General features: G+C 38.7%; 2 protein-coding genes across 2 annotated transcripts; one reads left to right on the top strand and one right to left on the bottom strand.

The window, feature by feature from the left end:
• Nucleotides 1–40,192: 40,192 nt before the first annotated feature.
• On the top strand, nucleotides 40,193–42,024 carry LOC114420615. The gene is made up of 3 exons (XM_028386465.1): nucleotides 40,193–41,042; nucleotides 41,282–41,596; nucleotides 41,843–42,024. The coding sequence occupies exons 1-3, from the start codon at nucleotides 40,193–40,195 to the stop codon at nucleotides 42,022–42,024; spliced, it is 1,347 nt and encodes a 448-aa protein (XP_028242266.1).
• An 11,680-nt stretch (nucleotides 42,025–53,704) lies between these two features.
• On the bottom strand, nucleotides 53,705–66,564 carry LOC114419348 (transcription factor SRM1-like). Its single transcript, XM_028385004.1, has 3 exons — nucleotides 66,457–66,564; nucleotides 64,094–64,809; nucleotides 53,705–54,582 (listed from the first exon to the last, which is right to left on the bottom strand). Exons 2-3 carry the CDS (start codon nucleotides 64,477–64,479, stop codon nucleotides 54,078–54,080), a joined length of 891 nt encoding a protein of 296 aa, XP_028240805.1. The 5' UTR covers nucleotides 64,480–64,809; nucleotides 66,457–66,564; the 3' UTR covers nucleotides 53,705–54,077.
• Between the last annotated feature and the right edge of the window lie 5,525 nt (nucleotides 66,565–72,089).

Genomic DNA, 72,089 nt, shown 5'->3' with positions numbered 1-72,089 from the left:
ACACTCCCACAATTTAGAGCACAAAAAGGAGATCAAAATACACCAATGAAAAGCTAGAAAGCTTAGGGATGGAATACTTACTTGTTGGTGATGAACAAAAGCGCAAAACGGAATCAAAAAATGCGAAAAAGGATGACCCTAGGGCTGCAAATTCGTCAATCCCGTGGGTATGGCTTTTGAAAGGGGGGAAAAGAAGTTTTTGAATGTAAAAGTGCCCCCCCTTTCGTCATTTTTATAATTTGGTGCAGGGGTGGCTCGCCCAGGCGAGCCTAGCTCGCCCAGGCGAGCTAACCTGCACTTTTTTTTTTTTTTTTTTTTTTTTTTGAGGGGAACATTAACCATGTCCCCTCCCTTCCCATGGATTAGCATTTTGCCTAACTTGAACTTACTTAGGTTAGAATTAGGCGTTGATTACTTATCTTATTATTACTCTTTTCCTTTTTAAAACAAACAAATAGCAACAGAAAGCTGCAAAATACAAAGGATACGGGGCTGCCTTGCAGCGACATTCCCTGCTTGTTTCGCACAGAGAAGGGCAACGATCGGTCGGTCGTGACCCCATCCCCGCTTGCGTTCATCCTTAAGTACCTGCAAGTAATAAACAACCAGGTATGGCCACTCTTGACCGCATCATTACCCTACCTTGATTGATTTCTGCCGTTCATGTTTTGTCTCCACTCCGGAAGGTAGCCCAAGGTGATCCTGCCCCTGTTTTACATGCGTATGCGTATGCGTATGCATGAATGTTTTCAAACGCAGAAAATTTAGGGAAAGTTGGTTCAAGTTCAATTCTAATTAAGCGCTTGGGGGATCCCATGAACTGAGCGGAAGGGCTCAGGCGATCACAAATTAACGCAAGGTGTGAAACTAACGTGAGGACTAAAAGCCTCGAATCCACATTCATTTCTTTGAAAGATTGTAACGAGAGATACAACAGACAGGAAATCCCTGGGGGAAATCCAGAAAACGCATAAAGATAAAGAACATGCAGCGACATCCTTAATTGCCCCAGCTTCTAAGCATAATATTGTTTGACGACATCAGAGTTCACGGGTGAAGGTAGCTCTTCGCCATCCATGTTTGTAAGCACCAGGGCTCCTCCGGAAAAAGCCCTCTTCACAACAAAAGGCCCTTCGTAGTTTGGGGCCCATTTCCCTCGATGGTCCTTGACAGCATGGGACATTTTCTTTAGCACAAGGTCACCCTCATGGAACTTGCGTAAGCGTACTTTCTTGTCGAATGCACTCTTCATTCTTTGCTGGTATAAGCGCCCATGACTCATTGCCGTTAAGCGCTTACCCTCAATGAGGTTGAGCTGATCGTAGCGTGTTTGAGCCCACTCTGATTCCTTTAATCCGGATTCTGCCAAGATCCTTAATGACGGGACTTCTACCTCGAACGGTAACACCGCCTCCATCCCATATACCAATGAGAACGGCGTTGCCCCAGTTGACGTTCGCACTGAAGTCCGGTAACCGTGTAACGCGAATGGGAGCATCTCGTGCCAATCCTTGTATGACACGGTCATCTTTTGGATAATCTTTTTTATATTCTTATTGGCTGCTTCCACGGCTCCATTCATCTTTGGCCGGTAGGGTGTGGAATTGTGATGCTGGATTTTAAACTCCTCGCACATTTCCCCCATCATCTTGTTATTCAGGTTGGTGCCGTTGTCCGTGATAATCTTCCTTGGCAAACCATATCGGCAGATGATCTCCTTCTTAATGAACCTGACCACCACATTCCTCGTGACATTGGTATATGAAGCCGCCTCGACCCACTTGGTGAAATAATCTATTGCTACGAGGATGAAGCGATGACCATTCGAGGCCTTGGGCTCAATGGCCCCGATGACATCTATTCCCCACATGGAGAAAGGCCAAGGGGCGGACATGACATTCAGAGGATGCGGTGGGGCATTGACATTATCCGCGAATGCTTGACATTTGTGGCACTTCCTCACATGGACACAACAATCACTTTCCATGGTAAGCCAGTAATAACCTGCTCTTAAGATCTTCCTGGCCATAGCATGCCCGTTGGCGTGTGTTCCAAACGAGCCCTCATGGACTTCCTCGATCATGTGATTTGCCTCCTTGGCATCCACACATCGCAGGAGTGTCACGTCGTGATTCCTCTTATACAGTGTGCCTCCGCTCATGAAGAAACTGGCTGCCAACCTCCTCAATGTCCTTTTATCGTTGTCGACAATCTCTGGCGGGTATTCTTTGCTTACGACATATTGCTTGATGTCGTAATACCAAGGCTTTCCGTCCCGTTCCTCTTCCACTTGGCAACAATGTGCGGGTTTGCCACGACACTGAAATTCAATGTAGGGTAGGTCCCCGTGTGGTGTTAGCTGGAACATAGATGCCAACGTAGCAAGTGCATCCGCCATTTGATTTTCCTCACGGGGAACATGATGGAAGGAGATCTCGTCGAAAGTCTTAGCCAATTCCTTGATGTAGGCTTTGTAGGGTATCAGCTTGGGATCTCTAGTTTCCCATTCCCCTCTCAGCTGATGGATTACCAACGCTGAGTCGCCGTACACCTTGAGTAGTTTGACATCGGAGTCAATTGCTGCCTGGACGGCTAGGGCACATGCTTCATATTCGGCCATGTTGTTGGTGCAGTCGAATCCTAGCCTGGCTGTGAAAGGTACACATTGATTGTCCGGAGAGATCAACACTGCCCCAACGCCATGACCTAGAATGTTTGACGCTCCGTCAAACCATACAGTCCATTTGTCCTGATCTTCGTCCAACTTTTCCTCGAACAAGGCCATGATGTCCTCATCCGGGAATTCCGGATGCATGGGCTGGTAGTCGTTAAGAGGCTGTTGGGCCAAATAATCTGCCAAAGCGCTTCCTTTTATCGCCTTTTGGGTGACGTAGACTATATCAAACTCAGATAGCAAGACTTGCCACCGGGCGATTCGTCCTGTGAGAGCTGGCTTTTCAAAGATGTACTTGACCGGGTCCATTTTGGATATCAACCAGGTAGTATGGCTCAGCATGTACTGCCTTAAGTGATGGGACGCCCATACTAAAGCACAACACGTTCTTTCGAGCAAGGAGTAATTCATCTCACAGGTCGTGAACTTCTTACTTAGGTAGTAAACAGCGCGCTCTTTCTTCCCGGATTCGTCATGTTGCCCCAGCATACACCCCATTGATTCGTCCAAGATTGTCATGTACAAAATGAGAGGCCTTCCCGGTACTGGTGGCATAAGCACGGGAGGACTCATTAAGCACTTTTTGATCCTTCCAAAAGCCTCTTGGCAATCCTCATTCCACCGATCAGTTTGGTTTTTGCGCAAGAGTTTAAACAACGGCTCACAAATGGCGGTGAGCTGCGATATGAATCTGGCAATATAATTTAGGCGCCCCAGGAACCCTCGGACTTGCCTCTCTGTACGGGGTTCCGGCATCTCAAGGATAGCCTTCACTTTTTCGGGGTCTACCTCTATCCCTTTCTGGCTTACAACGAAACCAAGCAATTTCCCTGATTTGACCCCAAAGGTACACTTAGCGGGGTTCAACCTTAATTGATATTTCTTAAGCCTTTCGAACAATTTCCGCAGGTTGACAAGGTGTTCTTCCTCGGATTTAGATTTAGCAATTATGTCGTCCACGTAGACCTCGATTTCTTGATGCATCATATCATGGAACAAAGCTACCATGGCCCGTTGATAAGTTGCCCCGGCATTCTTGAGTCCAAAGGACATCACCTTGTAACAGAACGTTCCCCACAGGGTGACGAAAGTAGTCTTTTCCATATCCTCGGGCGCCATCTTTATCTGATTGTAACCAGAGAAACCGTCCATGAAGGAAAATAAAGCGAAATTGGCCGTGTTATCTACGAGGATATCGATGTGTGTTAAAGGAAAATTGTCCTTGGGACTGGCCCGATTCAGGTCCCGATAATCTACACACATTCGTACTTTCCCATCTTTTTTAGGAACTGGTACGATGTTGGCCACCCATTCTGGATACCGAGCGACGGCCAGAAATCCAGCGTCAAATTGCTTCTTCACTTCTTCTTTTATCTTCAAGGATGTTTCGGGCTTCATCCTCCTCAGTTTCTGTTTTACCGGGGAACACTCGGGATTTAGAGGTAATCGGTGCTGTACAATGTCAGAACTCAAACCGGGCATATCTTGGTATGACCAAGCAAAGATGTCTTGGTAGTCTTTTAGCAGGATTATTAATTCTTCACGGATAGGTGCGGTAATACCTGTACCTATCTTTACTTCCCTCTTTCCACTGCCAATTCCTAAGTCTACTAGCTCTGTTTCTTCTTCACTTGTTTTCTTTCCGTAATGTTACGGAACCTTGCGGATTACATAATCATCCCCTTTTTGACTTACGGAATGTTACGGAACCTCACTTAATTATGCAACGATGCTTCCATTTGATTTCCGGTGTGTCACGGAAACTTACGGATTGTGCATCAATATTTTTTTTTGGTTTTTCGGCATGTCCTGGAATTTCTCAAATTGCCTAATGATGGGTGCCAAGCACCTCACGAGGACCAAAGAATGGTCGCATGTCATCAAGCAAAGGTCCCCGGACGAAATTAGGGTATGACAACGATTCTTCCATTTGAAGGAGTTTTTGCAGATTTCAATCAGTGAAATCAAAAGAAAAATGAAAAAGAAGAAGATTGCAATTTACGGGAGTTGATTTGATGAAGAAATGAGTGAGATAGGAAGATTTGGAGGTTTGGGAATGGAGGAACGTCGCAAGGAGGAAGGGACTGCGCAGGGATTTCTGGAAAATGTGATATTTATAGAGCAGGACGCATGGTAATCGATTACAAGTAATGGTAATCGATTGCAAGAGGAGGCAGCCTACTGGTAATCGATTACATGAATACTGTAATCGATTACGGGCCATCTATTCTATTGTAATCGATTACAGTATTCATGTAATCGATTACCAGAACAAAAAATAGCCTTTTCCTAAAAGAAAAACTTATTTCTAAGTCTAAAAACTTATACTATCTTAAGAGTTAATTATACTAACAAGAAAAGTAAACTAAATTAAACAAAACAAGCGTCATACTTAATCAAAACACAATCAATCATATAAAAAAAATTACCTATCCAAATCACTAAGGTCTAAAAGGCCTAATTCTCTTCTTATTGAAAAGAATATTTCTTTTGGGAGAGGTTTTGTAAAGATATCAGCAAGCTGATTCTTTGTATCAACAAACTCTAATATACAATCTCCCTTTAGGACATGATCTCTAAGAAAATGGTGCCTAATTTCTATATGTTTGGTTCTAGAGTGTTGAACAGGGTTTTTGGATAGATTTATGGCACTAGTATTATCACACCTAATAGGTATACGATCAAGAAGGATACCATAGTCAGATAATTGTTGCTTCATCCATAAAATTTGTGCACAACAACTGCCGACAGAAATATATTTCGCTTCAGCAGTGGATAAAGCAACACTGTTTTGTTTCTTACTATGCCATGAGACAAGAGCGGATCCAATGAATTGACAAGTTCCACTTGTGCTTTTTCTATCAGTTTTAGATCCGGCAAAGTCAGAATCAGAATATCCTATTAAGTTACATGTTGAGTTCTTAGGATACCATAATCCTAAATTTATTGTACCTAATAGATATCTCATGATTCTCTTAACTGCACTCAAATGTGATTGTTTGGGGTTGGATTGAAACCTAGCACACATGCATACACTAAACATAATATCAGGTCTACTAGCAGATAAATAGAGAAGAGATCTGATCATACCTCGATACTGTTTCATGTCTATATATTGACTAGATTCATCTTTATCTAAGTAACAGCTAGTGCTCATCGGTGTAGCCATGTGTTTTGCACTTTCCATCCCAAATCTTTTGATCAATTCCTTGCAGTACTTGGATTGATTGATGAATATACCTTCTTGAGTTTGCTTGATTTGTAATCCCAAGAAGTACTTTAATTCTCCCATCATTGACATTTCAAATTCACTTTGCATATCAAGGGAAAACTCCTTGCACAATGAATCATTAGTGGATCCAAAAATTATATCATCAACATATATTTGAACCAACAAAATATCATTATGCTTTCTCTTTATGAATAATTTGGTATCCACTTTTCCTCTAGAAAATTCTTTTTCTAGGAGAAAATTACTTAAACGTTCATACCACGCCCTAGGGGCTTGTTTCAAACCATAAAGAGCCTTTTGTAATTTATAAACATGATTTGGTTTATCAGGGATTTCAAAACCTGGAGGTTGTTCAACATATACTTCTTCTTGAATTAAACCATTTAGAAAAGCACTTTTAACATCCATTTGATAGAGCTTAAAATTCATTATGGATGCATATGCTAAGAGCATTCTAATGGCTTCTAATCTTGCAACTGGAGCATATGTTTCTTCATAGTCTATTCCCTCTTCTTGATTATACCCTTTTGCTACTAACCTAGCCTTATTTCTAATAATTATGCCATGTTCATCTAATTTATTTCTAAAGACCCATTTTGTTCCTATGACAGGATAATTTTCAGGTTTTTCTACTAGTTTCCACACATTGTTTCTTTCAAATTGATTCAGTTCTTCTTGCATGGCAATGATCCAGTTATCATCTACTATGGCTTCTTTTATATTTTTAGGTTCAATCATAGATACAAAAGCTAAATTATTGCATAAATCTTTAAGAGAATGTCTAGTTGTTACCCCTTTTGATATATCACCAATAATGTTGTCGAGGGGATGATCTCTTGAGGCTTTCCATTCTCTTAGAAGTTCATTATTTGCTCTAACTCCATTATCTTAAGAATCTTCATTGCTTCCTTCATCTTTTTCTTTAGAGTCATTTCCATGTATATGTGTATCTTCTAAGGAATCTGAAATATCATCTAAAAAATCCTTCCTTGGAAGAATGGCATTAGACTCATCAAAGGAAACATGTATAGACTCTTCAATTGTCATTGTTCTTTTATTATATATTCTATAAGCTTTACTATGCAGAGAATATCCAAGGAAAATACCTTCATCTGACTTAGCATCAAATTTTCCTAAGTTATCTTTTCCATTATTCAATACAAAACATTTACAACCAAAGATATGAAGATGTGAGATGTTTGGTTTTCTGCCATTGAACAATTCATATGGAGTTTTCTTTAAGATGGGTCTTATTAAAGCCCTATTTAAAATGTAGCATGCAGTGTTAACGACTTCAGCCCAAAAATATTTTGGAAGAGGTGTATCATTTAATAAAGTTCTAGCAATCTCTTCCAAAGATCTATTTTTCCTTTCAACAACACCATTTTGTTGAGGGGTTCTTGGTGCAGAAAAGTTATGCTCAATCCCATGCTTATCACAAAATAATTCAAATTCTTTATTTTCAAACTCACCCCCATGATCACTCCTAATAGATATAATCTTGAGATTTTTCTTATTTTGAATGATTTTTGCAAGTTTTCTAAATGCTTGGAATGCATCATTCTTATGAGTGATAAAAAGAGTCCATGTGTATCTAGAATAATCATCAACTATAACAAGAGCATAGTAACTTCCTCCAAAACTCATGATTCTGGAAGGACCAAACAAATCCATATGTAGTAATTGTAAGGGTTGAGTAGTTGAAACAATGTTTTTAGATTTGAAAGAAACTCTAGTTTGTTTTCCCTTTTGACAAGCATCACATAGCCTATCTTTTTCAAATCTTAGTTTTGGCAAACCAACAACTAAATCTTTTGATATTAATCTATTTAAATGTTCCATGTTTATATGTGCAATCCGTTTATGCCATAACCATGGATCATCATCTTTACTAAGAAAACATTGATTATTATCTAGTTTTTGACTTAAATCTATCATGTAAACATTGTTGACTCTAAACCCTATATGCTTTATATTCGTATCATGTTTATGTTCAATGACACACTTTTGAGAATCAAATGATACCAGATAGCCTTTGTCACATAATTGACTCACACTAAGCAAACTATGTTTAAGACCTTCAACAAGTAGAACATTTTCAATGGAGGTTGAAGCATTTGTACCTATTTTTCCAACTCCAAGAATTCTACCTTTGTTGTTGTCACCATAAGTTACATGTCCGCTTTTCTTGGGAGAGATATGTGTGAATTTTGATTCGTCTCTCGTCATATGTTTTGAGCATCCGCTATCTATGTACCACTTTTTCCACAAGGGTTCCTACAAAATCAAGGTTGTAACTTAGGTACCCAAAATTTATTGGGTCCTTGTGTGTTAGTATGAATAACAGATCCTTTTGGGACCCAAATCATTTTAATATTGTTACAATTTCTTCTAAAATAGCATGTAGATGTGTCATGCCCTTTTCTTCCACAGTAAAAACACGTGATAAAACTAGAATTATATTTTTGTGTGGAAGTATAGAAGTTTTTATGAAATTTTTGTTGTTTTTCATATTTATATCCTAGTCCAGCCTTATTGGAGGCATGTCTTTGTTTTCCTAATATGACATCTAAATTATTTTTACTATAAGAGAATTTTGCAAGTGAGTTTTTCAACTCTTTTGATTTCTTTTTCATACTTTTCACAACAACTACAAGAATCTGACATTTTCTTGTCAGAAATAGTAGAGATATGAACTTTTTCATTTGGTTTAGAAATTGAGACTTCATTTCTAAGATGATCTAATTCTTTGTTTAATTTTAAAATTTCATTTTCTAAATTTGAAATTGATTTCTTTGAAGATGAAACTAGCTTTGCAAGTTTAATTGACTCTTTGTGCAGATCAGCAAATGCATCTTGCAATTCATCAAAAGAAATAGATAAATTGTTTGAAGATGTTACCTCTTCATCACTTTCATAACTTTTTGCCATAAGGAAGAGGTTTATTTCTTCATTTTCTGAATCTTCAGAAGATTCCATATCGTTTTCATCCCATGTAATGTATGCTTTTTTCAATTTCTTTTCATTAATATTTTTCTTTTCATACTTCTCCATCTTTTTCTTGAAGATGGGACAATCAACCCTCAGATGCCCAGGTTGATTGCACTCAAAGCATTTTAGAGTAGAGGATGAAGTTTCTTTCCTTCTTTTAGGTTTAAAATTGGGTTGCTTTTGATTTCCTCTGACTCTCAGGAACTTGTTGAATCTTTTTACAAACAGACTAATATCTTCATCATTATCCAAGTCAATTGAATCTTCTTTATCACTTTCTTCTTGGATTGCAGATGAGGCTTTAAGAGCGATTCCCTCCTTCTTCTTATCAGTTTCTTCATGCTGATTTAATCTTAGTAATTCCATTTCATGTTCCTGCAATTTTCCAAATAATGTAGCAAGAGACATACTAGATAAATCTTGAGATTCTGTGATGGCTGTTACCTTTGGTTGCCATTCTCTATTAAGACATCTTAAGACTTTATTTACTAGGTCTTCATTTTTAAAAGTTTTTCCTAGAGATGCAAGATGATTAACTATGTGTGTGAACCTCTTTTGCATGTCTTGTATACTTTCATTTACATTCATCCTAAAAAGTTCATATTCACGAGTTAAAGTGTTTATCCTAGATCTTTTAACATTTTTTGTGCCTTCATGTGTTACTTGTAGTGTATCCCACATATCCTTAACACTTTTACAATTTGAAACCCTAAAGTATTCATCTATTCCTAAGGCAGATGTAATAATATTTTTGGCCTTTAAATTATATTGTACTAATCTTCTTTCTTCCTCAGTCCAATCTGCTCTAGGTTTTTCTATTGTTGCACTTCCGACTATTATAGAGGGAACATAAGGTCCTTGTTCTATGGCTTCCCAAATATTTAAATCTATTGCCTCTATAAAGATTTGCATGTGGGTTTTCCAGTAGTGGTAACCCACTCCATTAAAGATGGGAGGTCTATTTATAGAATTTCCCTCGGGAAACAAGTAGTTTGATGAGGCCATAATTCTTGAAGCTTCTAAACTTTATACAAGAATGAAGCTCTGATACCACTTGTTGGACAAGTGGCCTCAGATATCTTAAGAAGGGGGGGGGGGTTGAATTAAGATATTACTACTTATTTCCCCAATTAAAAATTCTATTTAACTTTCTATTCAAGTTATAAATTCCCTTAATAATGAATTTCTTAAATATTGATTCAAATAGAACAATTTGAATATGAATATAAAACAATAATAAATAAAGGAGTTTAAGGGAAGAGAAAATGCAAACTCAGATTTATACTGGTTCGGCCACACCCTTGTGCCTAAGTCCAGTCCCCAAGCAACCTGCTTGAGAGTTCCACTATCTTATAAATTCCTTTTACAAGTTCTAAACACACAAGGACAACCCTTCCTTTGTGTTTAGAATTATTTCACAACAAGAGACCCTCGGTCTCTTAATCCCTTTTCAAAATGAAGAAGAAGAAAAGAAGAAATCTCTCTTGAAAGAGATAGATTGAACAATTTGAGCACTCAAATAATTCCTTATTGAATCACAAGTAATTTGGCCAAGGAATTTGTAAGAGGATAAAACGATTTCTCTTTATAAGAGGATAAGACCTTTTTGCTCTGAAAAACTCTTGTCAAATTCGTGTCTCAAGTCACATATATATAGGCCTATGATAGCCATTCAAGAACCACACAAAAAGATGTGACTGTTGAGAATGTTTTCTGAAAAACTCTTCTGGTAATCGATTACAGTATGTGTGTAATCGATTACAAGCTTTAAAATTTGAATTAAAACGTTCAGAAACTGCTGGTAATCGATTACTATATATGTGTAATCGATTACACAGTGCAAACTTTGAATTCAAATTTTAATAGCTGTTGTAAATCAGTTTTGGCCACTAGTAATCGATTACATCCTCTGGTAATCGATTACCAGAGAGTAAATTTGTTGAAAAAGACTTTTTAACTTAAAATTCTTGGCCAAACCTTTTGCTACTTCAATTGGAATTCCCTTCCTATTTAATATACCCTTTCTAAGACTCTAGAGACTGTTTTGATCATCCATCTTCAATATCTTGAATTTCTTTGTCTTGAATAAAGCTTTAATACTTTGAGACGCATGTGAAACTTTGGCATCATCAAAACATTCAGCTTGATCCTTTGTCTACATCTCCAACATAACCACGAGTCTGAATCGAGGGAGAATTTAATAAGTGGTATAGGTAAACCTTCTTATTCTAACTCCAATGATCAAGATAACCTTTCTGAAATGAATATACCCATATCTCTTCGAAAAGGAGTTAGATTTATCCAAATTTTTGTCATATTCAAATTTATCTTTATTTTTTGTTGTGTTTACCTCTTGGTTGTCTTGTTTAGAAGTTCAAAAAATATACAAGAAGCTATGAAGGTTCCGAAGTGGAAAAAAGTTGTCCTTGAGGAGATGAAAGCTCTTAAGAAGAACCGTACTTGGAGTGTTATGCCTTTGCCAACTGGAAAGAATATCGTGGGTTGCAAGTGGGTGTTCACCGTCAAGTATAACTCTGATGGTTCAGTGGAAAGATACAAGGCATGATTGGTGGCTAAAGGACACACTCAGACCTATGGTATAGACTACTCAGAGACCTTTGCCCCAATCGCAAAGTTAAACACGGTTAGAATTCTCCTATCACTTGCTGCAAACTTAGATTGGCCTTTGCACCAATTAGATGTTAAAAATGCATTGTCAATGGCGACTTGGAGGAAGAGGTATACAAGGATAGTCCTCATGGCTTCAAACACAGATTTGGGACAAAGGTTTGTAAACTAGGAAAATCTCTTTATGGACTCAAGCAGTCTCCAAGGGCATGGTTCGAAAAATTTACCCAATCAGTTAAAAACAAGGATATTCTCAAGGCCAAGCAGATCATACCTTATTTACAAAATTTTCTTCTAAAAGGAAAACTACTACACTAATAGTCTATGTTTATGACATCATCCTCACTGGAGATGATGCAGTGGAATTGGCTAGGCTAAAAAAGAACTTGGCAGCAGAATTTGAGATCAAGGACTTGGGATCCTTGAGGTACTTTCTTGGCATGGAGGTTGCTCGCTCAAAAAGGGGAATTGTTGTTTCCCAAGAGACGTATATTCTAGACCTCTTGGAAGAAATGGGAATGAGTGATTACTTATGTGCTTACTTACATGCAATGTCACTCATCAATCCATGTATGTTATGATCATTCAAACCAATATCATGTATCATCACAAGTTCATTCACCAATCTCAATAACATAAGAGGTTATAATATCATAGATTCACCATTCATATGTTCACCATGCTCATGAACTCACCTATAGTTCAATAAGCATAGCCAGACATTCCAACATCTTGAAATTTTGCTAACAACTCACCAAAAACTTGTGAATGTGAATCGCATGATCTCATATAAAGTAAAATCTAATCATAAAATATGATCTCAACCACATCTCATATCATCATCAAGAAATCAACCAACACAATTCAAGACATTCATCAATTAACATAATTATCTCATCATCAATATAATATTCTAGATAATAAGATTATAGACCAACCACATTATTATAAATATGCATCACTATACCATTATAAAAACTTTAAAGTTCATGTTTAAGGTTATCAGAATATCTCATAAGCTTAGGGTTAACTATCTCTTTCATTTTCTATTATGTGCCTATGAACTTCACAGTTTATAAACATGATAAATAAAGATAAACTAACTTAGTTAAGTTGGTTCTTGTCTCATTTGGAAGCTAAGAAGAATGTTTCCAACTTTTATGTTTACCTAAAGACCAAGATTGGGAGCATACTATGCCTAAAATTACAATCTAAATAAAACTTTTACTTATTACCGACAACTTGACCTTTGTTTACTAATATAAGCATATCTAGAGTTTCCAACATTATTTTTTAGTGAAAGAAAAATCATTCATTGGTTAGCTAACATCCAGGGCTGCAACTTTCATGAAGGATATTTTTCCAAATTTTGTCTCTATAGCTGAGTTTTTGACTCAGCAAGGTTGCGCTTAAGCACAGGGTAATATGTGCTTAAGTGCCAATCCCTTGACAACAATGACCCCTATTGTGCTTAAGCACAACCTAGTGCACACTTAACCGCTACAAGTTTGCATAATCATGATTTTTCTACCATAATGACTGATGCAATCCTACCCACCAATGGCATTGGATAGAAGACTCTAAGAAGATTGGGCCAGAGATGCAAGAGAAGGCCCTAAGGTTCTCATGAGCCTTAGGGTAGATTTTGGGCCCATAGGCTAAGTATGAGCCCACTTATCTTTGTACATATTAGATTAAGGTTTCATTATTTTTGGGCCTTGCATTTAGGGTTCCATAATGTAGGTAAGATACCCAATAAATATAGGATTTTTCAACCCTTGTATTTTAGGGCACCTAGACTAGTTTTTGTAATAGGGGTAATTTCGTATTTTCACATGCACTAAGTGAATATTTGATGTTTGTGGTTGGAAATAAATTTAATTGAATTGGTAGAAGCCCAATCCAATTAAATTTTAGAGGGGGAGGTGAGCATTTGCTTACTACACCCCTGTCGCAACCTACCCTTCGGCGGGAGGGCGACGCGTGACTCGCGGGATGCGTGTTCCACGAAAGGAATACGCGCGGAGTCGCCAACAACGTTTATTTGAGGAAGACGTCGGAAAAACCGGAAAAGACGCGATCTACGAACTTTTAAGTGAAAGGTTCGGGAGTTGTATTTACGCGCGGGGAAGGTATTAGCACCCCACACGTCCGTCCCAAGGGACGACAGCCTTTAATCGAATGTGCAAACATGACTTTGATTTTTATGTTCCCTTTTATGTTCTTATATCCTTTATACCCTTTTTATATTTTTCTTTTTTGTGGTCGACAAGGGTGTTTCCCTTTGCTCCTACGTATTCCTCAATTTGTGATGAGGAAATCAGACCTACGTAGTTCTTTCGGAACAAAGTGTTTGGTTTAAGTTTGTTTTTTGTCTTTTTTGCAAAATATGTTTTTTATTTGAACAAAAGGTCATTTAAGGTGTTGGACCATTAAACGGTCTTTTGATTTTGAAAGGAGAGAAACGTTAAGGTGTTGGACCATTAACGATCTCTTGTTTTTGAAAGGAGAGAAACGTTAAGGCATTGGACCATTAACGACCTCTTGTTTTTGAAAGGAGAGAAACGTTAAGGCATTGGACCATTAACGACCTCTTGTTTTTGAAAGGAGAGAAACGTTAAGGCATTGGACCATTAACGATCTTTTGGGGTGGTCGACAAAAGCGGGGCTTTTGCTCCTACGTATCCTCAATTGCGATGAGGAAATCAGACCTACGTAGTTCTTGCCTTTTGTCAAGTGATTCTTTTTTACTTAAGTGGTGATCATTTTAAGGCGCTGGACCTTAAAAATGATCCATTTTACTTAGTGAGGAAATGAAATGACAAACTTCAAAAGCCTATTTTTGTGGACGAGCTTGACTAGGCGAGTTGATTTTAGCCTTAGTTTCACTTTAGTTATTAATCAATTCGATTAAGAATGAGGAATCCCAAAGAGAAAACGTCCGATTGATTTTCCGCTTTATTTTACTAAAAAGATATTTTTTGATTATTTATATTATTTTTTACCTCTTTTTGATTTCCAACGTGGTTACGGCACAACCGAACGGTCGGAATTTATTTTGACCGAAGTTAATGGATAATACAATTCAAACGTTCGGTGGAAATTTATTCTATTTTTAAGTTAAGCGAGAAATGACTTAAGTAAAATGGCTTAAGCATGTCAACAGGGGGTATAAAAAGTAAACAAAATGAGAATAAAAATGCACGAAACACAATGTGGACCACTACGGGCACATAGAATGAATCGAAAAGCTTGGTTCGAGGTACTTACCCGTTGAAGATCGAAGAACGATGAAGAACGAATGAAGAACGTCGAAGAACGGTTGAAATCTTTGCGAAATTCCTCACGGAAATCGTTACGGAAACGTTTCGGAAGCGCCTCGGCTTAGATTTTCTTCACGGAAACAATTTTTCCAAGCAAATTCGAAAGAGAGAGAAGTGCCTAAGGGGCTGAACCCCTTCCTTCTTCACTTCCTCCCCTATTTATAGCAAAATAGGGGAGGTGGTTGCCGCCCAGCTCGCCCAGGCGAGCAGGGTTGCTTCCTCCAGAAGCAACCGCCTTCTGGAGGAATATTCCGGAGGGCCCAAGTGGGCCTGGGTGCTATTTGCACCCCCATTTTTACTAAGTACACCCCCCTCTGCTGTTTTTTGGTGATTCTTTTTTCGTAAAGTTACGGAAACTTACGAATTTCGTAACGATACTTGTTTTCTTTCCGTAATGTTACGGAACCTTGCGGATTACATAATCATCCCCTTTTTGACTTACGGAATGTTACGGAACCTCACTTAATTATGCAACGATGCTTCCATTTGATTTCCGGTGTGTCACGGAAACTTACGGATTGTGCATCAATATTTTTTTGGTTTTTCGGCATGTCCTGGAATTTCACAAATTGCCTAATGATGGGTGCCAAGCACCTCACGAGGACCAAAGAATGGTCGCACGTCATCGAGCAAAGGTCCCCGGACGAAATTAGGGTATGACAGTTGCCCCTCTTTACTTGTCTTTTATTGGAGATAAAAGGAAAGTAAAGATAAGACACTAATTTCGTTCCTCTCGATTTGACGAGAGTCGCAGGTGACCATAAAATCTCCACATGCAAATGACTTGTTGTTCCCAAAATTTCACAAATTGCCTAATGATGGGTGCCAAGCACCTCACAAGGACCAAAGAATGGTCGCATGTCATCAAGCAAAGGTCCCCGAAAATCAGTGTATGACACTAATTTCGCTCCTCTCGGTTGACGAGAGTCGCGGGAGACCATGACTTGTCGCTCCTAGAATTTCACAAATTGCCTAATGATGGGTGCCCAGCACCTCACAAGGACCAAAGAATGGTCGCATGTCATCAAGCAAAGGTCCCCGAAAATCAGTGTATGACACTAATTTCGCTCCTCTCGATTGACGAGAGTCGCGGGTGACCATGAAATTTCCGCATGTAAATGATTTGTTGTTCCCGGAGGAACAAAAGGTGCAGAAGACTATGTCAGTCTCTGCATGCTATCAAGCGTTCTGTCTTACAGATAGCAAAAGAATGTTTATACGGATAACCACTCGGGTATTTCCGCGTATCATCGGGCCCGCCGCCTCTGGATGATACAAGGGTGCAGAATGACCAAACTTGGTCTCTGCTTGTCATCGGGCCCGCCGCCTCTGGATGACAAAAGGGTGCGGATAACCGTAAGGTATCTCCGCGTATCATCGGGCCCGCCGCCTCTGGATGATACAAGGGTGCAGAATGACCAAACTTGGTCTCTGCTTGTCATCGGGCCCGCCGCCTCTGGATGACAAAAGGGTGCGAATAACCATAAGGTATCTCCGCGTATCATCGGGCCCGCCGCCTCTGGATGATACAAGGGTGCAGAATGACCAAACTTGGTCTCTGCTTGTCATCGGGCCCGCCGCCTCTGGATGACAAAAGGGTGCGGATAACCGTAAGGTATCTCCGCGTATCATCGGGCCCGCCGCCTCTGGATGATACAAGGGTGCAGAATGACCAAACTTGGTCTCTGCTTGTCATCGGGCCCGCCGCCTCTGGATGACAAAAGGCTGCGGATAACCGTAAGGTATCTCCGCGTATCATCGGGCCCGCCGCCTCTGGATGATACAAGGGTGCAGAATGACCAAACTTGGTCTCTGCTTGTCATCGGGCCCGCCGCCTCTGGATGACAAAAGGGTGTGAATAACCATAAGGTATCTCCGCGTATCATCGGGCCCGCCGCCTCTGGATGATACAAGGGTGCAGAATGACCAAACTTGGTCTCTGCTTGTCATCGGGCCCGCCGCCTCTGGATGACAAAAGGGTGCGAATAACCATAAGGTATCTCTGCGTATCATCGGGCCCGCCGCCTCTGGATGATACAAGGGTGCAGAATGACCAAACTTGGTCTCTGCTTGTCATCGGGCCCGCCGCCTCTGGATGACAAAAGGGTGCGAATAACCATAAGGTATCTCCGCGTATCATCGGGCCCGCCGCCTCTGGATGATACAAGGGTGCAGAATGACCAAACTTGGTCTCTGCTTGTCATCGGGCCCGCCGCCTCTGGATGACAAAAGGGTGCGAATAACCATAAGGTATCTCCGCGTATCATCGGGCCCGCCGCCTCTGGATGATACAAGGGTGCACGTCACATGACCTCAGGGTCAGTATGACAAAGATTATGGGGCGGCCGACAAAAGCAAAGCTCTTGCTCCTACATATCCTCCAATGAGGAACTCAGACCTACGTAGTTCTGGATAACTTGTGAGACTTGAAAAGTCTTCATCGGAAAATGCTGACATCTCCGGAAAGGGCGCAGATGACCATATTGGTCTCTGCTCGTGAATCACACTTGGGGTCACTGAATGACGAGGTGCGGATAACCGTAAGGTGTCTCCGCGGGCTACTAGCTCTTGAGTCATGGCAACAAAAGGCGGCGTGGTCGACAAAAGCGAGGCTCTTGCTCCTACGTATCCTCCAATGAGGAACTCAGACCTACGTAGTTCTGGATAACTTGTGAGACTTGAAAAAGTCTCGGTGTTTTCTCCGCTAAAATGCAAACATGCTTTAGCAAAGAGACAAATATTCCAACTGATTTAGAGCAGCATATGCTTTTTTGAGTGAAAAACAATGCGTCTACCGGGGAAGGAGAGTCTGCTGATGAAATCTCCCATAACCATAAATGAGATTTTGGATGTTTGCATTTCGTTTCTAAATGACCATTTAGAGGAAACACCGGGTTTGACAAAAATAGAAGAAATCCACTCAAAGTGTATCAATCTCGCACAGGTAAGTGTTTCATCCTAATTCCGAACCATAGATATGTCATGACTTGACTTTGCAAATTATTTCCTATCAAATCAAAAATTACACGCGTGATCATGGATCAATAGGGCTTCCCTTGGGAATGGGTTCTTTTGGTGGTTTTTTTTTTCGGCTTTTGTGTGTTTTTGGCTTTTGATTTTTCTGGCTTTTTCTTTTTCTGTTTTTTTTTGTTTAGTGCGGGGCGAGAGAAAAAAAAAGTCGCTAGCGCACGGGATTTTGGTTGGTAATCAAAGGGAGAAGACCATTTTAGGTCGTGGTTTCCTTTCCTTCTTCTTGTTCATTTGGTGACAATTCTGTACTGTTCAGATATTGTCTGGTCCAAAGACCTCTCTGCACATCTCTTCTAGTTTCTTTGATCAAGAACTTTCTTTTCTTCTTTTCTTTCTCCCATTCTTTGATTGGGAATTTTCTTTCTTTTCTTTTTTCTTTCTCCCACTCTTTGATTGGGAATTTCCTTTCTTTTCTTTTTTCTCTTTCTCCCACTCTTTGATTGGGAATTTCCTTTCCTTCCTTTTTTGCTTTCTCTTTGATTTCCTTTCCTTCCTTTTTTGCTTTCTCTTTTTCTTTGATTGGAAATTTTCCTCTCTTTTGCTTCCGAGGGTAAGGATTGACATCCTCACCCCGGGTCAAGGTTTATGGTGAGTTAGGATTTTGGCTCAAGGCTTGTAGAATGGCTAGACATGATACATGTCAGGGTTTGGTTTGGCTCAAGGATAAAAGGGATGCCCCACATTATTTCCATGACACAAATGCAAAAATGATGATTTGGAAATTTTATGCAAAACTGGTCATGCATGCACCTATGTGGACACTCAAGTGTCAAATTTTTATGGTCATGTGATGCTAGGGCTCAGGATTCATTTCCTCTATTTTAAATCAACCCAATGTTTCCAAAATATGTTCTTTTATCAATTTGTGCATTCATCCGGGTCCATTTCGGGCGTCCGGGGAAATTTCACAGCATTCACCCTTCAGGTGTACACACACATTTTTTTTCCAAAAACTAGCTATGATCAGCGAATTTTTCTTCAAAGAAAAGTTGGAAGTCATCTCTTTTCAAAAGCATGTTGGTTTTTCAGCTAGACAACTTATTTTTCTTTTTTCTCTCTTTTTTTTTCTTCTTTTTTTTTTTTATTTGTTTATTTCTTTTTCTTGTTTGTTTTTTTTTTTTTTCTTCTCTCTTTTTTTTTTCATGAGGTATTTTGCTATCTAAACATGTGCATATTTTTGTGAGGTATTTGTGCTATATACACGCACATCTTAGGTATCTCTCTACCTAAACATACAAATATATATTTTGTGAAGTATTTTTGTTTACATACACGCACATCTAAGGTATCTCTCTACCTAAACATACATATATATATTTTGTGAAGTATTTTTTTGTTTACATACATGCATATCTAAGGTATCTTTCTACCTAAACATACATATATATTTTGTGAAGTGTTTTTTTTTGTTTACATACATGCATATCTAAGGTATTTTCACTACCTAAACATACATATATATATTTTGTGAGGTATGACTACCTTCCGAGCTTGTGCTTGTTTTATTTAAATCCCCAGGATCATGAGCAACTAGGTGCATCCTACTATAAAAAGTGATCAAATAACAAGCATAGATTCAAAAGGTACTAGGTTGCCTCCTAGTAGCGCTTCTTTAACGTCTTGAGCTGGACGCCTTATGACTTGTCGGTCACTGACCTAGTACTTTGCTTACCTTTGGCTTTGGACTTGGTTGCCTATTGGTCGGCCATGTGTCGTAGGCAACGCTCTAACCTTTTTATGGATGAGCTGAGGTGAACTTTAGAGATGATGGCGGTGCATCTATTGCCCGCTACCGGCCATCCCAATGCTGCTGTGGTGTCTCGCCCTGCGCCTGCCTGGGGGCGCAACACTTCTAGATGAAAACTCGATTGGTAGGGGGCCTGATAACCCTGCTGGGGGCAACAGACACTCCCTAGAATTGACAGAGACCCATATTTAGAGCTGGCAACTCCAAGACCCTGTTGGACTTCTTCGGGTCCACTGGGTGTCTTGCAAGCGCGATCCCTGCAAACAATAGATGAAATCAGAAATCAATTGAGCGATGTGCATACTTACCTATGATGACGTGACCTTGCCGGGGGGGGTACGGGCACCCTGTAGGACTGATAGAGGCCCGTAACCAGAGCTGGAAACCCCAGGGCCCTGTTGGACTTTTCCGGGTCCACTGGGTGTCTTGTGGGTGTGATCCCTGCAAACAATAGATGGTATCAGAAATCAGTTGAACTATATGCATACTTACCCATGTCGGGACGACACAGACCAACTGATACTTTTGCAGGGGGAGATTGGCATTGCGGTCGCTGGGCAGAATGTTGCTAAGTAGCAACGTCATCTATATCTATGTAAGAGTGGTCATGTTGGTGCGCATGATCCGCACTCGTCTCTTTGCAGCAGCACAGGTGAAATCTTGCCCCAGTATGCATAGTAGCTGTGTGATAGCCTCCCTCTCTGGTTGTGCTCGCACAGTTGGCCCTCCTCCAATATCAGGGGGTGGCCCAGGAACCGTTTAAAAGGAAACTACTGGTCCCTTAACCGGGAGTGCAAGTCTCGGTTAAGCATTTAAGGATAGAGGACCTTAAATTATCTTAAGGTGTGGATATGGAGCCCACTGAAAGTGAGGACGCGTAGTCCTCTAAAGGCGAGGGCGTGTAGCCCTCTGAAGTTCAGGACGTGTCGCCTTTCGAAGGCGAGGGAGTGTAGTCCTATGATGGCAAGGACGTGCAATCCTCTGAAGGTGAGGGCATGCCCCCCTTTGAAAATGGGGAACATGTAGTCCTCTGATGGCGAGGACGTGTAGTCCTCTAAAGGTGAGGACGTGTAGTCCTCTGAAGGTGAGGGCATGTAGCCCTACAAAGGTGAAGGCACATGACCCTTTGACGGCGAGGACGTGTAGTCCTCTGAAGTTGAAGGTACATGACCCTTTGAAGGCGAGGACGTGTAGTCCTCTGAAGGTGAAGGTAACTAGTACCCAAGGTGAGGGCGTGTAGCCCTCTCAAGGCGAGGACTTATAGTCCTCTGGAGGTGAGGGCGTGCAGCCCTCTGGTGGTGAGGACGTGTAGTCCTCTCAAGGCGAGGACGTGTAGTCCTCTGACGGTGAGGGTAACTAGTACCCAAGGTGAGGGCGTGTAGCCCTCTCAAGGCGAGGACATGTAGTCCTCTGGAGGTAAGGGCGTGCAGCCCTCTGATGGTGAGGACGTGTAGTCCTCTCAAGGCGAGGACGTGTAGTCCTCTCAACGGTGAGGGTAACTAGTACCCAAGGTGAGGGCGTGTAGCCCTCTCAAGGCGAGGACATGTAGTCCTCTGAAGGTAAGGGCGTGCAGCCCTCTGATGGTGAGGACGTGTAGTCCTCTCAAGGCGAGGACGTGTAGTCCTCTCAACGGTGAGGGTAACTAGTACCCAAGGTGAGGGCGTGTAGCCCTCTCAAGGCGAGGACATGTAGTCCTCTGGAGGTGAGGGCGTGCAGCCCTCTGATGGTGAGGACGTGTAGTCCTCTCAACGGTGAGGGTAACTAGTACCCAAGGTGAGGGCGTGTAGCCCTCTCAAGGCGAGGACATGTGGTCCTCTGAAGGTGAGGGCGTGCAGCCCTCTGTTGGCGAGGATGTGTAGTCCTCTAAAAGCGAGGACGTGTAGTCCTCTCAACGGTGAGGGTAACTAGTACCCAAGGTGAGGGCGTGTAGCCCTCTCAAGGCGAGGACTTATAGTCCTCTGGAGGTGAGGGCGTGCAGCCCTCTGGTGGTGAGGACGTGTAGTCCTCTCAAGGCGAGGACGTGTAGTCCTCTGACGGTGAGGGTAACTAGTACCCAAGGTGAGGGCGTGTAGCCCTCTCAAGGCGAGGACATGTAGTCCTCTGGAGGTGAGGGCGTGCAGCCCTCTGATGGTGAGGACGTGTAGTCCTCTCAAGGCGAGGACGTGTAGTCCTCTCAACGGTGAGGGTAACTAGTACCCAAGGTGAGGGCGTGTAGCCCTCTCAAGGCGAGGACATGTAGTCCTCTGGAGGTGAGGGCGTGCAGCCCTCTGATGGTGAGGACGTGTAGTCCTCTCAAGGCGAGGACGTGTAGTCCTCTCAACGGTAAGGGTAACTAGTACCCAAGGTGAGGGCGTGTAGCCCTCTCAAGGTGAGGACATGTGGTCCTCTGAAGGTGAGGGCGTGCAGCCCTCTGGTGGTGAGGACGTGTAGTCCTCTCAAGGCGAGGACGTGTAGTCCTCTGGCGGTGAGGGTAACTAGTACCCAAGGTGAGGGCGTGCAGCCCTCTCAAGGCGAGGACATGTAGTCCTCTGAAGGTGAGGGCGTGCAGCCCTCTGATGGTGAGGACGTGTAGTCCTCTCAAGGCGAGGACGTGTAGTCCTCTCAACGGTGAGGGTAACTAGTACCCAAGGTGAGGGCGTGTAGCCCTCTCAAGGCGAGGACATGTGGTCCTCTGAAGGTGAGGGCGTGCAGCCCTCTGTTGGCGAGGACATGTAGTCCTCTCAAGGCAAGGACATGTAGTCCTCTCAAGGCGAGGACGTGTAGTCCTCTTAAGGCGAGGACGTGTAGTCCTCTGGAGGTGAGGGCGTGCAGCCCTCTGATGGTGAGGACATGTAGTCCTCTCAAGGCGAGGACGTGTAGTCCTCTGAAGACCAGGGTACTAGTACCCGAGGGTCCATCCTTATGAGAAAGCAAGAGATCGACTCATCGAGAGAGCCGGTCATCCCAAATTCAAAAGATTAGATGTAGGAAATCTATGCAGTTAACATGATTTTTAGGGATGCAGATGCATGCAACCTTTGTCGTGAAATTTGGTAAATGCGGACTTCATATGAAACAATGCAATGTAATGGAAATTTGTACAATGTTCATGACATTCTTTCCCTATTTTGTGATTTTGATTTTGATTTAATTTTTTTGGAAAACACAGATTGACTGTCCTTTTGAAAGAGGTGATAATTCATGCAACCTCATCCTATCTTTTTTGCAAATCTCTCCGGGAACTCCCTCAGAGTGTGTGTTCTGTTTGATTTAGTCACTTGACCATTTTGGAGTGACGGCAATGGAGTCGTTTGATGTTTAATCAATCCATTGAAATCCTAGGGTTTGTCCCCCTTTTTTTTGTTAAAAACATCGATGGGTGAGAACTTTTGATCGGCCCCTATGTTCACTTGAGGCTCATGCACGGTGCCCCTCATTGCCCCAGTGTAAGGCTTTGAGGTACCAATCGTTGCCTTTCGTCATGACCTTGTAGGAGGGAACCTATTGGGTGAGAACTTCTAATCTGCCCCTAGGTTCGCTTGAGGTTTTTGCATGGTGCCTTTCGTTGCCCCAGTGTAGGGCTTAGAGGTACCAAGTGTTGTCTTGTTTTCACGACCTCGTAGTGAGGAAGAATGAAAGAAGCAGTTGATTCTTGCAAAAAGAATTTTCTAAGGACGAGAAATAGTTGAAGGATCTTTCAGTTGATGGATTAAGTCAAATGACTCCTATGTAGAAGCAAGATGTTTTGATGTCTTGATGATGCTAAAGGATCAAGTGCTTCTAAGTTTTATTCAAGACAAGAATCCAAGAAAATCAAGATATATGATCAAGTTGATCTCTAGAATCTTAGGAAGAAGTTTCCAAATTGAAGAAGCAAAAGGTTTGACCAAGGAATTCTATCCTTTCAAATTGAGATTTGCTCTCTGGTAATCGATTACCAGCAGTTTGAAAATGTTTTAATTCAAATTTTTAAAACCTGTAATTGATTACATAAGTCTTGTAATTGATTACCAGAGGGGATTTTCAGAAAATAATTTCCAAGAGACATATCTATTCAAATGTTTTATGAACGGCCATTCAAATGTTTTAAAGAGAGTTTTTATTGCCCAAACAGTTTTATCCTCTCGAAAGATCAAGAGTTTTTCTGAACTGAAATGTCTTATCCTCTCAAAAAGATTCCTTGGTCAACCACTTGCTTATTCAATAAGGAATTTTTGATTGATCTTCATTTTACAATCTATCCCTTTTAAGAGAGATTTCTTCTTCTTATTTCTGAAAAGGGATTAAGAGACCATGGGTCTCTTGTAGTAGAGGATTCTTGAACACAAGGGAAGGGTTGTCCCTATGTGCATTGTTAATCCGAAAAGAGAGAGTGAAAGTTTAATTGGGGAATAATATTCGTATCTTAATTCAATCCCCTCTTCTTCTCAAGGTAACTGAGGCCATTTGTCCAACATCCTATTCTTGATAACTCACTTCTCTCTAAAAAGACAAACTTTCCAGGATGATAAAATGAGGTCACATGAACGTCTTGAAAGCACAGTCAATCAAATGTTTTTTTCTTTTTGAACACTTTTATTTTATTTTATTTTGAAACTTGTTTGTTTTGAACTTTACTCGTTTTTTTACGGCACCCCCACCAACGTGCAAGACGAGTAATCTCTGATTGAACAGTCTTGGAAGTCAACACTCAGGAGCGCAGGTCGCTTGAGCAAACAGACCAATGGCTTGCACCCACATTCCGATGAAAGTTGAATAAGCAAACATGCGTTTGTGAGAGGATGAGGGACAAGGATGTCCATTTTATCCATATCATTTAGCATTGTAACTGTGGTTTATAATAATGGCATAAACTTGAAAATCCTGATGAGTCATAACAACAGCTTCTAGAATTGCCCCATGTATGGTGTTGCTTGTCAATGTTATGATTCAACAAGCGATTCTCCTCAAATTTCAGCCAGCCCGTATCAATTAGACTTCACACTTTATGCTTCGGGGTCATACAATGCTCAATGGAATGCCCCAGGGCTCCTCCACGATAAGTACACGTTGCGTTCGAGTCGTATCCTCAGAAAAATGGAGGTTGAGGAACCTTGGTTGGGGTTATGGCTACCATTGAATTATTGAGTGGATATGGGATCAAGTTTAGCATATGACAACGGAATTTGGGGTGAACCCTACAGGCTTTTTGCTGCAAAATTCCTTTTTGTTGGTGTTTTTTTGGTTTGTGCTAAAGGTGGTCTTCGTCATTGGAAGTGCGGTAGACAGGCTTTGTGGTTGATTTAGGGATGGCCTTTGTGGATAACTGGGTGGTGGGTAAGGAGGAGGTTTGTTATTGACTGAGTAATGACATTGTTGGGTTTGGTGGGAAACTTGGCCGTATAGGAATGGCAGTCACAGCATCGGTTTCTCCCTCTTTCTCACCCTCTTCATTTGCCCCAGTTTTCTCAGTCGTCCTAGTAGGATGATCAAATTTGCCTCTTTTCGGACCCACATCGATCCTTTCACTGGCGAAGACCAAATCCGCAAAGCTTTGAGGGTGCGTAGCCCACCATCTTTTCATAGTAGAGTATCGATAATGTGTCTACCATCACGATCATCGTCTCCCTTTCCATCATTGGGGGTACCACCTGGGCCGCCAGATCCCTCCACCTTTTGGGCGTGTTCTTTGAAAGATCCGTCCCCCTTTTTGCAAATGTTCTGTAGTTGCATCCTATCCGGAACCATATCAAAATTGTACCGATACTGCCTAACAAAGGCAACCATTAGGTCCTTCCAAGAATGGACTCGGGAAGATTCCAAGTTAGTGTACCAGGTAACAGCTACCCCAGTAAGACTTTCTTGGAAGGAATGTATTAGCAATTCCTCATCTTTTGCGTATTCCCCCATCTTCTGACAATACATCTTTAGATGGTTCTTGGGACAAGTAGTCCCCTTGTACTTGTCAAGGTCCAGCACCTTGAACTTGGGAGGGGTGATGATATTGGGTTCTAGGAACAACTCTTTTAGGTTAGCAAAGGCATAATCTTCACCTCCTTCAATGGCCCTGAGCCTTTCCTCTAGATGATCCAACTTTCCCATTTCTGCCATAGCATGAGGGTTTTTACTTGTCGTGGAATGCAAGAGGTGTAGTTGTGGGTGATACTGAGGGCCTTCCAAAGGGTTTTGTAGGGGTATACCACCAACTGCTTGCCCTTCCGTGGCATATCCGAGGCAAGGCTCGAAGTCGGCTAGATTGTGGTGGGGAATTTCATGTGTCCCCCCCATGGTTTGAGAGATATGTGCCTGATCAGATTGAGGTTATTGGTTCTCAATGAGTATCGGAGTGGAGTTATTGAGATTTTCATTGAGAGTGTATGCCACATTGGGTGGTGTATAGTTGGGAGGCAAGCCATATGATGGGAAGGCGTGCTCGTTTTGAATTTGCACATCATGGGGTCGTCCGTACTTCCCAAATCTTTGCCTACCATATTTGAGGTTGGATGATTCATTTGCTTGAGGCCAGATGGGAGCATCGGGTTCACCTTAGCGACAGCGCTAATAGCGGCAACTATAACCGCATTGGCTTCCATTATCTTCTTCATGCTCATCATGGCCTCCATCATTGTGGCCATTTGCTCTTTCATGGCCTCCATGTCGGCCTTCATCTTCTCTTGCACCTCCTCTGCTTCACCCATTACTCTAGCTCTAGCACGAGTTCGGTAAGGGCGCCGTAAAGCGTGTCCTTTTCTTTTTGATAACAATGATTAAGTTCATTTTATTTTATTTTTCAAGGAAAGAATGCAATGAGCAATGCAACCAATGAAAACCATGGATGTATGCGAATGATGTACAGTTGAAGTATTGCGAATTTTTACGTAGGATATGGGGTTGAATCAATTTAGATTTTCAACATGATCCATGACATCTTTGTCAAGGTGAAACTGGAAGTAACAAGGACATCAACAATCCTAACTATGTTTGGCAATAGACGAAGCAGTGATGTGACTCGATTCATCTTTTGCCCCAATTTTGCAAGACGGTTACTTCCATATTTCAACTTGACTTGATGAACCTTTTTGTAAAAGCATGAGCTTGGTTCAACCCTATAATCCAAGGAATGGCAATTCTGATCGCCAATACTTCAACAACATCTCATAGGGATGAATGACTCGGGCATACTTTAAGCTATGCATGGAAAATGTAATTATGAAATTGAGATGCCCGAAGAAACACCATTTCCTAGTTAACCATGCATTAGGTACCATGTTCAATTATTTTGTTTTTAAGTGAAACGGGTTTATGATCCCAACATGGTTGGCTCGTGGTGCCTAACACATGAAACTAAGAATGTAGTGTGAAGTTTCACGCTTCCCCCTTCTTTGTTTTTGTTTTGTAGAGGAAAACACAAGGATGAGCAAACATGAAAACAAATGGTATGCAATTTTGCAGATCAAAAAGTTTGTTGAACGCATATGCATGATGATGCCATGACTCATGCAAAATGTGAGGCTGGAATATGATAACGGACAAATGCAGGATATGTCCATTATGATGTTATGAAGAGATGCTTATGCGATGCATGATATGAATGCATTTTATGGACACGAGAGCCCGGAAAATTATCTCTTCTTACTCGCGCATTTGGGGGCGCAGTGCCCCATGTGTACAATTAAGAAGGTGATATGGACCTTCCGGCTTCCCGTGACAAAGGACGAGACCAACATACAATGCATGCTAGAGATAAAATGTAGGAGTGATTTGATTTGCACAAGCTTTTTGGAGTAGAAACATGGGACCAACTCATTTTATTTCAAAAAAAGGAAGTCGTATCTAGTCAAGGTCTGAGAGACCATACAAGTTTCCTAACGATTTCTAATTATGTGGGCCATTAAGTCTATCATATGCTGACAATAGCCGAGAAGCCCATGAATCTCTTCGGGGGTGGAGTAGGTGTCTGCCATTGCCTTGGCGTTGGCTAACAAGCGGGGAAGTTCTTGACTCCCGTTCAAGGTAAGAGCAAACCGGTCCATCCACATGGTTGCCTCTTGGTGTAAAGAGTCGATCACCCTTCCTCTAGCCTCTTTTTCCGCGTATACTTGGGCATATTCGTCCGCAATCCTATGCTCGTGGGCCGCGGCTAGACCTAACTCTTCTTGGTACTTGGCGATGATAGCTAGCATGTTGGTCTCCGTCTCGCATAAACGCTGAGACAAGCTTCTTTTGGACCTTGAACAGGCAACTAACTCCTCTTTCAAAACCATGCTATGTGCTCGCGACTGGTCCCTTTCTTCCTTTCGCAACTTGAGTTCACTATTGCTACCCCATAGAGCTCCGCGAAATTTGTTCCGGCCATACTCTTCCTTGCGAGCTCTCTTGGTCTCTTGTTCAAGGGCTCGTGCGGTAATTGCATTCTCTTCCCGTAACCCGGCACACTCCTTCCGAACGTGTGTAGCGGCCAACTTGAACTTCTCCTTGGCAAGCTTTGCCTTTCCTAACTCGCTTTTGAGAGCTTGGACTTCTTCGTCCTCTTCCGATGCTTCAAAACTCTCTTTGCTGACGACTTTTAACTTGGCGAGCCAATCTAAACCTCGTATATGAACTTTCAGCCATTCATGGTACCCACCAATGATGCCATTACGAATGCCTCTAAGCTCTTGATCTTTCTTTAACGGGGTTTCCCACGCCTTATGGATTCTTTGTATAGTCTTGGAATTTTGTGCGCCGAAATCCCTCACAAGGAAAGGAGACATGCTTTCTCCCGTCGGTGCTCCCCTCATGGGGTACCCTAGTTGTCTTATAGCGAGCGCGGGATTGTAGTTAATACAACCCCTCGTTCCTACCAGCGGAATGTTTGGGTATCTTCCACATGAGAAAAGGACTCCTTCTTTTCCTTCCTTCCATCGGGGGAACCAACTGATTGTTCTACCTCCTATCCCGGCCAAGAGCTGGTCCCAATCTATTCTCCTCTTTTCAGTGCACGAGCGATGGCTCAGGTGCGGACATGGATGTCTTGTGTCTTGTCGGAACAAGTGCGAAATCAACCAAACACAGAGGGCGGATAAGCAACAGATGATCCGTGCGCTACTCTTTTCGCACCTTCGGTCAAATGTGTCAAACAGATCTGCCAAGACAGCTACCACCGGACTTTCCTTGCTATGGTGGTAGGCAAGGAAAGCGTCGATTGCTGCTAGGTCTACCAAACCATCCACGTTTGGAAAGAGGACGACCCCAAAAATTAGCAAAGCTAACACATCCATAAACGGGACCCAGTCTCCTTGATTGGCCATACCCCTCGCCTTGTCTTCTAGGTAATTCTGTGGTAGGCCCGCTATGCCGTTCCGAGTCTGTTTTATGCGGTCCAAACCTCTTGCTGAATCCTTGACCACAGTTGCAATTCTGCTCAAAGAGGGGAGACATCCGGAGGAAAGATATGGTTTTCTTCCCCCGAGAGGACATCCTAGAATTTCCTCAAATTCTTCAATGGTTGGTACTAATTGGAAGTCCCCGAATGTGAAGCACCTCAAAGGCTGGTCGTAGTATTGGGTAAGTGATGCAATGGCTTCTATGGACACCTCTGCTATGGTCAACCCTAAGATCTTTCCGTAAGTCTTGCGGAAGGCTTGCATTTGGAGGGGTTCCATCAACCGCCCTAATTCCTTGATGTTGGTGGTATCTGGGCTTTTGACCTTGACTTGGTAGAACCTCTTGCCGGTTTGATTTGTTCCCATGCTTACTAAAGTGAGACAAAAGCTGGTGCAAATCAAAACTCCGATATCTCATGGGTGGGATGGATGCATGCATGATGGAATGCATATGACACAGATGCAATCTAGGAATGCGGGGGTCCGGGGAATTTGTCCCCTTCTTAGATACGACGTCTAGGGGTAGCGAAATGCCCCAACGCACGTTTTTAAGAAGGCGACACGGACCCTCCGTTGGTTTGTTTACAGTAGGGATCAAGACAGAACCCATATGCAATGCCTATGCAAACGACACAATGCGGTAATGTGCACAGTATGACAATATTTACCGAACATAAGCAAAAGGGTATATGATACTCATGCATGGCAGCGTGAAAAATGGCACCCAGCGTGTTTGCTTCGTGCCCCTATTTAAGGGATCTATAAGGGAGAGAACTAACTAGGCTTTTAGCAATAATCCCCAAGGTAGTTATATCTCTCTTGATGGTTTCTAGAGGTATCATCCCCTTTGAAGAACATATTGTAGCAGTAGGGACTACTAGCAACAATAGGTTTTCAAAGAGAAAAGCTCTAGATGAGGGTTCACTGTAATCAAGCAAGTCGGAGACCTAGCATGATCACAGATTCACCTCCACTCCTTATGTTCCCACGAACCCGGGTATAGGGCCCTTTTTTCACTCACAGTGTGTGCAAATAGTGTTGGTGTTTGTGTGCATCAAATGAATAAATATTTACCTCATGCATACATTTTAAAACGCACTAGAAGCAACAAAGAGTTTATATACACAAGAACATAATGTAGGGAAACCAACAAAGGAGTAAGTCATGGTAAAGCATTTGCACAAGATTAAATGGCCTAACTCTCTAAAAAAAGTCCCCAGTGGAGTCGCCAACTGTCGCAACCTACCCTTCGGCGGGAGGGCGACGCGTGACTCGCGGGATGCGTGTTCCACGAAAGGAATACGCGCGGAGTCGCCACCAACGTTTATTTGAGGAAGACGTCGGAAAAACCGGAAAAGACGCGATCTACGAACTTTTAAGTGAAAGGTTCGGGAGTTGTATTTACGCGCGGGGAAGGTATTAGCACCCCACACGTCCGTCCCAAGGGACGGCAGCCTTTAATCGAATGTGCAAACATGACTTTGATTTTTATGTTCCCTTTTATGTTCTTATATCCTTTATACCCTTTTTATATTTTTCTTTTTTGTGGTCGACAAGGGTGTTTCCCTTTGCTCCTACGTATTCCTCAATTTGTGATGAGGAAATCAGACCTACGTAGTTCTTTCGGAACAAAGTGTTTGGTTTAAGTTTGTTTTTTGTCTTTTTTGCAAAATATGTTTTTTATTTGAACAAAAGGTCATTTAAGGTGTTGGACCATTAAACGGTCTTTTGATTTTGAAAGGAGAGAAACGTTAAGGTGTTGGACCATTAACGATCTCTTGTTTTTGAAAGGAGAGAAACGTTAAGGCATTGGACCATTAACGACCTCTTGTTTTTGAAAGGAGAGAAACGTTAAGGCATTGGACCATTAACGACCTCTTGTTTTTGAAAGGAGAGAAACGTTAAGGCATTGGACCATTAACGATCTTTTGGGGTGGTCGACAAAAGCGGGGCTTTTGCTCCTACGTATCCTCAATTGCGATGAGGAAATCAGACCTACGTAGTTCTTGCCTTTTGTCAAGTGATTCTTTTTTACTTAAGTGGTGATCATTTTAAGGCGCTGGACCTTAAAAATGATCCATTTTACTTAGTGAGGAAATGAAATGACAAACTTCAAAAGCCTATTTTTGTGGACGAGCTTGACTAGGCGAGTTGATTTTAGCCTTAGTTTCACTTTAGTTATTAATCAATTCGATTAAGAATGAGGAATCCCAAAGAGAAAACGTCCGATTGATTTTCCGCTTTATTTTACTAAAAAGATATTTTTTGATTATTTATATTATTTTTTACCTCTTTTTGATTTCCAACGTGGTTACGGCACAACCGAACGGTCGGAATTTATTTTGACCGAAGTTAATGGATAATACAATTCAAACGTTCGGTGGAAATTTATTCTATTTTTAAGTTAAGCGAGAAATGACTTAAGTAAAATGGCTTAAGCATGTCAACAGGGGGTATAAAAAGTAAACAAAATGAGAATAAAAATGCACGAAACACAATGTGGACCACTACGGGCACATAGAATGAATCGAAAAGCTTGGTTCGAGGTACTTACCCGTTGAAGATCGAAGAACGATGAAGAACGAATGAAGAACGTCGAAGAACGGTTGAAATCTTTGCGAAATTCCTCACGGAAAACGTTACGGAAACGTTTCGGAAGCGCCTCGGCTTAGATTTTCTTCACGGAAACAATTTTTCCAAGCAAATTCGAAAGAGAGAGAAGTGCCTAAGGGGCTGAACCCCTTCCTTCTTCACTTCCTCCCCTATTTATAGCAAAATAGGGGAGGTGGTTGCCGCCCAGCTCGCCCAGGCGAGCAGGGTTGCTTCCTCCAGAAGCAACCGCCTTCTGGAGGAATATTCCGGAGGGCCCAAGTGGGCCTGGGTGCTATTTGCACCCCCATTTTTACTAAGTACACCCCCCTCTGCTGTTTTTTGGTGATTCTTTTTTCGTAAAGTTACGGAAACTTACGAATTTCGTAACGATACTTGTTTTCTTTCCGTAATGTTACGGAACCTTGCGGATTACATAATCATCCCCTTTTTGACTTACGGAATGTTACGGAACCTCACTTAATTATGCAACGATGCTTCCATTTGATTTCCGGTGTGTCACGGAAACTTACGGATTGTGCATCAATATTTTTTTGGTTTTTCGGCATGTCCTGGAATTTCACAAATTGCCTAATGATGGGTGCCAAGCACCTCACGAGGACCAAAGAATGGTCGCACGTCATCGAGCAAAGGTCCCCGGACGAAATTAGGGTATGACAACCCCATTGCCACATCATATAGTCACACTTTGTGCATGTCCTTCATGCTTTACATGCCTCATGACACCTAAGAACACTTAGTGGAGAATCTTGGAATTGATCTTGGATTAGTGGGCTGAACCATAACTAAAACTCACTAATCATAATTAGTGAAATTTTGGCTCCACAAATTCAATTTCAAATTCAAGTGAAATTTGAATTGAAATTCAAATTTCCCTCCAATTTTTTGTGACACTTAGGCTATAAATAGATGTCATGTGTGTGTATTTTTTCAACTTTGATCATTTGAAAATTAAACTTCAGATTTCAGAGCTCTTATAGAGCACAAAATTTCGTGCTCTTCTCTTCCTCTCCATTCATTCATCTCCTTCTTCCTCCAAGCTCTTATCCATGGCCTCCTATGGTGGTGAGCTTCTCCTAGACTATCTTCTCCTTGAAGTGGCGTCTCCTCTCTCTCTTCCTTTCTCCATTCCACTGTGATTCATCTTCTAAGAAGCAAAGGAATCCATTGATGAAGAAGATCCTAGGCCTACAAGCTCCAATGGAGCTTACATCAAGTCGTAATCAGAGCACAAGAGCTTCAAGTAGGTGCTCCTTAAACCTCCATTAATTTTTTGCTTTACCTTCTCTTCCATTGTTGTTTCTTCATTTCTTCTTCATGTATCTCCTCACATGTCTTGTGCTAAATGTTGTTAACATGATTCTTTAGAGTTTCCACTGATTAAACTTACTGTAGAAGCTAGATTTGATTTTCTATGGTTCAAATTTCTTGTTCTTGTTCTTGAACCATGAATTGTGTTGAGTTTAGGTTCTTTTGAGTTTTTTCTTGTTATTTTTTGTGGCTGAAACCTAAACCATAAAATTCTTACAATAATATTAAAGTAGAAGAAAACCTCAAAAATCTAGATTGACTTGTTCACCTATTGTAGTTTTGTCATAGAAGTCATGTCTAGTCATGAAACTTGTCACATAAGATTTCTTATGTTGTGCTGAATTTTATTTTTCTTGTTTCTTTGTCTAACTCATTTGTTCATGAGTGTATGAAATTCTCTTAGCCTATTATTTGATTTGAGTCAAATCTTTCATGTTAATTAGTCCTTAACATGTTCATGAAAAATTCTTAGAGAGTCTTTGATTGTGAACCTTTTCTTGAACTTTTAGGTTTCCTTATGATTGTGTCTATTGTGAATTTGAGTTTTGGTGATTGAATTGCTGGCTGAAATGTTGATCCTAAGTGAATATTGAACTTCTAAAACTATAGTAAACAATCCTAGTGAATTCAACATACATAGGAAGGTTGAAAGTAAGCCCAATGCAATCAATATACCATGCTTAAAAAAAATCACTGGTGTTGGCAACTTGGACATACAAAGTTGTAAAAATTACTAAGAATTGGTTACTTTGAATTTTGAGCTGAAATTTTTACAGAATTTGCTAGATATCTGGAAAAAAAAGTTATAAGAAATGAACCAAGTGATTTGGATAAAAGGAAAAAATACTAAAAATCACACAAGTTGGCAGAAAAATCAGTATCCAAGAAAAAATAAGTGAAAGGGAAGTGTGCTTGTTATTTTGGCTCAAAATTTGTTCTATAACTGGTGCCTATTTTATACCAATCCTAGTTCTGAAATTTCAATTGAAAATTATTGTGAAAACAAGTGCCAAAACTAGAGGTTTCTTGAGTCTTTTTTTTTTAGTTTTTCTACTCTACTCTAGAGCCATTCTAGGTTTCTCTTTGAGTCCTACCTTCCTTTTATGTGCTTTTCATTGCTTTAATTGTTGAATCATCCTTGAAAATTTTTCTTGTCAAAACTCTTTTGGTTTAGCTTTCATCTCATTTTTTGGTCTTTGGTTATTGCTTGTCTCTTTGTTTCCTTGTTTGTGAGTTGCCATATAGGGAATTGGAAAGGAGGATTGGTGTCATCCCTTGAAGAATTTGAGTCAAGAAGCAAGGGGCCAACCACCTTAAGAGCTATTGGAATAAGAAGCACTCAAAATTGAGTGAAACACAAAAGAGAGAATACCCACCAAAATTGAGGACTTCTTCTTTTTTTTGTAATTTGTATTTGGCAATTTTCTTTACTTTCAAACTTTGTAACAAAAAGGCCTTTCATTGGAAGTAAGTTGGGAGCCTCCAATAGGTCACCCTACTTCCATTTGAGTGTAATAATTTTAGGCAATTTTCCCTTAGGATAGTGAGTGTTTGTTGTGAACCTTAAACGAGGTCATCCAAACACTCTTAGGATCCGCCTAGTTTGTATTTCTTGCACTTCAATTTCTTGCTTACTTTCATAGCTTATTTCCTTTACCCTCCATTGTCAAACCGCTTAGATAGCTTGCCTTATACCAATTATTTTTTACCTTATCTTTCACACCTCTTTTAGTGTTTATTTTGGCTAGTTTCAACCATAGTTTCTTTTACCTTTTTTTCAAACCCCCAACAAGAAAGAACCATAACTTAGGAACCAACATGAGTCTTCATTCTTCATCTAGTGTTAATGGTGAGGGTTATACTCCTAAAGACCCCTTGTATAATATATTAGATGAGTTGAGATCCCATAAGTTGTGGAAAGAAAAACAAGAGAGAAAAGAAAAAGCTAAAAAAATAGTCGAAGAAATAATTCAAGATGAAAGAGAGAAAATAAGAGAGGAAGAAAGAAGAAAAATAATGAAAGAAATGAAAAGAGAAAAACATGCCTCCTATAATAGTCATGACTCTTGCAAGAGTTTAAGTGAAGAACTTAGCGACTATTATAGAGGGAGCCATAGTTCAAATACTAAAACATCACTCCCAAAGAAAAGAAAAGGATTGAAGGCCTCAAGAGGTTAACATTAGCCTTCCATATTGACATGGAAAAGATAATGTTGAGGCCTACTTAGATTGGGAAATGAAGGTTGAACAACTCTTTGCTTGCCATCATATTAGTGAAGAGAGAAAAGTTCCATTGGCTACCCTTAGCTTTCAAGGGTATGCCCTCTATTGGTGGACTTCCCTTTTTAGGGAACGAAGGATTCATGGGGATCCTCCAGTAGAGTATTGGAATTATCTTAAGAGAGCCCTTAGGAAGAGGCACATTCCCTCCTACTATAAACGAGAGCTTATGGACAAACGCCAAAGGCTTAGACAACGGAGTATGAGTGTTGAAGAATATAGACAACAAATGGAACTACTCTTTTTAAGAGCTGGACTTAGGGAAGAGGAAAGAACAAGCATAACTAGGTTCCTTAGTGGGCTTAATATGGAAGTGAGGAATAAGGTTGAACTCCTTGCATATAGGGACCTAGATGAGCTAGTCCAACTTTGTATAAGAGTGGAGCAACAACTTAAAAGAAAGCCTTCTTCAAAATCTTATGGCTTTCACTCTTATCCAAGGAAGGACCAAGCCCAAGGAATTTTGGGGGCTGCACCTTCAAAACCCAAGGAAGATAAGGGTAAGACCATAGAGAAATCCACCCCTAAGACTAGTTCCCAAGAAAGGACTAGCAACATTAAATGCTTCAAATGTCTTGGGAGAGGTCACATTGCCTCTCAATGCCCCACAAAGAAAACATTGATTATGAGGGGTCAAGACATTTATAGTAGTCAAGAGGAGACTACTTCTTCCCCTTCCTCTAGTGGAAGTGAAGATAAAGTAAGGGGTGAAGAGTCTAGTAAGGAAGTCTACCCCCATGAAGAAGGTGACCTCTTAATGGTTAGAAGGCTCCTAGGAGGTCAATCTTGTGGTCTATCTCAATCCCAAAGAGAGAACATCTTTCATACAAGATGCAAAATTTTAGATAAAGCTTGTTCTCTCATTGTAGATAGTGGGTCTTGTTGCAATTGTTGTAGCATAAGATTAGTTTCGAAGTTGAACCTCACTATCATTTCCCACCCAAAACCTTATAAACTTCAATGGCTCAATGAACAAGGGGAAATGATAGTTAACCAACAAGTGAAGGTACCTTTCTCCATTGGGACATATAAGGATGAAGTTAATTGTGATATAGTTTCCATGGAGGTAGGGCATATTCTTTTAGGAAGGCCATGGCAATTTGATAGGAAGATTATTTACAATGGCCTAAATAATGAGTTTACCCTCACCCATCTTGGAACTAAATTTGTGTTGCATCCTCAAACACCTTCACAGGTGGCCAAGGATCAACTAACTATGAAAGATAAGAGGGATGAGGAAGAAGAACTAGAAAACCAAAATAAAAAGAAGGATATTAAGGTCTTGTCTTTAAAGGCCAAGGGGAAGGAAAAAGAGGAAAAGGATTCCTCCAAGAAGATTGTTAAGAAGGAAAATCATTTTGCAACAAAATGTGATATCAAAAGAGCACTCCTTCTTAAACAATCTTTCTACCTTCTCCTATCAAGGGAAACATCCCTTAGCATCGCCATACCTCTTGAGCTTGAGGTTATTCCTCAAGTAAAGGAGTTGTTGGATGAGGGTTTGGTTTGTAAGAGCTTAAATCCTTGTGCTTTGTTGGTACCCAAAATAAGTATTATGAGGCACCAAATCCCTATGATAGGTGGTATGATGAATGTGTTGAGTGGTTCAACCCTCTTTTGTAAAATCACTCATGCACCCAACATCTTCATGATTTGTGTACATAGGGACTCATTAGGTAGGTTTGTTCTTATTTTTTGTTTCAATACAAACGTAGGTGCTCATATGGGACACCTTAGGTTTGTCATAATTTTTTGTAGGAATAATCAACATGAAAATAAAGAAAAAGGTATGTTTTATTCCATTACTTTCCTTAACTTTTTAAATAGTGATCAAGGGTTTCCCATGGACCCTGAGAGAATAAAGGTCATTCCTGAGTGGCCTACTCCACCATGTATAAGGGAAATTTGGAGCTTCAATGACTTAACAAACTTTTACAAAAGGTGTTGAGGAAAGAATCCCTGAGTTTCAAGAATCTATGGATTTGAGGTCAAATCCTTTTCAAGGGGGAGGGAATGATGCAATCCTACCCACCAAGGGCATTGGATAGAAGACTCCAAGAAGATTGGTCCAGAGATGCAAGAGAAGGCCCTAAGGTTCTCATGAGACTTAGGGTAGATTTTGGGCGCATGGGCTAAGTATGAGCCCACTTATCTTTGTACATATTAGATTAAGGTTTCATTATTTTTGGACCTTGTATTTAGGGCTTCATAATGTAGGTAAGGTACCCTAGAAATATAGGATTTTTCAGCCCTTGTATTTTAGGACACCTAGACTAGTTTTTGTATTAGGGGTAGTTTTGTAATTTCACATGCACTAAGTGAATATTTGATGTGTGCGTTGAGAAATAAATTTATTTGAATTGGTAGAAGCCTAATCCAATTAAATTTTAGAGGGGGAGGTGAACATTTGCTTACTACACCCCATTGCCACATCATATAGTCACACTTTGTGCATGTCCTTTATGCTTTACATGCCTCATGACACATAAGCACACTTAGTGAAGAATCTTGGAATTGATCTTGGATTAGAGGGCTGAACCATAACTAAAATTCACTAATCATAATTAGTGAAATTTTAGCTCCAAAGTTTGGCTCCACAAATTCAATTTCAAATTCAAGTGAAATTTGAATTGAAATTCAAATTTCCCTCCAATTTTTTGTGACACTTAATCTATAAATAGAGGTCATGTATGTGCATTTTTTCAACTTTGATCATTTGAAAATTAAACTTCATATTTCAGAGCTCTTTTAGAGCATAAAATTTCGTGCTCTTCTCTTCCTCCCCCTTCATTCATCTCCTTCTTCCTCCAAGCTCTTATCCATGGCCTCCTATGTAGAAGCAAGCTTCAGGATGATGAATCAAGTTGATTCAAGTAGTTTTGATGATAACAAAGATGATGACAAAAAGCCCAAGAGAATGATTTCAAGATTGAGTCAACAATTTCAAAGATCAAGATTAATTTCAAGATTCATGAGAAGAAAAATCATGATTCGAGAATCAAGAGAAGTTTGATTTCAAGATTCAAGAGAAGTTGATTTCAAGATTCAAGAAAAGATGAATTCAAGTTTCAAGAGAAGAAATCAAGAAGACTTCACAAGGGAAGTATTGAAAAGATTTTTCAAAAAACAAACATAGCACAGTTTTATTTTTCAAAAGAGTTTTCACAAAATTTTCTAAGTTACCAGAGTTTTTACTCTCTGGTAAGTAATCGATTACCAGTGGCAAAGTTTGTTTTCAAAAAGCTTTCAACTGAATTTACAACGTTCCAATTAATTTCAAAATGGTGTAATCGATTACAATATATTGGTAATCGATTACCAGTGTGTTTGAACGTTGAAATTCAAATTCAATTGTGAATAGTCACATCCATTCAAGCATCATACAAATCCCATAAGCAAGACCCAAAAAAATCACAAGATACATCAGTTGGAAAAACAACTAGATGCCAAACAGAAGTTGGAAATGAAAATTGATGTTGGATGTAACAATGATTTTCTTAACTTTTGATTCTAAGTGATTCAGAATAACAAGACGAAATAAATTTTATTTTGATGAGAATATAAATAAATGAATCGGTGATGCTTGGTGTGTTTTAGTGGGTGATTCCTGTAAATTAAGTTATGGTTAGATGAAGTGTCACATTTTTCTTAAATGATGTAATTAAGTGCTTGAATAAAAAATACAAAAGGAAACTAAACTTAAAAATCATTATATTTAATAAGCTCACATAAATCACCATTAATATCTATGTATTTTATGTGTTATTAGAGTACATTGTGCTTATTGGGCCTTTGGTGGGCTTATGAACATGTAACTTGGGGTGTGAATATAGGAAGTGAGTATTAACTTAGGAGAAGTATGATACGGGATATTCTTGTAAGTAAGTCAAGAGAGGGATGGGTAGTTAGAATAACATAATAACAAACCTTCCCAAGGGGGAAGCGGTGAGACATAAATAGAGGTTGATTCCTCTAATTCAGGGGATCAGAATTTGTAAACACTCTTGTATCTCAATTTCCTTTCTAATAAGATTCGGAGGTCATTCTTTCATTTGCGTCCCTACTCTTCTCTGTAATTCTTCGAGTCTCATCCTAGAATTACATTAACAAGTGGTATCAGCCTGTAGCCTTCCAAGCGTGACCAGCCATGGCGGATGCTACACGGAATCGTGTTCTTGAGCGTGAAATTGAAGATCGCGTGGAGAATCGTCTCAGTTCCAAGATTGATGAAAGATTCATGGAGATGGTAGCTTCGATGCAACAAACTCTTCACGATTCCCTAACACAGTCGTTCGCCTTGTCGATATCGCAGCAAATGCAGAACCTTCTACACAATAACAGTAAGGGCAAAACTCATTCTCCAACGAGGGGGAAGCCCAATTTGAGATGAGAGATCTTCTTATTCTTGCGGAACACGTCTAGCTAGAATTGATTTTCCGTGTTTCTTTGGTAATGATGTTAAACAATGGTTAATCCAATGTGATACGTTCTTCTCTATTGATAATACACCTGAGGAGTTTAAGGTAAGGTTAGCGGTGGTACATTTTGAAGGGAAAGCCATTCAATGGCATAGCTCTTATGTGAAATCTGTAGGATTGCAGAACTTACCACCTTGGTCAGAATATACAAGGATTTTAATTGAAAGGTTTGGCGAAGTATGTGATGATCCTATGGCTGAATTGATGCAATTGAGGCAGAAGGGATTGATAGTGGAGTACCATGAAGCTTTTGATGCTATTGTAGCTCGTTTGGATTTGAGTGAAGAGCATAGGCTGAGTTGCTTTTTGGGGGGGGCTTAAACAAGAAGTCCAGATGCTTGTTCAAATGTTTCAACCAAATTCTGTCTGACGGGCCTTCATATTAGCAAAAATGCATGAGGCAGCAACTGTGCATGGTTCTGTTACAAAATCTTGGAATAAATAGTCTAAACCTAAGGCTTCTTCTAAACCACCATTGTTACCTACACCTCCTAAAACTATTTCCAAGACACAAGATATCCCCAAAAGAAAACAGCAAGCCTCTAAAACTTTAACCCCTGCGTATATGAGTGATAGAAGAGCAAAAGGGTTATGTTATTTTTGTGATGAACCCTTTACGCCTGAGCATGGTTTGAGTCATAAAACACTACAGTTGCATGTGATGGAAGTGGATGAGTTACAGGAGGGTGCAGAGGAAGAAGTGTCGCTTGAAAACTCAACGGGGTCCAGCTCTATAGATCCTCAAATTTTTGTCCATGCCCTCATGGGAATTGCCAATTTCCACACCATGCGTGTGACAGGCTACCACCAAAAGAAGCCTCTCCATGTGTTGATTGACAATGGGAGTACCCATAATTTTCTGGACATTGAGGTGGCCAAGAGATTGGGTTGCAAAAGTAATGCTTTTGATTCCTTGAGTATGGTGGTTGCTGATGGTACACAGTTAAACGTGTTTGTTGTCGTTAGAGGATTCCAATGGGGAATTCAGCAAACCAAATTCACTTCTGATATGTTACTCATTCCATTGGGATGCTGTGATTTGGTCTTGGGAGTGGAGTGGCTGGTTTTCTTGGGTGATATTGTATGGAATTTTAATAAGTTGCAGATGGAGTTCTATGTTAAGGGAAGGAGACATGTGTTAAGAGGGGCCTCTACTGGATTAAAAACAGTTAAGAGGCAACAATTGGGGAAGGCTATGTCAACTGGTGTTCATTTGTCAATTTTGCAAGTATGTGATGGACAAAGGGGTTTTTTGAACTCATTTACAACTCAAGCTGTTGATAAAGAAGTCCCTCCTACTCTTGCCAAGTTATTGGATGAGTTCTCTTATTTATTTCAAGAACCTAGTGGGTTACCTCCTCGCAGACCTGGTCATGACCATCGAATTCCACTAGTTCAAGGTGTTGGTCCTATCAGTAAGAGACCATACAGGTATGCTAAATAGCTTAAAGATGTGATTGATAAGCTGGTGTAGGAATCTTTGTCGACTAGTATAATTCAAAATAGCAGTAGTCCTTTGGCAAGCCCAGTAGTCTTGGTGGGTAAAAAAGACGAATCATGGAGGTTATGTGTGGATTATAGGGATCTTAACAAGCATACAGTTAGAACAAGTTTCCAATTCCTTTAGTAGATGATCTATTGGATGAATTGGCAGGTTCTAGCATTTTCTCCAAAATCGATTTGCGGTCAAGATATAATCAAGTGAGAATGGATCCTGCTGATGTGTATAAGACTGCTTTTAAGACTCATGCTGGGCATTTTGAATACTTAGTGATGCCCTTTGGTCTCACTAATGCACCTGCAACATTTGAAGGGCTTATGAACTTAGTTTTTAAGGAGTTTTTGAGGAAGTTTATGCTAGTGTTCTTTGATGACATTTTGGTTTATAGATGTTCATTGGAAGACCATTTGCTGCATTTACACAAAGTTTTGGCAACTATGAGGGCGAATTCCTTGTTTGCTAAGAGGAGTAAGTGTTATTTTGGGGTTTCTAAAGTAGAGTACCTTGGCCACTTCATTTCTAAGGAGGGGGTATCAACTGATCCAGCTAAAGTGCTTGCAATAGAATAGTGGCCACTACCTAAAACCTTGAAACAATTTAGAAGCTTCCTGGGGTTAGTTGGATATTATAGAAGGTTTGTCAAGGGATATGGTGGCATTGCTAAACCATTAACTAACATGCTTAAAAAATATAACTTTATCTGGTCCGATGCAGCGAAACTGGCTTTTCAGCAATTGAAGAAGAAGCTTACTGAGACTCCAGTTTTGGCTTTACCCGACTGTTCAAAAACCTTTGTGGTAGAGGTGGATGCTTCAGGTTTGGGAATTGGAGCAGTCTTGATGCAAGATCACCACTCTATAGCTTACATAAGTAGACATTTGAATCACCAACAATAGTCTTACTCTACTTATGAAAAGGAGTTACTAGTTGTGGTTATGGTTGTCCAAAAATGGAGACATTATTTACTGAATACTCATTTTATCATCAAAACTGATCATCGAAGCTTGAAATTCATTTTGGATAAAAAATGGACTACGGCATTTCAGCAAAGGTGGTTGGTGAAATTAATGGAGTTTGATTTTTCAATTGAGTATAAGCAGGGACATGATAATGTAGCTGCTGATGCCTTGTCACGAGTGGAACCAGTTGCTTGTCAAGCTCTCGCGGTTCATCAGGTGGTTTCTGAATTGGTGATAAAGATTAAAGCCTCTTGGGATTCAGATCCTGCAATTCAGAGGTTGATTTCAGAATTACAAGCAAACTCTGGTTCTCACAAACATTATTCTTGGAAGGATGGGGAGTTAATGAAGAAAGGAAGACTAGTTGTGGGTAGAGATGATGCTTTAAGACAGGATATTCTTCTGCATTTTCATGCTTCTGCCGCTGCTGGTCACTCGGGACGAAATGCAACCTTACAAAGGCTCAAATCTGTGGTCTATTGGAAAGGGATGAGTAAAGATGTTAGAGCTTTTGTTTAGAAATGCAGTGTATGTCAGAAGTGTAAATATGAGACCAAGGCTTCTCCTGGATTGCTGCAACCATTGCCTATTCTGGATCTGATTTGGCAGCACATTACCATGGATTTTATAGAAGGCTTGCCTAGTTCCTTTGGTAAGCAGGTGATTTTTGTAGTAGTTGATAGGTTGAGCAAGGCAGCCCACTTTATGGCTCTTTCTCATCCTTATTCTGCTGCTGATGTTGCTCAATCCTTCCTTGATCATGTATTCAAGTTGCATGGATTTCAAAATTCTATCACCAGTGACAGAGATTCAATATTTCTCAGTCAGTTTTGGCAGGACCTTATGGCTTTTCAGGGTGTTCAGGTCCAGCTCTTCACAGCTTATCACCCTCAGACAGACGGCCAAACAAAGATTGTTAACAAGTGTTTGGAAACATATTTGAGGTGTATGTGTGCAGATTCACCCTCTCAATGGTCTAAGTGGTTACCCCTAGCTGAATGGTGGTATAACACCACCTTTAACAGCTCTATTCGAGCTACTCCTTATGAAGTGTTGTATGGACAGCCGCCTCTTGTGAATCTTCCTTACTTAGCAGGAGCTTCTAAGATTGAGTTGGTGGATAGAAGCCTCTTGAGCAGGGAGGAGATGCTGAAACTCATTAAATTTCACATGATGGAAGATAAACATAGATCTGAGAGGCAGTTCAGTGTTAGCGATATGGTCTATGTTAAATTGCACCCTTATCGGAAAATTTTCATAGTCTCAGGTATTGGAACAGATTGGGGCTGATGCAATCCTCCCTAGAAAGGGACCAGTAGCTAGAGCCATGAGCAAGAGGCTCCAAGAAGATTGGGCTGGAGCTGCTGAAGAAGGCCCTAGGGTTCTCATGAATCTCTGGGTAGATTTCTGAGCCCGTGGGCCAAGGTTGGGTCCAATTATCTTTGTACATATTAGACTAGGATGTCATTATATTTTATCCTTGTATTTAGAGCTCCATACTATAGGTAGGGTACCCTAGAAATATATGATTTTTCAGCCCTTGTATTTTAGGGCACCTAGACTAGTTTTTGTATTAGGGGTAGTTTTGTAATTTCACATGCACTAAGTGAATATTTGATGTGTGTTGGGAAAAAAATTTAATTGAATTGGTAGAAGCCCAATCCAATTAAATTTTAGAGGGGAAGGTGAGCATTTGCTTACTACACCCCGTTGCCACATCATATAGTCACACTTTGTGCATGTCCTTCACGCTTTGCATGCCTCATGACACCTAAGCACACTTAGTGGAGAATCTTGGAATTGATCTTGGATTAGTGGGCTGAACCATAACTAAAATTCACTAATCATAATTAGTGAAATTTTGGCTCCAAAGTTTGGCTCCACAAATTCAATTTCAAATTCAAGTGAAATTTGAATTGAAATTCAAATTTCCCTCCAATTTTGTGTGACACTTAGGCTATAAATAGAGGTCATGTGTGTGCATTTTTTTCAACTTTGATCATTTGAATATTAAACTTCATATTTCAGAGCTCTTTTAGGGCACAAAATTTCGTGCTCTTCTCTTCCTCTCCCTTCATTCATCTCCTTCTTCCTCAAAACTCTTATTGATGGCCTCCTATGGTGGTAAGCTTCTTCTAGACTCATCTTCTCCTTGAAGTGGTGTCTCCTCTCTCGCTTTCTTCTCCATTCCGCTGCCATTCATCTTCCAAGAAGCAAAGGAATCCATTGATGAAGAAGATCCTAGGCCTACAAGCTCCAATGGAGCTTACATCATGTGGTATCAAGAGCATCTTCATCTAGGTGATGTTCTTTTGCTTCCTCTATCTTTTTGTTCGGTGAATTCTCGTTAATTCCTTGTTCTTCATCATATTCTCCATATATATCCTCCATTGTCTTGTGGTTTGGTGCTGTTTAGAGTATATTCAAAAAAATAAACCGATTAAATCTTAGATCTACACTTGTTCTTGCATTTCTATGGTTCAAATTTTGTAGATCTACTCTTGAATCATGTTTTTGTGTTGATTTTAGGTTCTATCATTTTTCATTAATAATATTCTTCTGCTGAACCTTAGAGCTAAATTTTATTCCAAAATATTGATTAGAAAAAAAAATACAAAAATCTAAGTGTAAATCACTTAATCCATGTTTTCTTAGAGTCATGTTTAGTCATAGTAATTGTCACATTATGTTCTAAGTTTGTGTTGAATTTTTATTTTGTTGATTGAATTCTATATACATTTGTTCATGTATTCTTGTCATTCTTAGTCTATCTTTTGAATTTTGAGTCTAATTCATGCATGTTATTTAGTTCATAACATGTTCTAAATCAATTCCTAGAAGTATTGTTGTTGAACTCTTTTTTTTTTGTTTTATAAGTTTCCTACATGATGCCTATGATGAAGTTGAGTTGTGATGTTGAGTTGTGGCTGGATTTTTGAATCAAATAAGTCTTAAGTTCTCTTGAATTGTGTTATTAAAGATAATTGAGCATAAGCAAACACAAATTGTAACTATCCAAGCCTTAAGCAACATAAACACTACTCTTGATTTCTAGGTTGAAATCGCTAGTGCTGGCAGCTTGAACATACAAACTTGTATAAATTATTGGGAATTGGTCACTACATGTCTTGAGCTGAACTTTTTACTGAATTTTCTAGACATCTGGGCCAAAATTATAAAAAAAGAACCAAGTGATTTGGATTAAATTATAAAATAATAAAAATCACACAAGTTGGCAGAAAAATCAATGTCCAGGAAAAAAAAGTGAAAGATAAGTGTACTTGTTGTTTTGGCTCAAAATTTGTTCTATAATTGGTGCCTATTTTATACCAATCCAAGTTTTGAAACTTCAATTGAAAATTATTGTGAAAACAAGTGCTAAAACTAGAGGTTTCTTGAGTCTTTTTTTCTTTCTTTTTTTAGTTTTTCTACTCTACTCTAGAGTCATTCTAGGTTTCTCTTTGAGTCCTAGCTTGCTTTTGTGTGCTTTTCATTGATTTAATTGTTGAATAATCCTTGAAAATTTGCCTTGTTAAAACTTTATTGGTTTAGCTTTCATTTCATTTTTTTTTTGTCTTTAGTTATTGTTTGTCTCTTTGTTTCCTTGCTTGTGAGTTGCCATATAGGGAATTGGAAAGGAGGATTGGTGCCATACCTTGAAGAATTTGAGTCAAGAAGCAAGGGGCCAACCACCTTAAGAGCTATTGGACTAAGAAGCACTCCAAATTGAGTGAAACACCAAACAGAGAATAGCCACCACAATTAAGGACTTTTTTTTGTAATTTTGTAATTGGCAATTTGTTTTGCTTTCAAATTTTGTAATAAAAAGGCCTTTTATTGGAAGTAAGTTGGGAGCCTCCAATAGGTCACCCTACTTCCATTTGTATGTAATAATTTTAGGCAATTTTCCCTTAGGATAGTGAGTGTTTTGTTGGGAACCTTAAATGAGATCATCCAGACACTCTTAGGATCCGCCTTGTTTGCATTTCTTGCACTTTAATTTCTTGCTTACTTTCATAGCTTATTTCCTTTACTCTCAATTGTCAAACCGCCTAGGTAGTTTGCCTTTTACCAATTAGTTTTTACCTTATCTTTCACACCTCTTTTAGTGTTTATTTTGGCTAGTTTCAACCATAGTTCACATACTAAACATCACTCCCAAAGAAGAGAAAAGGGTAGAAGGCCTCAAGAGGTTAACATTAGCCTCCCATATTTCCATGGAAAAGATAATGTTGAGGCCTACTTAGATTGTGAATGAAGGTTGAACAACTCTTTACTTGTCATTATATTAGCGAAGAGAGAAAAGTTCCATTGGCTACCCTTAGCTTTCAAGGGTATGCCCTCTATTGGTGGACTTCCCTAGTTAGGGAACGAAGGATTCATGGGGATCCTCTAGTAGAGTATTGAAATGATCTTAAGAGTGCCCTTTGGAAGAGGCACATTCCCTCCTACTATGAAAGGGAGCTTATGGACAAGCTCCAAAGGCTTAGACAAGGGAGTATGAGTGTTGACGAATATAGACAACAAATGGAACTACTCCTTTTAAGTGTTGGACTTAGGGAGGAGGAAAGAACAAGCATAGTTAGGTTCCTTAGTGGGCTTAATATGGAAGTGAGGGACAAGGTTGAACTCCTTCCATATAGGGACCTAGATGAGCTAGTCCAACTTTGTATAAGAGTGGAGCAACAACTTAAAAGAAAGCCTTCTTCAAAATGTTATGGCTCTCACTCTTATCCAAGGAAGGACCAAGGCCATGGAATTTTAGGTGCTGCACCTTCAAAACCCAAGGAAGATAAGGGTAAGACCATAGAGAAATACACCCCTAAGACTAGTTCCCAAGAAAGGACTAGCAACATTAAATGTTTCAAATGTCTTGGGAGAGGTCACATTGCCTCTCAATGCCCCACAAAGAAAACCTTGATCATGAGGGGTCAAGACATTTATAGTAGTCAAGAGGAGACTACTTCTTGCCCTTCCTCTAGTGGAAGTGAAGATGAAGTAATGGGTGAAGAGTCTATTGAGGAAGTCTACCCCCATGAAGAAGGTGACCCCTTAATGGTTAGAAGGCTCCTTGGAGGTCAATCTTGTGATCTTTCTCAATCCCAAAGAGAAAACATCTTTCATACAAGATGCAAAATTTTAGATAAACTTGTTCTCTCATTGTGGATAGTGGATCTTGTTGCAATTGTTGTAGCGCAAGATTAGTTTCCAAGTTGAACCTCACTATCATTCCCCACCCAAAACCTTATAAACTTTAATGGCTCAATGAGCAAGGGGAAATGATAGTTAACCAACAAGTGACGGTACCTTTCTCCATTGGGACATATAAGGATGAAGTTAATTGTGATATAGTTCCCATGGAGGCAGGACATATTCTTTTAGGAAGGCCGTGGCAATTTGATAGGAAGATCATTTACAATAGCCTAACTAATGAGATTACCCTCACCCATCTTGCCACTAAATTTGTGTTGCATCCTCAAACACCTTCACAGGTGGCCAAAGATCAACTAATTATGAAAGATAAGAGGGATGAGGAAGAAAAACTAGAAAAACAAAAGAAAAAGAAGGATAGTAAGGCCTTGTCTTCAAAGGCCAAGGGGAAGGAAAAAGAGGAAAAGGATTCCTCCAAGAAGATTGTTAAGAAGAAAAATCATTTTGCAACAAAAAGTGATATTAAAAGAGCACTCCTTCTTAAACAATCTTTCTTCCTTCTCCTATCAAGGGAAACATCCCTTAGCACTGCCACAATTCCAACATTTGAGACCTTACCCCCAAAGGTCCAAGAACTCTTACATGAATTTGGTGATATATTTGCCAAAGATATACCCCCTGGGCTACCTCCTTTAAGGGGAATAGAACACCCAATAGATTTAGTCCCAAGAGCAAGCCTTCCTAATAGGCCAACCTATAGGACTAACCCTCAGGAGACTAAGGAGATAGAGTCTCAGGTTAAAGAATTGTTGGAGAAGGGTTGGGTCCAAGAGAGCCTAAGCCCATGTGTTGTGCCAGTGTTATTGGTGCCCAAAAAGGATGGTACGTGGAGAATGTGTATGTGAATGTATGTATACATGATTTTGATGATGTCAAAGAAGAATGTAACAAGGCTGCTTCAAATGATAAGCATTTGCTTCAAGAATAATTCAAGATTGCTTCAACAAACAAAGCCTTGTTTCAAGATTCACTAAAGACCAAGCCTTGCCTTAAAACAAAGTGCTTTCAAGACATGCAAGGCTCTGGTAATCGATTACCAGGAAGTGTAATCGATTACCAGAAGATAGGGTTGAAAAATAGCTGTTGAAAAAGGTTTTGAATTTGAATTTTCAACATGTAACCGATTACCATATGTCTGTAATCGATTACCAGCAACGAAACTCCTGAAATTCAAATTCAAAAGTCATGACCATTCAAATTATAACTGTGTAATCGATTACACAAACATTGTAATCGATGACCAGTGGAGAATTTTCAGAAAATCTGCCAACAGTCATAACTTTTCATTGGATTTGTGAATGGCCATCAAAGGCCTATAAATAGGTGACTTGGGCACGAATTTTAGAAGGAGTTTTTGCTTGGCAAAAATGTCTTATCCTCTCAAAAGAAAATGAGAGAGATTCCAAAAGAACTTCATTGTCAAATGCTCTCTCAAAAGAAATCCTTGGCCAAACACTTGCAAAATCTATAAGGATTCTTACATTATCTTCATTGTAATTTCTTCTCTTGAAGAGAGAATTCTTCTTCCATTCTTCTTATTCAATGAGATTGGCTAAGAGACTGTGAGTCTCTTGTTGTAGAGCATCTGAACACAAGGGATGGGTTGTTCCTGTGTGGTTCAGACTTTGTAAAGGATTTTACAAAGATAGTGGAAATCTCAAGTGGGTTACTTGAGTACTAGACGTAGGCACAGGAAGTGGCTGAACCAGTATAAAATTGTGTTTGCATTCTCTCTTCCCTTATCTCATTTATGTTATTGCAATCAATTTTTCCTTGCATGTTTAAAGAATATTATTAAATTGATTGTTGTTGCTTCTTCTGCATTCTAAGTCTATCCCTCTTAAGATTATTGAGGCCACAAGGACCAACATTAAACAATCTTTCTACCTTCTCCTATCAAGGGAAACATCACTTAGCACTGCCACAATTCCTACATTTGAGACCTTACCCCCAAAGGTCCAAGAACTCTTACATGAATTTGGTGATATATTTCCCAAAGAGATACCCCCTAGGCTACCTCTTTTAAGGGGAATAGAACACCAAATAGATTTAGTCCCAAGAGCAAGCCTTCCTAATAGGCCAGCCTATAGGACTAACCCTCAGGAGACTAAGGAGATAGAGTCTCAGGTTAAAGAATTATTGGAGAAGGGATGGGGCCAAGAGAGCCTAAGCCCATGTGTTGTGCCAGTGTTGTTGGTGCCCAAAAAGGATGGTATGTGGAGAATGTGTACAGATTGCAGGGCCATCAACAACATCATTGTAAAGTATAGGCACCCCATTCCTAGACTTGATGATTCGCTTGATGAGTTGCATGGTGCCAATATCTTTTCAAAAATTGATCTTAAAAGTGGGTATCACCAAATCAAGATGAAAAAGGGTGATGAGTGGAAAACCGCTTTCAAGACCAAGTTCGATTTGTATGAATGGCTAGTGATGCCTTTTGGGCTCACTAATGCACCAAGCACCTTTATGAGGCTTATGCATCATGTCTTAAGGGATTTCATAAGTAGATTTTTGTAGTTGTTTATTTTGATGATATTTTAGTGTACAGTAGGAGCCTAGATGATCACTTAGAACATCTCAGGCAAGTTCTTTCAGTCCTTAGGAAAAACACCCTCTATGCAAATATAGAGAAGTGTACTTTTTGTGTAGATAATATAGTGTTCTTAGGGTTTGTAGTTGGTAGAAATGGGTCCAAGTGGACCCTAAGAAAATCAAAGCCATCCAGAATGGCCCACCCCAAAAAGTGTGGGAGATATTAGGAGCTTCCATAGGTTAGCAAGCTTCTATAGAAGGTTCATTCCTAATTTCTCTACAATTGCATCACCTCTCAATGAGCTAGTGAAGAAGAATGTGGCATTTACCTGGGGTGAAAAACAAGAGCAAGCCTTTGCTTTGCTCAAAGAAAAACTTACAAAGGCACCTGTTCTAGCTCTTCCTGACTTTTCTAAAACTTTTGAGCTAGAATGTGATGCCTCTGGAGTGGGAGTTAGAGCTGTATTATTACAAGGTGGGCACCCTATTGCTTATTTTAGTGAAAAACTTCATAGTGCCACCCTCAACTACCCCACCTATGATAAAGAGCTATATGCCTTGATAAGAGCCCTCCAAACTTGAGAACATTACCTTGTTTCCAAGGAATTTGTCATTCATAGTGATCATCAATCACTTAAGTACATTAGAGGGCAAAGCAAGTTAAACAAGAGGCATGCAAAATGGGTAGAGTACCTAGAGCAATTTCCATATGTTATCAAATACAAAAAGGGAACAACAAATGTGGTAGTTGATGCCCTCTCTAGGAGACACACATTGTTTTGCTCCCTAGGAGCCCAAATTTTAGGATTTGATAATATTAGGGACTTGTATGCTTTACATGAACATTTCTCTCCCATTTACGAGAGTTGTGGGAAAAAGGCCCAAGATGGATTCTATTTGGCTGAGGGGTATTTGTTCAAAGAGGGAAAATTTTGCATACCCCAAGGATCCATTAGAAAATTACATGTGAAAGAGAGCCACGAGGGTGGGCTCATAGGCCACTTCGGGATAGACAAGACCCTTGTCTTACTCAAAGAAAAGTTTTATTGGCCCCATATGAAGAAAGATATCCATAAGCATTGCACTAGGTGTGTGGCTTGTTTACATCCCCTCATGGGCTATACACACCCTTACCCATCCCCTCTGCACCTTGGGTAGACATTAGTATGGACTTTGTCCTTGGGCTTCCTAGAACCCAAAGAGATGTAGACTCTATCTTTGTGGTGCTGGATAGGTTTAGCAAGATGGCACACTTTATACCATGCCACAAGGTGGATGATGCTTCCCACATCTCAAAACTCTTTTTCAGGGAAGTTGTGAGACTCCATGGTTTGCCTATGACCATTGTGTCAGATAGAGATGCTCAGTTCCTTAGCCACTTCTGGAAAACCTTATGGGCTAAGCTAGGAACTAAACTTCTTTTCTCTACCACTTGTCATCCACAAACTGATGGGCAAACAGAGGTAGTGAATAGGTCTTTATCCACCCTTTTAAGGGCTCTTCTGAAAGCCAATCATAAGTCTTGGGATGAGTATCTTCCTCATGTAGAATTTGCCTACAATAGGGGGGTTCATAGAACCACTAAGCAATCCCCTTTTGAGGTTGTCTATGGGTTCAATCCCCTAACACCGTTAGACCTCATTCCCCTCCCACTGGACACTTCTTTTATACATAAAGAAGGGGAATCTAGGTCAGAGTTTGTAAAAAAGTTGCATGAGAGGGTTAAGAACCAAATAGAGAACCAAACAAATGTGTATTCAACTAAAGACAATAGAGGAAGAAGAGAGCTAGTTCTTAATGACGGTGACTGGGTTTGGCTCCATCTTAGGAAGGATAGATTCCCTACTAAAAGGAAATCCAAGCTTAGCCTTAGAGGGGATGAACCTTTTCAGGTTATAGAGAGAATCAATAACAATGCCTATAGGTTGGACCTCCCAGAAGAGTATGGAGTCAACACCACTTTTAACATTTCTGATTTAATTCCTTTTGCAGGTGGAGCTGATATTAAGGAGGAGGAACTAACAGATTTGAGGTCAAATCCTCTTCAAGGGGAAGGAGATGATGCAATCCTCCCTAGGAAGGGACGAGTCACTAAAGCCATGAGCAAGAGGCTCCAAGAGGATTGGGCTAGAGCTGCTGAAGAAGGCCCTAGGGTTCTCATGAACCTCAAGATAGATTTCTGAGCCCATGGGCCAAGGTTGTGTCCAATTATCTTTGTACATATTAGACTAGGATGTCATTATATTTGATCCTTGTATTTAAGGCTCCATAATGTAGGTAGGGTATCCTAGAAATACAGGATTTTTCAGCCCTTGTATTTTAGGGCACCTAGACTAGTTTTTGTATTAGGGGTAATTTTGTAATTTCACATGCACTAAGTGAATATTTGATGTGTGTGTTGGGAAATAAAATTTAATTGAATTGGTAGAAGCACAATCCAATTAAATTTTAGAGGGGGTGAGCATTTGCTTACTACACCCCATTGCCACATCATATAGTCATACTTTGTGCATGTCCTTCATGCTTTACATGCCTCATGACACCTAAGCACACTTAGTAGAGAATCTTGGAATTGATCTTGGATTAGTGGGCTGAACCATAACTAAAATTCACTAATCATAATTAGTGAAATTTTGGCTCCAAAGTTTGGCTCCACAAATTCAATTTCAAATTCAAGTGAAATTTGAATTGAAATTCAAATTTCCCTCCAATTTTGTGTGACACTTAGGCTATAAATAGAGGTCATGTGTGTGCATTTTTTTCAACTTTGATCATTTGAATATTAAACTTCAGATTTCAGAGCTCTTTTAGAGCACAAAATTTCGTGCTCTTCTCTTCCTCTCCCTTCATTCATCTCCTTCTTCCTCTAAGCTCTTATCCATGGCCTCTTATGGTGGTGAGCTTCTTCTAGACTCACTTTTCCTTGAAGTGGCGTCTCCTCTCTCTCTTGCTTCTCCATTACGTTGTCATTCATCTTCCAAAAAGCAAAGGAATCCATTGATGGAGAAGATCCTAGGTCTACAAGCTCCAATGGAGCTGACATCAGGGGCAGTGGCCTACAAGATCAAGCTTCCTTCGGGTTCAAGCATACATGATGTATTCCATGTCTCTCAATTGAAGAAGCATGTAGGTGAAGCAGTAACTTCTTCTAGTCTTCAAAGTTCAGTAGAAGGAGATCCTCTAATCAAAGAACCTGAAGCTATTTTGGATCGCATGACAGTAAAGAGAAGGGGTCGAGCGATTACTAAGGTCCTAGTAAAGTGGAAGCATAGCTTGCCAGAGGATGCAACTTGGGAATTGTTCTTTGATTTGAAGCAAAGGTATCCTCACTTCCAACCTTGAGGACAAGACTGAAGCTAAGGGTGGGGAATTGATACGGGATATTCTTGTAAGTAAGTCAAGAGAGGGATGGGTAGTTAGAATAACAGAATAACAGACATTCCCAAGGGGAAAGTGGTGAGACATAAATAGAGGTTGATTCCTCTGATTCAGTGAATCAAAATTTGTAAACACTCTTGTATCTCAATTTCCTTTCTAATAAGATTCGGAGACCGTTCTTTCATTGGCGTCCCTACTCTTCTCTGAAATTCTTCGAGTCTCATCCTAGAATTACCTTAACAAAGTCTAAATTTGCACAACCAACTGAACTAATCTTTGTTAGTCCCACAACCAATATACCACTCATTAACCGAGGGAAGAAATTCTTAAATGTTTTGTGGATTAAAGTTGGTAAAGTTCAAAAGTCCTTTTCTGAAAACAATTTCTTTCTTCATTTGATGCATTTAAGTTTTTTTATAATGCATTGGAATTTATAAAAGTATTTTCCAAACTTTAATCCAAACATAACCTTAATAATTCATGCCAAATTCAATTGTAGTAACTTACACACGTAAAATTAAGGTAGATCATAGATTCACAGGTGAAGAGTTTATTTCCTACAAAAACTAAGAGTGAAACAATAATTTACACTTAAAATCCATAGAACCTTCCTCTGTAGCACGGTTTAACAATAGCCAATTCAAATGTCTACAAAACAACCGTACTTATGCTGTCCTATGTCAAGGCTGTCAAACATTCCATGTTCAATTGCTTCCTCATATGGCTTATTTGAAATGACTGATTATGCATAACTCATTGTTGCATATAATAAGCAAAAAGCAATTGTCTAGAAAAGAATTCCATTCACTGCAGAAGCCACCACTAATCTCTTGTTTCTTTTGTACATTAGGCCTCTAAACAGCACTTCACCTGTGAGGAGCCGATGTATGCGGCATAGGGTACGTCATAGGGCCCATATTTACTGGTGCACCAGGTACGACTGCACCGGGAACCGGGGCTCGGACTCCATATGCCATGTGTGCAGGTGCAGGAAGGTTCACTGGGGTGCCAACAGCAGATACTAAGGGTCCTCCTATTGGTTGTCCAATGGTTGGAGCAGCATAGATACCAACACCTGGCACCCCTGTTGATGCCGGGGTGTCCGTTTTGGCTGCTTTGGCAGTAGAATTTCCAGCAGAACCGTTTGTTTGACCGGTTATTGGTCCTTGAGGTGCTGAAATGTCTCCATTGATAACGCTGGTGATATCATGTATGCTGGATCGCCTTCTATCTTTGTTCATGGAGTTCAAACGAATGAAGTATTTTTGGGCATGGCTTGCTACTTGTGTAGGTGTTCTTGTCACCACAAAGTTCCTTGATATGCTTCGCCAGTCACCTTTGCCATACTTATCCAAGCCCAGAAGAAATAACCTGTTCAACCAATTTGAAATTTTAAAACGAAATAAGCTTAGCATACGGATGCATCTATTTGATATCCAAAAAAGAGAAGCATTCAATAGCAGTACCAATAAAACTGTAAAATCCACACACTGTTGTAATCACTGATCCTCAGATTGTAACTCAGTACTGAAGAAATTCAATATAGCATCAGTCCACAGCATGTATTAAAGTCAGCAGCTAGCTTATGAATAGTAGAGGTACCAGTAGTAACAGCTTTGCTGCTTGTTTAACCTCACTTGATAAATGTTACAAATGTCCTGTTCTAAACTTGTAATCCAAGGCAACACATAGCACCATTGTAAGTGCTCTAGGTTTCAGAAGAAAACCTCATGTCACGCTGACAGCACAGTATGTAAACTCCAGGATTAATCTGATTGGAACTGAATCAGAAAGAAAGGAAAGCTTCTATTAACGAGAGTACAAGTGATTCGCAGGACATTTGAGAGGCCTGCTGGACTCTCCCACAACACAAAAATCTGAATTCCCTCACAAATCACAAGATAAAATCTCCCTCTCGACCCCTTTTCTTATTTATAGGCAACATTCCTTGTTTTTCTAATTATCTCTGCTTCCAACTAACTAAGGCCCCGTTTGGCGTGGTTGAGTTTCTGATTTTCAATTTCAAATGCCTTTTCAAAACGAAAACATATTCAGCAAAATTGAGACCGAGTTAGTTTTTTACTTGTTTTCAAAACAGTTTTACCCTTATTTAAAAAACAATAAAAATTGATTTATTGAGTTCGGTTGTTAGTTTTAGATCTCAGTCCCCTTCCCCACAGGGACCTACTCTCTCTCTCCCCCTCCCCCCATCCCTCTCTCTCTCTCTCTCTTGACGACTCTCAATCTCTCTCAGAAAACTAGACACCGTTGCCGCGACCGCCGCCACCATGTACGGCAGCGCCTTGATCCTGCACGATCCTCTCATCTCTTCCAGCGACTACAGAGGTGGTTCCCACCGCAAGGCCCTTCGAAAGAAGTTGTACATCCCCGACACCGTCGTGCCGGCCAAGGAGGGGCAGCAGTAGGCACTCGTGCCCGCCAGCAAGTCGAATCCGCTCAACATGCTCCTCACCAGTGGCGCCACCGAACTTGACACCGTGGACCGTGGTTTCTCTCGTGCCTCCGTCAGATCTGTTATTGGTTCTCTCTTTTGCATTGTCATTGATTATGAGTTTACCATTCTCCGTTCTCTCTTTTCTCTCGGCGTCACATTTTTTTCTAATAAACATTTTATTTTTCTGAAGATTCAAAACAGATTTTTGAAAATTAGAAACAAAACTACAAATTATAAACTGAAAACTAGTTTTAGTTTATACAAATTTTAAAACGAAAAATCAAAAACCACCCCAAACGGGGCCCAAACTATCTAAGTTTTCCACTATGTAACTAACTATAGGGATTACCTATCAATCTCCAGCTTCACCCTGGAATTCCCGATCATATTTCTTTCTTTTGTTTTCGTTTTCCAGGTAATATCAGATAAAAAAAAATACATAGTTCTTGGCAGGAAGGAAACTTAGTCAGCAGTTCATTCCCTGGCTAGTGTAGAGAAACTGGGTTAGCACATTCACATGTGGAATTATTTTGAGGAATAGAGAGGAATGATATGTCAGGCATAAATTTGAAAGGGGTAAGAATATATCATTGAATTGTGATAAACAATTCAGAACATACTTGCTGGATGAACAGAGAGATTTTGCTATGTGACCATTTTAAAAGTCTATAAGTATGCCATATGAAGCAGGGATATAGAATGTGCAGAAAGAGTGCCACAAGCTTTAGATTTGACATAAGGCAACCAGCAAGAAACGGGAAACAGAAGCTAAGTTGAAAGAGAATAAAGAGATAGTGCCAGGACTAATAAGTAATAACCAAAGTTCCAAACCTACTCAAGAGCTTAGCTACAATACAATAAAAACAATACATCACAATAATAAGACACAAAATACACACATGCTGACAAAAACTTATATCAAGTTTATTATATTATTGCCTAAGTTCTTGAATCAAATTGTGACATAAGGATACTTTTCTAAAATTGCACAGCGTATCCTTAATGGAGTCTAATTTAATGTTAGAAAAACATCCCCAAGTCATTGTTTGATTTGAGAATTTAATGAGAAATAAACGCAACTTGCTCTATAGATTTAAATAAGGCAATAAAAGGGAAACAGAGGCTGAGTTTGAGGACAATCAACGGATAGTGCCTGGAGTAATAATTAAAGTTCCATGCCTAGTAGTGAACTTAGCTACAACAATATAAAAACACATCATAAGTCATAACATAATCGTTCTACTTAAAAAAAAATAAGATTGCTTTGATCTTTGTGAAGGGAGATTTCAGTGGATCTTTCTTTTTCTGGCATTAGATTGAAACCTCAAAAGAATGATAGCAACCTCATTAACAATTTAATGAGCACAAGAAGGATAACTTTAAGTGACTTAAAACACCAACTAAAATTAAGTGACCAAAACTTTTTAGCATACTTTGGAAAAATCAGATGCTCAAAGCCAGCAAAAGAAAGGAAAATTGTCAGTTTTTTTAACCCTAAGTAATCAGAAGAATCTAAGGAATAAGTCCCAACTCTGGAATCCTAGATTCCCTTTTCGAACAATTTTATATGTCAAAGTCAGAATCTTATAGAACTCAAGCAATTGTGAATAACAAAATTAAACTATAGACACAAATGTAGGCCTAATATCAAATATACTTACACAAAAGCAAAATGATGACAGCAATCAGATTTGTGATTTAGCTGCTACCAATATGACCAAATATTATCACACATGTGGCTTTTAAAGAACCAGAAATGTAATGGCAGCAGCGGCAGCAGCAGCAGAACAGTTCATTTAAGAATCTTGTACTACTTTTCTCCGGAGATATATAATAGTATCCTAATCTTGGATTTAACAATAACAAAATTGTTTATACAACAAACAAATGCTTGTCCAATACAAACTTAAAGCATGTAAGGCTTGAAATAGCACCAAGACCATCTCTATCAGATCTTATTTGAAGTTAAAAGAAAATCTATTTTGCTTATGTGCTACATTTATAGTAAAATCCAAAACAAACAATGGGGTCTTAAGGAAATGTGCCAAAAAAAACAGAGAAATAATTAAGGCAATTTCCATGAATTAGCCACTCTTAAGGTTCATAAGTACAATTAACCCAAAATTTAACCTATAAAGGATTTTATTTTACAAGGTCTGTAACTTCATTCACTATAGGATCAACATAAGCACAATTTCTTACCAACCACAGCTGTGGAACAGAAGTTACCTAGGGTTGCAAAAGAGCTGGCACAGAAAGTCCAATGTGAGACTCAGGTTATACATAGTACACTGAGAAACATGAACTTACGACATTTGTCAGTGTGTTATAACGGATCTTGAAACCCTAAACATAAACTGGACAACAAAAAAGGGATAAACATTGACTTCACTACCAAAAGAGCCTTTGGCTTAGTGGAGTGGCATATGGTGTTTCTGATGTACTCAGAGGTTCAATCCTGATGCAGATACTCCAACCCCCTTTCCCCCTCCCTTGGGCCTCCTTGTGGAGGATCTCATAGGTCTCACCCCAATGATGGGACCTCCCCTATGCCCCAGACTGTCCTTAAAACACACAAAAAGTAATCCTGCTTTTTCTTAAACAGAAAATAAATAGGACAAGGTCTAAGCATCACCCTAATCCTTGAATATAAAACCAGCTTGAATAGAATTACTTGCTTGTGGATAATGTTGCAAAATTTGTTAGCATGCTAGTCCTTTATCCTGACAAACATATGAATTTACTATTCTTTGACTTTAACAGTTTAAAGTTTAACCATCAAAACTAAAAGGAAAAAATATCATGGAAAGAAAGACTTGATACACGTAAAAAATCTTTAACACAAACCCTGCTCACAAGATGTATCCTTGATTTCAAAAAGTACAAGGAAATAAACCATGACTTACAACACAACTTTAATCAAAAACAAAGGAAAGAAGAGTTAATAAGAAGAAAATAAAACGCAACATGGAAGCTACATCTTTGAACACTGACAAACAAATTTGAAACTGGAGCAATCAAACTATCTTCCTTTTACCCAAATTAGATCCAAAATCATAAATTTTCAATATTCCAATTAAATATGTTGAGAATCAGAAATATTTAATGTATAGATTTATTAGGATCTGATTTATAGGAAACATACCTGATTTAAAGGAAACTAAATATCGTCTCATCATCATTATTTATTGTAATGACCACTATATAATAAAGCATCCGCTGTGTACTCTGACACATGGTTTTCACACAAACATCTCTCAGTTTCTCCTATTTTAACAAAATACAATATGTTTAGCAAGCCCTCGTCCCTCAAATCCTACTAACACAAGTGTGCATTTGATACATGCACTTGAAGAGCTTAGCCATTCAATAGACAAAAGATTCACCAAATGACAAAAGCATCTCAATGATAAACCAAAAGACCTTCCCACATCAGGCAGGGCTGAACTATCTCAGATCAGAAGGAATCTAAAAGAATGATGGAAGATTTTTAGAAATAACATTATATAATTTCACCTCCCAAAGAGTTAAAATAACAAAGCAATAAGCTAAAAACAAGCAGATGAAGATGACAAACACCATGGCATAGCTACCCAATAATACCAAGAATTTATTGTTTATTGTATTCAGTTTCCAACATGATAATAAATCAAACACATACAAGTATGGCATCTCCCAAACATGAATGCACATTTATATAGTCACACGTGCAGAATGGAGCATTGGATAGAAAGACCATATCAGCTAAAAAAGGTCATGCCCTAAAAGGTACCTAGAAGAGATACACCACATCCTGACTGGAAAATAGAAACATGCAACAAGGACCAAAAATTTACACTCAATAGATTGTTTATGGTGATATGACAAAGCCAGTTTGATCTCAGTGATGTGAAAAAAACTCCATAAGAATCTTGCAAATTTGTTTCCAATGTCAATACCAATCATTGTTATTCTAACCCAGTAATTGTATCAGCAACAAAATCAGGAATTCTTATGCTCATTTTTCTTGGTTGACTTAATAATTACTTGCTGGTGCCCAGACATAAAATACAGTTGTCTTTTCATAATCATGGTTTTAAAAATATTTTATTGTTTCTACTCCTTTCTCCTTTGTCCCAGTCCCATCCAATCCATTAAATGATAAAGCATAAATCTTATTTTGTCATTCATATAAGCTCTGTTCAATATGGCATGAACCAAGGAGCAAAACAGTGCCATAATTATAGGAACAGACAAATAATTGCCATGCACACGGGAAGTAAAGTGACCAACACTGCTGAAGCTCACTAGAAGATCTTTATTTCAAAAGCATTCTACCAGACACAAACTCTATCAACAATTTTGGCTCAAGGGAAATAGTTTTGCATTCTACCTATTAAGAAATCTTAGGTTAGGATATCCCTATTACCTGTGTAATATTTTCTTACCTTGAGAAAATCTACAAAAAAACTAATAATGAAGTATCCGATTGGATTCGATTTCTCTAGCACACAAGAATGAGTTAATTAATCACATAAATTCTTGATCTAAGAAGATGAGTTGGTTGTTGACCATTTTTTTCTTTTTCTTTAAAAGTATAAAAACATCCAAAATGTGTCTAATACTTTTATAGCAATGAAACATTTAGCAATATAAAAAAGAAAAAAAATAGTAATATGAGTATGTACCAATTAAATACACAATATCACTCAATAAAAGAAAAGCTTAAATCAAGATCTATGAATTTGTGAACAAGTACAAAAAACACAAACACCAAGCTAAATTAAAGATTGAGGAAGAACTCCTTATCCGGAAATGGGCCCTTCACTATATGATTTATCTTTTATCTCAAAGTCCAGAAGAGCCCCAAAATACACTCCAAGACTATGCAAGTATCCCAGCATCAGTCTCATTTACATTGCATCAATGATAGAAACCAGTACCAAAATCGAAAGAAAGAATGATTTTAACCCTAATCCCAAGACCCAACGTGAAACAGACTTAGGAACAGATCAAGAATGATTACAGTAGGCTTCTCAGTAGTTTGAGTGACTGATAGAACAGGACCAGAAACAGAGGAAAAGATTGTATTATTATGGTGGTGCTTCCAACACCCAAGACAGAATACAAAGTGAGTTTCGAGGTCTCACCACCCTCCACTTCCTACTCCCCCATTCTAACTTCCCTCTAATTCACTATTTATAGTTTCTTAACTAACTAACAGTTAGTTCTAACTATCTAACAGTTAGTTATCCTAACTAACTGACAGCTAACATACACCTTTCCCCCATCTATCAATACCCCCCCCCCCCCCCTCTTCAAGATGGAAGGTTAGAGAAGAGCTGAAGTCCTAGCTTTCCCTTATGGCCTTTATTGAAGGGAGTAAAATCCTCATTTTTACCCCCAAAATCGACAGTGTAACAGGGACAAAAGGGGGGTTTTGATTCCAATTGGCATAGTGCCACTGCAGTGTTCTATTTGCCACAATTTTGCTTGCTATTTCTGCCACTACAGTCATGACCAAGAAAATGCTCTTTGATGGCTTTCCAGTATCGGCCCAGGGCCATCTGACCCACTATTGTGTGATATTAATAATCCCAGGTAGCCCAAATTCCTTTTTGTTTTTAAATGTATTGTCTTAGGAAAGACTTGAGGGACCGTATTAGTCAATTTTTTTCTATTTCAGAGAAGCCTGTGTTAGACCTCTTAAAAAGAATGTTTATAAGAGAAGGGGGGCAAAATAATTGTTATGTGCTGTCAATAGCAGTTAGTTTTAATAGGACAGCAGTTACTATTATTAGGAGCAGTTTATTAGGAATAGTTAGCAGTTAGTTTTAATAGGACAGCAGTTACTATTATTAGGACCAGTTTATTAGGAACAGTTATTTTAATTAGGCAGTTATGGGTATGTGTAGAATAAGAAGGAAAAACAGAATCATATTCTGGTTATCCTGAAGATGTGTGGTTTAGACCTTGGGAGGGAGAGAACCAAGTTCTCGAAATCTTGGCTTGTTTGAGTGAATATTCTGATTCTAATTGTTGTAATTCTGTCTCTGTTTTGGAAAGAATAATTCCTGTAGAGTGTTTCTATAAAATTCAGTCATTATTATCCAATTTCTATCAGCCTGCAACTCAACCCAATTTATTTAAGGTTTAACTGGCCACCTAAATGTTTCTTCTCATGGTCAATCTATTCTTTCTAGTACACATCTCAAAATCATGCCCACAAATATAAACTAATGATACACAACTGTAACTTGAGCACTTAATTATGAAAAGGTACTACGAAAAAATGGTCCAGTCTAGTATGAACAAAATCAAATAAAATCCCAACATAATACACTTTGCAAGCCATAGATCAACTGAGTCCTAAGCTATCTTTCCCCATTGCCTAACAGAACCCTAATCTGCGTATACTGCTCATTGCCATCTACAGATGCAGGATACTACTCACAGTTGAAGTTTGACAAAACAAGGGCATAAGTGTCAAATCCTTTTACAGTTTTAAGATCTCATACCCGCTTATGCTCTAATGTAGTTAATTAGCTGTTGATAGGACCATAAGATTAATGTTAAATCTAGACTACAATTGTTAAATGGAAGATTGTAGGAGCATTTCTGTAAAAGATGTAACATGTAAGCTTCTTGCTAGATGAAACAATAATTTCTTGAAGCTATGATAAAAGACAAACTGTTATAAGCCCAACAAATTGGCATGATCCAAACATATGATTTATGTCATCCAACGAAGATAAGTACAGAGTATACATCAAGAAGGAAATAAGAACCAAATAGCATAAATCAGTGCAGCAGTAAAGAACTACTTTCATGGAACATCCTTAAATTCAAATTATAAGTTTTCACTTTTATAGGTTTATGTCTTCAAAGATGTTGCACTGAAGATTAAAATAATTATACTCTCTCATTCAGCAGTTTAGGTTCTGTGTCCTGGTAAAGGAAAGTGTAGAATAGAAAAAGAAAAGAATAGCATAGTCGGAAATTGAAAGGCTTGCTATTAAGAATTTAACATAACACAATGCAGACAACAGAACAGACACGTTTGAGGCATAACTACTCTAAATTATCGCTACGATAACTGATACAAATATGGAAAATGGCCTGTCATGAAGTATTGCAGCAACATATTACAAATATAGACAATGATACAACAAGAGACCACATCAAAGGAAATAACCAATGCTGTTAAAATCAGGATCTAGATGGTAAGATCACACGATCTTGCAATCCTGATGCCCTGTCCCGAACGTGAGATCATGAGATTGTGTGAGTTTGTCAATCCTCAAATTAGAGATTTTGGGGCCGGATTGTGTAACCTGGTTCACATAAACAAGGATTTTAACCCATTTTGGTTCCCTAAATAGTGGCTTTTGCTTAACAAAACAGATCCCATCTCTCATTCATGCCTTTTGCATATGTGCCCAAGCCCTTCACAGGTCACAGCATCTCATTCACATCTAGTTCTGCACCACCATTCATCTACGCCATCGCTCACACACATTGACCTTGCTGTCTTGAACCATCCTTCTGATATCTCTTGAGTCTCAACCCTCTCTTTTGCTGTCTTGCTGATTCAATGGGCATCCTCACACAGCTTCCCCATCTCTGGTGCCAGTTTAGTGCTTTGGTCAGCTAGGCCAAAATCTGGTATGCTTCCAAGTTTGTTTTGGTGTTGTCTTTGTTTAGTAATCACTGAAAAAAGGCTTCTGCTGGGCAAGTTGATAGTGGGGCAGGGGCTGGTGGTTATATATGCGACTAATTATGAGTTGTTTTGAATGTTATGGTTAGGAAATTCCAGTTTTATGTTTGACTTAATGTTGTTATTTATAGAGGGGTTTCTCTCTCTCTCTCTCTCTCTCTCTCTCTCTGTGTTTATTAGTGTAATTTTACAATTTGGGTAAGATCTTACAATCCTACATTTTACAATCTTGCAACCCTCCTCTTGTTGCTAAGTAGTTTCTCGATCTTGATAACATAGGAAATAATTGTTAATAATCATAATGCCTGTTGAGATGGAACTAGCAGAGTGCAAAACTGAATCAAAACTCAGTTCAACATCGAGATTCCCTTTTCTCCTCCTCTGGTTTTTATCACTTCATCCTCACCTAAAACTGTTACCAGTTTAAGGAGTATTGGATGCAATGCCATCTTATTAACTAGTACAGATAAATGACAAAAAAGAGAGAGAGAGATTTACGAAAAGCTGCAAACAAATTTTTTGAGGTGTATAGACTCAGAATATATCATGATGTTCAGACTTCAAAATGCATAGGATAGGATACAGAGTCCACAACTAGATACAACTAGAACTATCCACACACAAAAATGTTTAAGCATCATAAACCTGAGATTTAAAGAATAACCATTTAAATGTAACCTCTACTAGCATATACAGGTTTTTTCAAAATATATAAGCAATATTAAACTTGCCTGTGTTCATCCTCAGTCCAAGCAATCCCCTTTCGTCGTTCCTGATCTGATCTTGAAGCCTTAGTTCCATGATTAGACTCACTGCTATAATGTCCAGGACCGCTGCCCTTCTTGCCAGCTCCTTCATCACTAGCATGGCTTGTTGAGCCCTCTGAAGAAGAATTATAAGACGGAAGAGGCACACAACCGGATTCGATCTGGTTAATATCTTCAACCAAGAGCTCATAATGCTGTTTGATTTCTTCTATAGTCTTCCCCGGCACGTCAGCCACAATCTTCTCCCATCGATCTGAAGCATCCTCCAGATGAGTTGCCAACGCATTTTCAAATGCTTTATCCTGCTCTCTGCTCCACTCAGAGCTACTATCCACTTCATCCACAGTCATCTAGTCTTGTTTGAAGCAACTACAGAGTTTTATTAGAAGAGGAAAGGTTTCTACCTAACTGCTCTAAATCTAGGTTAATGCCATCTTATATACCACAAACTCTGCGTTGTTCTATAGTGCGTACCACAAATATCAACCTTGCTGACATGCTATAAACTTAGGGAGCAGATGTGTTGGACTACAAGGTGAAGCCTGGTGTGCAGAAAATGGCAGGAAGCTGAACAGAGTTCAATACCAATGGAATCCCAAAAATCTTATGAGGTATGTGAAATTTCAAAGGTGATTTACTTCAAAATTCGGAAAACCAGACACTTGTGAATTTCTGACTTGCTGATGAATGAAAAGGCAAAAAAGTCCAGTTAGAACATGAAAAAATATCTCAGTCTGACAACCATAAAATCATGGATGCAATACATGAGACTTTAAGGGAACTAGAAATTAATTTGAAGGCCAGTCCATGAAATCAATGTAATCACCGGCTAGGATTTCAGATTGAGAAAGAGACCTTTCAGAAACAAACAAAGAAGAAAGAATAGATAAGACTACAAGGGAAAGCTAAGGGCATTCAACATAGCTATTTCCCATTCAATAAAAAACAAACTTCAGCTTACCATAGCCCTACTGATAACAACAGTTTTAACAGCACAGGCCCACAAAACCTTCACCCATAAGTATAGCCACTGTAGAACTCATTTTCACTGAACACACTCAGCATCATATTCTGTTTTCTATCCATGCCATGGAACAGACAGTAATTCATAGTAACTAACTAGGCATCAAGGCCTCAGAATCAGTGAAACTAGTAAGGTTAAAAATTAAAATCTCATAAAGTAAAAAAGGGTGTAAGAATATACACAGTGATTAACAATTTGGTTCAAAGTCTTTTTCCGAGATTGGAAGTTAATAAAGCCAACTTGTACTCAAATACAAAATCCATTAAATATTCTTAATCTCAACAGTTTTTATATAACAACTTAACAGAAGCAAGAAAACCAACCTCATTAACATCCAATGAATTACTCAACTGTAGAATCCATTCAGTAGGTGTATGAAAACGGTATTATAAGAACTCAATTCAATTAACAACTGATCTCCATCTTAAAACACTGGATGCAAAATTTCATCAATAAAAAACAAGAGAAGAAAAAACAAAAAGAAATAATGGATGCACAAAGTCACACGCACTGTCAAGCTTCTGACACATTAACCAACCAACAATAAAAAGATTTCTTTAACGCCACCTAACATATTACGTTCACAGTCAAGTAAAACCTAATTCTGAGTGGGACAGTAAAAGAGAAATTCACCCACCAAAAATTTTCCAAAATACACAAAAACAAAAACCATAGAAGACATTTCATAAAACTGCATTTGGAACTAACTTAATTTCAACCTAATTAAAATAAAAATAAAATAAAATAAAATTCCCATTCAATCTGAAAAAGACAACCTAAAGAGTAAAAAACACAAACACACAGATAATAAATTCAGGTTTAAGTTAAAACCCTAATATTTGGTGAAAATTTCAAGGGTAGAACTCACACACAAATCATAAATGACATTGATGGTTGTCTTGAAAAACCACAGAGAGGTTCATGATGGGTCAATTTGGTCCCATCCCAACAACTGCTTTGCTACAAATAGGGACAGCTGGGGTTGAAAAAGCCCCAACCCAAGTTGCAAACCACAGGAATCTGCAGTGCCCATTAATATCTGACAGATGATACAATATCAAAGAGAGAGAGAAACTCAAAAGCCAAAATTCTAGAGAGAGAGAGAGAGAGAGAGAGAGAGAGAGAGAGGCAAACAAATTAAAAAATAAAGGTTCAATTTTTACACCATTTTATCGGACCCAAATGAAAAATGATGAAATGAGTGTGCCAAGATGAAATTGAGAGGAAATAGCATAAGATGGTCATAAGTTGTGACGAGGGGTGTGATGATTTGTGAGCAATGGAGAAATAATGAGGTCATCACCTTTATCTGTGTTGTGCAATGCTTCAATCTTTCTAGCTGCCGAGTTCTGAGGGACTGTTGCACAATACACAGCCACAAGAGTCAAATAATGTTGTCTCTGCATATATACTGCTCTGTACCACTGACATGTCCCTCTCGCCTCTTATTTTGTTCCCCTTATTCAAAATTAAATTCCCAAAATTCATAATTAAAAATGGTTTGAATTAAATATATATTTTTTATTTCCAAAAATATTATGATTTTTTATTTTAGTTTCTATAAAAATATTATTTATTTTTAGAATGAGTTTTACTTTTATGCATTGTGTAAAAGTTTTATAATAACTACAAATTATAATAACTATAATTTTTAAAATAATTTTTTAAAAACTCAAACTCAAAAAAAGTAAGAGAAAATCAACAAATTTATTATACATGAATCAGGAGTGTGTATAGTAAAAGAAAATGAGTAATTAATTAGAGAGAAAAATAACATGTTAAAAATTTACCTAAATGTCAAAAACCTAAATGTCAAATAATATGAAACCGGAGAGTACTATACCATTGATTTGAGCTTGTGCATTATTGTATTATATATTGAAAAATTAAATAATTAATTTTAAATAAGTATGTTACTTTTTATTTATATGTATAAACATTTTTTGTGAGTTTCCTTCCCAATTGTTTTTTTTTTGTTTTCATTAATAAGTTTTAAACTTGGGACTTTTTAAGATGATTGAATTACTTCCACTCAAAATATACTAATAATAAGCATGTTACTTTGAGATTATATTATCATAATAATCATAAAAAAATTATTCAAATAATTACCTTTCCCAAATTGTTTTTGACACCCAAAATATTTACCTAGATTATATTATCGTAAGTTTGTTTGTTTATATAAAGATGGGAAACAGGCAATAATGGTCTCTTGTTTGGCTTAAATATAATTTTTTTTTCCTTTATTTTGTTTTATATGTTATTTTGGCCTCTACATTTTAAAATATAGACATTCGGTCTCTTTATACTAGAATATTCATAATATTGATCCTCCCATTTTAAAATAAGGATATTTGATTTCCAATTTTAGGAAACTTGCAATTTTATTCAAATCTTCAATTTTGCAAATGTTTTATTTATTTTATTTCTTATATTTTAATTAATTAAATCATTTTCTTGATGATACCTTCAATAAATATGTTAGATATAGGGTTCGGTTAGATAAAAAAAATAGGAGTACCAAATGTTTTTATTTTAAAATAGAGAGAACAAATGTTGGGATTCGATCCCTAACTCGTGCATATGGAAAAATATATGTTGGGAGAGGTTAACTCCTTAAATGGATTTTAGTACCTCGAGATATTAGTCATTGACATTTGACTAGGGATAACTTGTAAATCCAAAAAAAAAAATTGGGACTAAAATTATGAATTTTTTAAAATAGGAGGACTAAATGTCTCTATTTTAAAATAAGAAGACCAAATTTGCAAATTTTCTATAATAGGAGATCAAATGTCTCCATTTTAAAATTAAAGGACCAAAATTGCAGATTAAAAAAAATACAGAGACAAAAATTATATTTAAGCCATATCATTTAATACAATAAATTTTATACCAAATTTTTATAATTATATATTTCAAAGCATTAATTAAATTTATTTTTATGTTTGATACAATGCTATGAAAAATGGTCGGGTCATCAACCAATCGAGGCATTGGATCAATGAGTGAGAGGTTGAACTAGTGGGTCACTTATTGACCTAGTTATCTGATATATATTAAAAAAAATAAAAATACTCACTTTGTACTTATATATATGGAAAAAAAAGTTAGCTTTGTACCTTTGATTTAACTTTAATACATATCTAACTAATTTCACCCTTATTAAATGATATTATTCCAAAAACACCCTTCATTTAATTGCAATTATATTTTCAAGGACTCTACTTTATTCATAATATCAAGTTTCAATGACGAACATTTTAGGAATAACCTTACTTTTTTCTTGAGATTAGTAAAATTAAATTACTTCAACTAACTTTCTTAAATAGTATAAAAGTAGTTATTTTTGCTTATATATGAATCCAGAATGAGTATATATAATAGACCTAACATAATATGATCAATCCATATTTTATATTTCAAAGTTAAATTTGTTGTCATGATTAAACTATAAAATATTATATAGTCGTTTATTACTATAAATTACTACTATATATTTTGTTGGGTATTTATCTTTAAATTATTAAGGAAACTCTTATTTTTCAGGACTAAATACCAAAGTTATGGAATGATCATAAGCAAGTCTGTTGAAGATATATAAAACATGTAAATATTGAATCATATCACAGTCAATATGATAATAATTAGTTATTATATATTTTTATCAAGATAAAAAAATATTATAAGAGCATATTATATATTATTCAATAATCAACTATTAACAATTTAACATGGCCTGGGAACTGTAAAAAATAAAAAAAATAAACAAAAAGAACTTCTCAACTAGGCAACTAGGTTCAAGTCACCAGGGTTGACCAAACTCGGTTGGGTTCTACGACTTATCTAGACCCTTCAGGGCACCAAATCTCGATTGAACTAGTCTGATTTTTATAACTATGGCTTGATTATCTGATGTAACTCCTTATGGAGCTTGTAGGCCTTAGATCTTCTTCATCAATGGAGTCCTTTGCTTCTTGAAGTTTAATGGCAACGGAATGGAGAAGGAGAAAGATGATTGGAGACGCCACTTCAAGCAGAAGATGAGTCAAGAAGAAGCTCACCAACATAAGAAGCCATGGATAAGAGCTTGAAGGTAGGAGAAGATGAGTGGAGGGAGAGGGAGAGAAAGGACACGAAATTTTGTGCCTCAAATGAGGTCTGAACTTTGAAGTGTAATTTCTCAAATGATCAAAGTTTAAAAAATGCACACACATGGCCTCTATTTATAGCCTAAGTGTCACACAAAATTGGGGGGAAATTTGAATTTCTATTCAGATTTCACTTGAATTTGAAATTGAATTTGTGAAGCCAAATTTTGGAGCCAAAATTTCACTAATTATGATTAGTGAATTTTAGCTACGGTTCAGCTGTAGAAGCAAGCTTCATGATGAATCAAGATTGATTCAAAGAGTTTTGATGATAACAAAGATGATGACAAAAAGCTCAAAAGTCAAGAACACTTCATGATAACAAAGATGATGATCTCAAGAATCAAAGAATGAGTTCAAGATTGAATCAATAACACTTCAAGGTTCAAAAGGAAATTTGATTTCAAGAATCAAGAATCAAGAATCAAGAATCAAGTTCCAAGAATCAAGATCAAGATTCAAGACTCAAGATTCAAAAATCAAGAGAAGACTCAATCACGATAAATATTAAAAAGTTTTTTTCAAAAACTGAGTAGCACATGAATTTTTTCTCAAAACCTTTTACCAAAGAGTTTTTACTCTCTGGTAATCGATTACCAGATAATTGTAATCGATTACCAGAAGCAAAATGGTTTTCAAAAAGCTTTCAACTGAATTTACAACGTTCCAATTGATTTCAAAATGTTGTAATTGATTACAATGATTTGGTAATTGATTACCAGTGTGTTTGAACGTTGAAATTCAAATTTAATTGTGAAGAGTCACATCCTTTCACAAAAAAGCTTTGTGTAATCGATTACACTGATTTGGTAATCGATTACCAGTGATAGTTTCTGAACAAAATCAAAAGATGTAACTCTTCCAATAGTTTTCAAGTTTTTCTAAAAGTTATAGCTTTTCCTATAACTCTTCTAATGGTTCTCTTGACCAGACATGAAGAGTCTATAAAAGCAAGGCTTTGATTTTCTTTTCAATGCATCTTTTCAATTCATTCTTTAGAAAAAAAAAACTTTTGCCAATTGATTTCTGAGTCTCTTTGAACTTCTTCTTCTTCCTTTTGCCAAAAGCTTTTCAAAGTTTTTCAAACCTTGAAAACTGTGCTATTCATCTTTTTCATTCCCTTCTCCCTTTGCCAAAAAGAATTCGCCAAGGACTAACCGCCTGAATTCTTTTCGTGTCTCTCTTCTCCCTTTTCCAAAAGAACAAAGGACTAACCGCCTGAATTCTTTTGTGTCTCCCTTCTCCCTTGTCAAAGAATTCAAAACGACACAGTCTGAGAATTCTTTTGATTCTTTCCTTTCCCATATACAAAAGATTTCAAGGGACTAACCGCCTGAGAATTCTTTTGTATCCCCATTCACAAAGTTTCAAAGGTTTAACCGCCTGAGAACTTTGTCTTAACACATTAGAGGGTACATCTACTTGGGTTGTTGACTGAGAACAGGAGAGGGTACATCTCTTGTGGATCAATTCTAGTGGAGGGTACATCCACTAGGTTGTTCAAAGAGAACAAGGGAGGGTACATCCCTTGTGGATCTTTGCTTGTAAAGGATTTTACAAGGTTGAAAAGAAATCTCAAGGATCGCAGGTCGCTTGGGGACTGGATGTAGGCACGGGTTGTTGCCGAACCAGTATAAAATCTCTTGTGTGTTTGTCTCCTTCTTCCCTACTCTTTTAATTTCCGCTTTTACTTTTGGTTAATTTTCTTTTCTATTCTTCATTTACTTAACAATATAGTAAAAGCCTTAGAAGAATAAATTTTTAATTAGTAAAGGTTTAGGAATAATTAATTCAATCTCCCCTTCTTAATTATTCTGAGGCCACTCGATCCAACAAGTGGTATCAGAGCAGGTTTCTTGTAGAAAGTTTAACCACTTCAAGATTAATGGCCTTTTTAGATTCTTTGTCTTTCAAAGGTATTTTCAGGAACAACTTATTCCATGATTATGATGAAGACCAAGTCAACTTTTGTCTTATGACAAAATCTCATGATAACAATGAAGAAGAATCTGTAAGGAAGAAGTGGTACATCGACAGTGGATGTTGCAAACACATGACGGGAGATGTATCCAAATTCACAACCATTTCCCCCAAGAAAAGTGGACATGTTACATATGGCGACAACAACAAAGGCAAAATTATTGGAGTTGGTAAAATAGGTACGAGTTCTTCTACTCCTATTGAAAATGTTTTACTTGTAGAAGGTTTGAAGCATAGTCTATTAAGTGTTAGTCAATTATGTGATAGAGGATATAAAGTATCTTTTGATTCTGAAAAATGTGTTATTAAGCATGAGCATGATAAAAATATTGAACATATAGGTTTCAGAGAAAATAATGTCTACATGATTGATTTAAAACAAAAATCTGAAAATGATAGATGCTTTATAAGTAAAGATTGTGATCCATGGTTATGGCATAAGAGAATTGCTCATATTAACATGGATCATCTAAATAGATTAATTTCAAAAGATCTAGTTATTGGTTTACCTAAATTAAAATTTGAAAAAGATAAGTTATGTGATGCATGCCAAAAAGGTAAACAAACAAAAGTATCTTTTAAATCTAAAAATGTTGTTTCCACCACTCAACCATTGCAATTATTACACATGGATTTGTTTGGACCATCTAGGGTTATGAGTTTTGGTGGAAGTTACTATGCATTAGTAATTGTTGATGACTATTCTAGGTATACTTGGACTTTATTTCTTACTCATAAAAATGATGCATTTCATGCATTTAGAAGACTTGCCAAAGTCATTCAAAACAAAAAGAATCTCAAAATT

This window comes from Glycine soja, chromosome 7 (assembly GCF_004193775.1).
Source record: "Glycine soja cultivar W05 chromosome 7, ASM419377v2, whole genome shotgun sequence".
Classification (NCBI taxonomy): domain Eukaryota; kingdom Viridiplantae; phylum Streptophyta; class Magnoliopsida; order Fabales; family Fabaceae; genus Glycine; species Glycine soja.
Note: the sequence above shows the minus strand (reverse complement) of the source record. Positions and strands in the feature narration are given on the sequence as shown.

Excerpts from the sequence above, each read along its gene's own strand:
- LOC114420615 (XM_028386465.1), top strand. The coding sequence starts at position 40,193 with ATGAGTGATAGAAGAGCAAAAGGGTTATGTTATTTTTGTGATGAACCC. Across the intron at positions 41,043-41,281 it reads TCAAGGTGTTGGTCCTATCA|GTTCTAGCATTTTCTCCAAA; the intron begins GTAAGAGACCAT and ends ATGAATTGGCAG. Across the intron at positions 41,597-41,842 it reads TTCCTTGTTTGCTAAGAGGA|CGAAACTGGCTTTTCAGCAA; the intron begins GTAAGTGTTATT and ends GGTCCGATGCAG.
- LOC114419348 (XM_028385004.1), bottom strand. The coding sequence starts at position 64,479 with ATGACTGTGGATGAAGTGGATAGTAGCTCTGAGTGGAGCAGAGAGCAG. Across the intron at positions 54,583-64,093 it reads TGGACTGAGGATGAACACAG|GTTATTTCTTCTGGGCTTGG; the intron begins GCAAGTTTAATA and ends TTGGTTGAACAG.